The sequence below is a fragment of the Lissotriton vulgaris genome, chromosome 8 (genome assembly GCF_964263255.1).
Source record: "Lissotriton vulgaris chromosome 8, aLisVul1.2, whole genome shotgun sequence".
Lineage (NCBI taxonomy): Eukaryota > Metazoa > Chordata > Amphibia > Caudata > Salamandridae > Lissotriton > Lissotriton vulgaris.
In genome coordinates, this window is record NC_141696.1 from 23,646,627 (window position 1) to 23,718,715 (window position 72,089).

The following is a 72,089-nucleotide window of genomic DNA, read 5'->3' on the forward strand; positions in this document are numbered from 1 at the left end:
GAACAAAAGCTTTTCACAGGAGGCTTTTACAAAAATCAAAAACAAAAATTTAAAAATACTTTATATATACATAATCCTCCCCTTTTAATTTTATTTTGGAAAACCTTTATTAGCATTGCAATCAGTTACATTTACGGGCCTACAACCTTCCTGGCCGGCCGCTAAACATAGTAAAATCATAGAAATCAATATGATAAGGCGAGGCAGTTCGGAAGTCGAGGTCATGTAAATACCAGGATACAACTTATTAGCAAACAATCAGGCCCGAAATCAGGATCATAGAGGTTCATTTTATATAGGTAAAGAACTGAAAAATTGTGCCGTACAATCATACGTGATCCCACACTATAGCGCACCCATCAGGATATCTACAAACAGTACAAATACAGAAGGAGCATTAAGGTAAGACGAAAGAAGTCAGGAGAAATGCGGGCACACGCCCGGCAGGTAGCAAGTCCAAACCCCACCCCTCAGAACAAAACACATTACAGGAGTCATGAATGAAGACGACACTATAAAAGAGAAAAAGGACTAAAGGGCCATAGAAACAAATAATCGAACAAACCCGACCCCCCCTACCCCCACCCTGCACACCCACAGAAGGCCATGGCCCCCCCCGCCGCGTGCCTGTCGCCCTATTGGAGACCCGAAATATAGAAAGAAAAGAGAAAAAGAAAGGAAACTTAAGTGGAGGAGGGCCCTCAAAATTGCCGCACGGCCCCGCCCACCACCCCGCACGCTAGGAAAATTCCAGAAGCAAAACAGAATATCGTGGAGAACGTCAGGTACCAATCACATCAGTAATACAATCCCATTCAAACATATACAAAACACCGTCAGTTGCCATGAGAGCCACTAAAATCTAAAATGCATCATCCCTGCCCCTTTTTAATAATGGAAACGTCAAATGACCCCTTGTCAATCGTTATACAGTACGGCTTGGAGGATCCGAAGGGTCTCATCGGACCTGGACAGAACGTCGCCAAGAAAAAGTTCAGCGGCTCGGGTCCATCCGGACGCATACAGCTGAAATCCAGGGGCGCCGGTGTTGAGCCCGCGAGCATTCCAAAGTTCATGCACAGTAGTACCAGCCATGAAAACAGGGTCCCACAGTCCGGCAAATGCCACGAAGCCGCCGCGGCAGCCCAACTGGAAGAATGGCATCGCGTCCCCAATCGCCAACCAACCATGGGTTCTGAAGAGACACTCACGTGTGCGACCACGCTGACCAGGGAGGATGTAGCAACCAGGTCCCTCAGTGGCCCTCGAATCCCAGGCGGGATCGGAGCTATCCTCAAGGAAGTAGATGCAGGCACGTTGGCGCTCCATTGGAATCGGACTGCGTCCGTGTGGGACGATAAAACAGCAATGGCGGCCAATCTTCCATCCAGGTCACAGGCATTAGAAATCAGGGTCTCATGCAAAATCGTTAGAGCGGCCAAGACATCTTTAGGTGTGGGCTCCGGCTCGTTTGCCAGCATCCCGGCCCCACACACACGGCAGCCGGCCGACCAGGATATGGTCCGTGAAGGAGGGCGCCATCCGCCATCTTGTCAGTTCGGCCCCGTCCCTCTTCACCTCGTTTTGTGGACCGGCCCCAGGACGGGGCGCCGCTAAGTGCACGCCCGGGACTCAAAACTGCGAGTCGGGTTCCCCAGGGAGAGTCACCAAAAGGCTAAACAAAAGACCCTGCCACTCCCTGGGGGCCGCCCGTGTGTCTCGGGGGTGATACTTGGTTATGTCCGGGCGCGGAGTCCGAAGAGGGGGGCCCGATGCCATACACCTCCTCTCGACTTCTGTTGAGCCACGTAGCCCCTCGTGGCCTCTTCAAGCCGGGACCGGGCCGGTACCCGTCGGCAGCACTTCGAGTCGACGGCACCCCCGACCTCCACCACCATAGGCGGCCGCGGTAGTTGCAGTCGCGGCCGGCCGTCTGTCTAACGCAACACCCCGGTTTCGTCACCACAAGGGCCGCAGAGCAGTTGGAGGAAGATTCTCCGGGTTCTCAAAACGCTGGATTCTCAGGAAGAGGTGGTAAGTGATCGCTCTCCTTCTTCCGTTCAAATATAACTTTGTGGCTCAAAACGAGCGCCAGGATAGATGTGCAGGGTGAGAGGGCTAACGGAGCCGAGCGGCTATGCGGCCATTTCGGATGCAGGTTTGGCTCTTCCTCCTTTTAATTTTTAAAAAAAATTTTTAGTAACCCTCTGACAGAATTTTTGTTCATGCTTTCAGAGCTCTCAGTCTGCTTTTCAATACTCTCCTGATCTTGATTATCTTCTGTCTCAGACTCTTTTTCTGCTTCTTTTTCTAGCAGATCTTCATCATTTTCTGAATCTAGAATCACAATCTCTAGATATTTTTCATTCAATGCCTTATTCGCATTTGAATCTTCCAGATGTCGACCCTCTTGTCGTTATTCAGAATCTGGATTTTCTTCAGGCTCTTCTTCAGAATCTGAATCAGTTGTTGTATCACTATCCTCATCAGGATTTTCAGGTGCTGGCACACGAATGGTGTGGCTAGCAAGCATCCATCGTTTTAGACCCTTACACTTTACTGCATTTGTTGTGACAAGTATTACCTGTCTTGCTTTTTGCCACCTGGGTACTAGACAGTTTCTTCTCCGATGCACCTTCGTCCTGACCCAGTCTCCTGGTAACAGATCATGAGCTTGTTCCTTTTCTTTTGAAATCACATCAGTTTCCACCTAATGGAATACAGAAGTCACCACATCAGACAAGTTCTAGCAATATTCTATTATTGCACTAACATTTATGCTCAAAAGCTTATTAACTGGAACAAATGCTTTTCTCATGACTCTGCCCATGAGGATCTCATGTGGGCTTAAACCTGTCTTTTTATCTGGTGTACTCCTCAAAGACATTAGAATAAGTGGAAGAGCATCTGTCCACTTCATGCCTGTCGCTAAACACATCTTAGCCAGTTTATTCTTGATAGTGCCATTAATTTGTTCAACAACACCTGATGCTTCTGGTCTGTATGCACAGTGTAGCTTTTGTTTAATGTTCAGGGCTTCACAAATTAATTGTAACAATCTGTTTTCAAAATGTGTGCCACAATCACTTTCAACTGTAACTGGAAATCCATACCTAGGTATGATTTCTCTCCAAAGCAATTTTGCCACAGTAACTGAGTCATTGTGACGAGTTGGGAAAGCTTCCACCCATCTTAAAAACAGACAGACAATCACTAGGACATATCTTACTCTATTGTGGGGTGGCATGTCAATGAAATCCATCTGCAATCTAGTAAAAGGACCACCCTCCCGTCCTATGGTTCCCATGCTCACAACTGTTTTTCTGTTTGGATTCATTTGTTGGCAGGTCAAGCATCTTTGGCAAAGTGATTCTGCAATAATCCTAAATTTGGGGTTAAACCATGTCTGTCTAAATAGCTTGATCATAGAGTCTCTTTCTAAATGTCCTGGACCATGGTACATCCGTGCCATGTCAGCAATCATGCAATTTGGCATTACTGGTCTGCCATCTGTGTAAACCCAAATCTCATCTTCTTCTCGCTGTCTGCAACCTGCTTTTAGCCATGTGTCTTTCTCCTCATGATCTGCCTCATCTTGTAGATCTTTAACTCCTTGCCATGTCTCAACTACAGATGTTAGTATAAGTGAGTTCAAAACATGACTATTGTCCTTTTCCTGATTAATTGAAAAATTGTTTTTCGCACAGTATCTGGCAATCTCATCAGCAAAGGAGTTACCTTTGGTAATATAGTCTTCACCCTTTTTTCATGTTCTGCACATTTTACTACAGCAATTTATTCTGGTAACTGAATGCCATCGATCAATCTCTTGATCAATTTTGCGTTCCTGATTGGTGTTCCCGCAGAAGTTAAATAACCTCTTTGAGACCAGAGCTGACCATAGTCATGGACTACGCCACAACCATACTGACTATCAGTCACTATGGTAATCTTTTTTCCTTTTGCTCTTTCACATGCACGAATCAAAGCAATTAATTCTGCCACTTGAGCTGAACGAATTCCTTCAAGAGGAGAACCTTCAACTGCTTCTGCAACTGTACAGACCGAATTTGCTGCTCTCAGAACGCCCTCGTCTGTTCTCAGACAGAAACCATCAACAAAGTAAACAAAATCTGATTCTGCCAGGGGTACATCTTTTATGTCTTGCCTGGGTTTAGTGCTATAATCTAAAACATCCAAGCACTCATGATCAATGTCAGTTTCATTTCTGATTTCTGTAATAATACCATCAGACAACAATGTGGAAGGATTTAAATTCACACATCTTGCTATTGAGACATTATCTGATCCCAGAATAATCTTTTCATATTTTGTCAACCTGTTACTTGTCAAATGTTGATTCTTGCTTCTGGTAAGAAGAATTTCAACAGAATGAGGTACATATACTTTTACAGGAAACCCCATTATGATTCCTTCACTCTGCTCAAGGCTTACACTTGTTGCAGCCACTGCTTTTAAGCAACCTGGCAATGCTTTTGCAACAGGATCCAGAACAGCTGAGAAGTAAGCAATTGGCTTTCTCAGTTTTCCATGTCTCTGAATTCAATCAATCAATCACGGCATTTGTAAAGCGCGCTACTCACCCGGGAGGGTCTCATGGCGCTGGTGGAGAGGGGTAAGTTACTGCTTGAACAGCCAGGTCTTGAGCTGCTTCCTGAAGGAGAGATGGTCTTGGGTTCGCCGAAGGTGGGTGGGGAGGGAGTTCCAAGTCTTGGCTGCCAGGTAGGAGAAGGACCTTCCTCCCGCGGTGGCTCTGCGGATGCGGGGTACGGTGGCGATGGTGTGGCTGGTCGATCATAGTTGGCGGGTGGGTGTGTAGAAGGTCATGCGGTCGTTGAGGTACTTGGGGCCCAGGTCGTGGAGAGCCTTGTGTGCGTGGGTGAGGAGTCTGAACATGATTCTCTTGCTGACGGGGAGCCAGTGCAGGTCTCTCAGGTGTCCGGTGATGTGGCTGTGTCGGGGGATGTACAGGATGAGTCGTGTGGAGGCGTCTGGATGCGTTGGAGTCTTTTTTGAAGTTTGGCTGTGGTTCCGGCGTAGAGGGTGTTCCCATAGTCCAGTCGGCTGGTGACGAGTGCCTGGGTGACGGTCTTCCTGGTTTCAATGGGGATCCATCTGAAGATCTTGCGGAGCATGCGCAGGGTGTTGAAGCACGAGGATGAGACGGCGTTGACTTGTCTGGTCATTGACAGGGAGGAGTCCAGGATGAAGCCCAGGTTGCGTGCGTGGTTCTTTGGCTTGGGAGCGGTGCCCAGGGCCGGGGGCCACCAGGTGTCGTCCCAGGCGGAGGGTGATGATCTCAGGATGAGGACTTTCGTCTTGTCTGAGTTCAGTTTAAGGCGGCTGTTCCTCATCCAGACAGCGACGTCCTTCATCCCTTCGTGTAGTGTGGTGGAATCGTTGGTGAGGGAGAGGATCAGCTGGGTGTCGTCGGCGTAGGAGATGATGTTGAGGTTGTGTTGTCGTGCGATGGCTGCGAGGGGGCTCATGTAGATGTTGAAGAGGGTTGGACTTAGTGAAGATCCTTGTGGTACTCCGCAGATGACTTCAGTGGCCTCAGATCTGAACGGGCGGAGGCGGACTCTCTGGGTTCTTCCGTCGAGGAACGAGATGATCCACTCCAGTGCTTTCTCTTGGATTCCGACGTTGCTGAGGCGCTTCACTAGGGTGCGGTGGCAGACAGTGTCGAACGCCGCAGAGAGGTCCAGGAGGATAAGGGCCGCTGTTTCTCCGTTGTCGATCAGGGTTCTGATGTAGTTGGTGGCTGCGATTAGGGCAGTCTCAGTGCTGTGGTTGGCCCGAAACCCGGACTGCGAAGGGTCGAGGGATCCGTTCGTCTCGAGGAAGGCGGCAAGCTGTCTGTTGACGGTCTTCTCGGTGACTTTGGCCGGGAAAGGAAGGAGCGAGATGGGACGGTAGTTCTTGAGGTCGGTGGGGTCCGCCGTTGGTTTCTTCAGGAGGGCGGTCAGCTCGGCATGCTTCCAGCTCTCCGGGAAGGTGGCGGTGTGGAAGGAGGAGTTGATGATGTCCCAGAGATGGGGTGCGATGATGGCGTCGGTTTTGTTGAAGACGTGGTGTGGGCAGGGGTCGGTTGGTGATCCGGAGTGGATGGAGTTCATCGTGCGGGTGGTGTCTTCGGTGCTGATCGTAGTCCAGTTGCAGAGGGTGGTGGTGGCGGGCGTTTGGTTCGGTTGTAGGGTGCGTGGTCTGTGCGTCGAAGCTGTTGTGTATGTCGGTGATCTTGCGGTGGAAGAACGAGGCGAGCGAGTTGCTGAGGTCTTGCGAGGGAGTGATGTAGTTGTTTGAACTGATAAACTGTTGGAACTGATAAAGCACAACCTTCCCTTTCACTGCAAGACAGCTCAAATTCTTTGTCATAGTCTGGCATTCCTAATGCTGGAGCTTCACACAGACTTCTTTTTAGCTGCTCAAAAGCCTCTAACTCAGTTTTCGTTAGGGTAATCGGGTCTTTTATGTCTGCATTTGTCAGCCTCTGCAGTGATTTCACAATTACTGAAAATCCACTAATCCATTGACGACAATAACCTACCATTCCTAGAAACATTCTGACCTGTCTCTGTGTTGTTGGAGGTTGTATTGCTCGAATCATCTTTATTCTTTCAACTGTCACTTGTCAAGTCAAGTCAAGTCAAAAATTTGTATAGCGCACTACTCACCCAGAGGGTCTCAAGGTGCTTGAGGGTGGGGGGGGGGGGGGGGGGGTGTTCGTTACTTATCAAATAGCCAGGTTTTGAGTTGTTTTCTGAAGGAGAGGTGGTTCTGTGTAAGGCGGAGGTGGGTGGGGAGAGAGTTCCAGGTTTTGGCCGCTAAGTAGGAGAAGGATCTTCCTCCCATGGTGGCTCTTCGGATGCGTGGAATCGCGGCGAGGGCTTGATTGGACGATCGTAGTTGGCGGGTGGGGGTGTAAAAGGTCAGGCGCGTGTTGAGGTATTTGGGTCCCAGGTCATGGAGGGCTTTGTGTGCGGGGGTGAGGAGACGGAACGTTATTCTCTTGTTGATTGCAAGCCAGTGAAGGTCTCTCAGGTGTCCGGAAATGTGATTGTGGCGGGGTATGTCTAGGATGAGTCGGGCGGAGGCGTTCTGAATGCGTTGGAGTTTATTCTGTAGTTTGGCTGTGGTTCCAGCGTAGAGGGTGTTTCCGTAGTCCAGTCGGCTTGTGACAAGTGCTTGGGTGACCGTCTTTCTTGTTTCGGTGGGGATCCAGCGGAAGATCTTTCTGAGCATACGTAAGATGTTAAAGCATGATGATGAGACGGCGTTGACTTGTCTGGTCATCGAGAGGGAGGAGTCTAGAATGAATCCCAGGTTGCGAGCATGGTCCGATGGTTTGGGCGCGCTGCCCAGGACCGGTGGCCACCATGATTCGTCCCATGCGGAGGGGGATGATCCTAGGATGAGGACTTCCGTCTTGTCAGAATTCAGTTTTAAGCGGCTGTTCTTCATCCACTCGGCAACGTCTTTCATTCCTTCGTGAAGGTTAGTTTTAGCGGTGTTTGGGTCTTTGGTGAGGGAAAGGATTAGCTGGGTGTCGTCGGCATAGGAGATGATGTTGAGGTTGTGCTGGCGTGCGATGGATGTGAGGGGGCTCATGTAGACGTTGAAGAGGGTAGGGCTGAGCGATGATCCTTGTGATACGCCGCAGATGACATTGGTGGCCTCTGACCTGAAAGGGGGGAGGCGGACTCTCTGGGTTCTTCCAGCGAAAACCAAGATGATCCAGTCCAGTGCTTTTCCTTGTATCCCGACGTTTTTGAGGCGTTGTAGAAGGGTGCTATGACAGACCGTGTCAAACGCTGCGGAGAGGTCCAGGAGGATGAGGGCAGCTGTTTCCCCGTTGTCGAGAAGTGTTCGGATGTCGTCTGTGGCTGCGATGAGGGCGGTCTCAGTGCTGTGTTTGGCTCGGAAGCTGGACTGTGAGGGGTCGAGGGAGCCGTTAGATTCGAGGAAGGCCGCGAGCTGATTGTTGACGGTCTTCTCTATGACCTTGGCAGGGAAAGGGAGGAGCGAGATGGGGCGGTAGTTCTTGAGTTCCGTCGGGTCTGCTGTGGGTTTCTTCAGTAGAGCACTGAGTTCGGCATGTTTCCAGCTTTCTGGGAAGATAGCGGTTTTGAGGGAGCAGTTGATGATATCCCGGAGATGTGGTGCGATGATGGAGTCAGCCTTGTTGAAGATGTGGTGGGGGCATGGGTCAGTTGGTGATCCGGAGTGAATGGAGTTCATTAAGCGGATGGTGTCTTCGGTGCTGATTGGGTCCCAGGCGCTAAGGGTGGTGGTGGGGGGCTTCAGTTCGGTGGTGGTGAGGGGGGTGGACTGGTCACCAAAGCTGTTATGTATGTCAGCAATTTTGCTGTGGAAGAATGAGGCTAGAGAGTTGCAGAGGTCTTGAGAGGGAGTGATGTCGTTAGAGCCGGCGTTGGGATTGGTTAGCTCTTTGACGATGCTGAAGAGCTCCTTGCTGTTGTGGGCGTTGTTGTCGAGTCGATCCTTGAACGATAATTTCTTGGTGGATCGGATCAGCTGGTGGTGTTTGCGGGTGGCGTTCTTGAGGGCGGTCATGTTGTCTGTGGTTGGGTTTTTTCGCCAGGCTTTCTCGAGGGTGCGGCAGTTCTTTTCGGAGTTCTTGAGGTCGTCATTGAACCAGGAGGCTTTTTTGCTACCAGGGTTGTTGTGATGGTTTTTCAAGGGTGCTAATTTGTTGGCGCAGTGGGAGATTCATTGTGCGAGGTTGATGGCTGCTTGGTTTGGGTCCGATGGTTTGGCGGGAAGGTTTTGGTTTAGCGATGTGGTGAGCTGGTCGGTGGTAATTTTGTTCCAGTTCCTGCGTGGGACTTGTTGTGGGTGGTGGTGGGTTGTGGTCTTTCTGAAGTTGAAGTGGATGCAGCTGTGGTCCGTCCAGTGGAGTCCTGTGGCGTGAGTGAAGGAGATGTGTTTGCTGGAGGAGAAGATTGGGTCGAGCGTGTGTCCGGCGTGGTGGGTGGGGGTGTTTACCAGTTGTATGAGTCCGAGATTGGCGAGGTTGTCCAGCAGGGTGGTGGTGTTGCTGTCGTTATTCTTTTCCAGGTGGAAGTTGAGGTCCCCTAGGAGAATGTAGTCCTCGGAGGGGAGGGCATGGGGGCTGATAAAGTCAGTGATCTCTTCGCTAAATTGTATGCGGGGTCCTGGTGGTCTGTAGATGAGGGTGCCTCTTAGTGTGGTCTTGGGGTCGGTGTGTATCTGGAAGTGGAAGTGTTCGGCGGCGGTGAAGGTGTCGTCGAAGCTGGTTGTGAGGCGGATGGTGTTCTTGTGGACGATGGCGATGCCTCCTCCTGTTTGGTTGATGCGGTCCTTTCGGATGATCTTGTAGCCGTCTGGGATGGCTATGGCGATGTTGGGCGCTGATGCGGTATTCATCCAGGTTTCTGTGAGAAAGGCGACGTCCGGCGTTGTGGTGTCTAGTAGGTTCCATAGTTCAATGGCGTGTCTGTGGACCGAGCTGGTGTTGAGCAGGATGCATTTCAGGTGGTTATTGCCGGAGTTCTGTTTGGCGTTAGTGGGCGTAGTGTAGGTCTTGATGCAGCAGAATTTGCAGGATTGACAGGTGAAGGGTCCATGGGTGCGTCCTGGGGCGGCTTGGTGGCAGTTGGGGAGTCGGCCGGTGTTGAGTGCCGAGAGGGTTGCGGCGTCATAAGTTAGGCGGGTGGAGTTGGTTTGACGGGGGCCAGGGGGTCTGGCACTGGGCGCGGTCCAGGCACGGACGGGGGTAGACAGGCTTACCTTTGGCGGACCTTCGGCGCTTTATGTCCCTCATCTGACAATCTATTTAAAAGAGTAATGGTATCTGTTACACAGTTCTCCCGTGTTTTTGCAGCCACAAGAAGATCGTCAATGTACTGCACCAATGTTGACTTTCCAGGTAACTCTAAATCTTCTAAGGATTTCTTCAATAACTGATTAAAAATAGATGGACTTTCAGTATACCCTTGAGGGATAGGACACCATGCTAAGATGCGATCCTAGAACCTGAACGCAAAAATTTGTTGGCTGTCTGGATGCAGTGGAATTGTAAAGAAAGCATTACACAGCTCTATGACCGTGTACCATTCTGCATCATGTGGAATCTGATATAGAATTACCGCTGGGTTTGGTACAACTGGGCAACATGTAACAACTATCTGATTAACTTTTCTCAGGTCCTGAACAATTCTGTAAGTTCTGTTTGGCTTTTTGATACCCATAATCAGTGAATTACATGGACTACTTTCCACCTCTTTTAAAACACCTTGTTTTATGAATTTCTCAATTACAGGAATGACACCCTCAATTGTTTCAGCTTTCATTTTATACTGAGGAATGTTTGGGAAATCTACTCCTTGTTTTACAGTAATTTTTACTGGGTCCACATGTTTCATTAAACCCATCTCATCTCCAGTTAAATCCCAAAGTTTTTAATTGACCGGTTCTTTTAGTTCTTCAGCTAAATTATTTTTGTCAAAAGCAGGAAATAGTTTAGTTTCTTCTGCTTCAACCATTAGCATTGTTAATTTGTAAAGGCCATCTTCTTCCAAAGTTTGAAGCTCAATACCTTCCGGTGAGCAATATATTTTGCAATTCATCTTGCACAAAATGTCTCTCCCTAACAGGTTTACAGGACTGCTGTTACAGACTACAAATCTGTGTTTGTCTTTGAAATTGCCAATCTCAATTTTTACTGGTTCTGTTAAATCTGTTTTAATCTGTTGATATGCTACACCAACTACTTGGATTGACTCACCAGAGAGAGGAAGGTTTTCTATTTCCACTGATCTAACAGTAGAACGGGTAGCACCTGTGTCCACAAGAAAAGTGATTTCTACATCATTCACTTTACCACTTACAAATGGACCGGACTGATCTACCTCAAGAGTGGCTCCAAGGACACACTCTTCCTCCTCTCTCAGGCACCGTCATGAGTAATCCTCTGAATCACTCCCTTCATATTCTTTTAACCAAAATTGTTGAGAAACATTTGACACATTCACTCTTTGCGGTCTGTTTACCTGATCACTTCCGCAGAATCCCGTTTCAGGACTGTATCTCTGCCCATTCACACAATTTGGAAGTGGTGGTTGTGGAATTTGGCTCTGCTGATTCACTACCTGTCGCTGTAGCTGTCACTGCTGACTTATTTCATGTAACTGTAGCTGTTGCTGTTGATTTATCTCACTCTGCATCTGTGGATTTAATGATGCATTTTTAAAATTTCTGGGCGGATTCTTATATTCACGCTTCCAGTGTCCAATTTCGCAGCAATTAAAACATGGGAGCTTCTGCTTGAGCTCTTCAATATTCACATTAAATTTTGGTTTATTAATAAAGTTACCCTTAAATTTGCCTAGATTCTGATGAACATTTTTATTTTCTATGGTCTCTATTTGCTGTTCAGCTACCTTCACCTGTGCCCACATTGCCTTTTCTTTGAGCTTCTTCTGCTTCGCGTCTATCTCATCACTGCAGTATTTTGCTTTCCTCAAGATATCGTCAACTGTGAGAGATTGCCAACCTACAATCCCATTTCTGATCATCTCACCAATTTCAGATCTCAGGCCATATACAAATCTCTATATAAAGTGGCTCATGTCTTTCTCACTTAATTTTTCATCACCACTATATTGTTTAAATACTAGCAGTAACCTTTCATAAAATGAATGTACTGACTCTTTTGGTTCCTGATTTGTTCTGTCAATTTTAACCCAGTCTACTTCTTTTGGGGCAATTTTGTTTTTCAACCAGACAATTACTTTGTCATATAAATCTATGACATCTTTTGATGGAGCACCTGTTATGCTATCTCGAGCAGGTTCTTCTTTGGGCCAACTTACAAAAATTTTACATTCTGTCCAAAGATCTGATGGGACAACAATGTCAAAGAATCCATCAAGATCAATCCACAGAACTTTTGACACTTTGATAAATCTGTCTACCTGACGATACCATTCTACTGGCTTTTCTCTCAGCCGGGGAAAATCATTTGTAAACAATAGAACGTCCTGTCTTGTCCAAGGGACATGTACATACCCTCTGCCGGCTATTTCCCTCATTGGAAATTCAGTAGCTACTTCTCCTTTGTCTCTCTTGTCTTGCTCTCTATTCTTTGTCCATTTCGCTCTCCATTTGCCTAATTCACCCAATCTTTTTAGAAATCCAATTAATTCTTTTACATGAGTTATCCTTCCTGTAGTATTCAAATTTTCAATGTCTTTTTCTGAAAAATCCACTCTGTAATGTTTCTGCAAATGTTTCTGTTTACTTAAATCAATTTCTAAATCAGCAGCCATTTCCTCTAATTGGTCATACTTGTTTTTCGTTTTCCATTGTATGCTTTTGCAAATAAAGAATATTTCATCATCCTGATACAACTTCAAACTGTCAGTTCCAATTGTGCCAATAATTAATTCCTCCAAATCAGCTTTCAGTTTTGCAACATCAAGCAATTTAAATTCAGGGGCTTGCGGGGACAGTGCAGTGTGTGTTAAATCTATTTTATTTATGCCCTTTTCTGGAGATCCAGAATCAGATTCTGCTACAGATGGACTCTGATTATTTGACAAACTCTGATTAAAAGTCAAGTCTGGCATCATTGATTTCTCTCTGTGAATTTCTGTTAATTCTGAATAAAATTTCTCAGCCACTTTTTGAAGTTCCGCATTTAATGGTACAGCCAGAGCTGAGTGTCTATTTTCTCTTTGGTCAAAAACTGGTACAACAGGACCAATTGTTACTGGTACTGTTACTGCTTCCATGCTTTTAGTTAATTGCTGTATTAATTCTCCTTTTGCTCTTAAATATTCTGAAACATCTGGTATATCCCCAAGTCTCTCTGTTCTCATTACATTCCTTGGGAATTCATTTCTCAGTTCTGGTATTTCAGGATAATTCCTGTTTTCTCCTGATGCTCTAGAATTACTTCTCGTCCCTGCTCTTTCAGGTAATTTTAAAAATCTAGGTGAATTTTCATCAATTTCTCTGGGAGGTGCACTTGAAGAAATTTCTGAAGAAATTCTCGGGGTAGACTGTAAATCTGATTGATAAGGTGGCGGTTTGCGTTTAGTTGTATACATTTCTTCCAAAACTGCATCATCTAATTCTTCATCAATATTATTTTTCTTTTGGGTATTCTTTTGACCTGGTGTTTCAGTAATCATTACTCTTACTGGGTACAATCCATCACACATGTCTGCTTTTCTCCAGCGTTGTACTTTATCTTCATGAGTTTCCCTATTAATGTCTAATTTTGGGTCTCTTGTTATACCTCTAGTTTCTCGCTCAAGTTCAAACATTTCAACCTCCCATCCAACTAAAGCTTCAAATTGTGTAGGTCTAGGCTTTGGCACAAGAGCCGTCATTCTCTCTCTCAAGTTTTTCAAAACTTTAATGTTAAATGACCCATCTTCCGGCCATGCTAATACACCATCATCTTTGGTATATTGCATCCAATTGTCAAACCAAAGGCAAGTATGATAACCAAATTCACCTTCCATATATGCTGCGGGTGTTTTGTACTTATGAAGTAATTTTCCACCAGGAGTTTCAATTTTCTTGTCAGGGCTAAGTATATTTTCCAACTTCTGAAACCAAGTAGGCTTCTTTTCCTCTTTTCTGTACCAATAACTAATGATTTAAAACTATTCCGTTTAATTCGAAAAAGATCGTAAATATTTCCTTGTTGTTCCGCTACTCTAGCCAATCCGTGCGCGAAACTCACTAACAAGCCAATCAGGTTAAGCCACGTCACTACCTTGCTCAACCAATGAAAATACTGTTTTCAGAATGAACCAATTAGCTATCAGCTCGATTTGGTCACGTGAACCAATCAGTGCGCTTGCTATGACGTATGCTGACCAATCACAGTGCGAACCTCGTGACGTAAACTGCCGCTGCAGCTTCACTGTCTTCTACTCCGTAAACTCACCCCTCCTTTACAAAATATTTTCACAGCGCCATTTTAACAATTCTTTTCAATGAAATTCAGTTAGTAACTACAGAAAGACAAACTATTTGTCTGTTTCGCTAAATAAAGCAATAGTTTTCACAATCATTCGAGTATTCTTTCTCGTGAAATAGACAACGCTATTCTCACAAAATCATTTATGCGCATTCAAACAGAAAACCCTAACCACACATGCGTGAAATCTCGGTAGGACTTTAACCTGCCAATAGAAATCCTCTATCGCCAGTAAGAAAAGACGACGCTTCCTTACCCTTCATTCATGCTTGGATAAATCTACTACTCTTTTCACAGTGAGTTTTAAAACAGGCACCTAGTCCCTATTCTCAAAGCTACAATTTCATAGACAATCCTCACTATACATTTAACCTGACACACCTAAAATCCCTAAACTTGTGCTGTACGTCCACAACACTGGCGATATATCAATACCGCTGTTTTGAAACAGAACACATGCACTGTGTAACTTCACCCGTTACACTACTCTTTTGCCGGCATACCAGGAATTTTCACACTGCTGGAAATAAAACCTTTCGACTACATGTAACAAGTGAACAAAACTTAACATGTTTTAGACATGGATCCTATGTAACTAAATGTTAAATGTCATATACTTGTAAAGCGCACAGCTGCCCCAGCAAAGGAGCGTCCCGGCGCTGTATACCGCTGGGGAACCCGTCCTGGCTTTCCCTGTGGGATGGTCCCTACTGGGAATCCCCAAGGTGGAGCCAGGCATCCCCGGCGTTGGTGGGGCCGTTGTGGAGATTAGGCAAGCTAATGCCCAGAGTTGCCAAGTGGGACCCCAGGTTAGAGTAGGCACCGAGGCGAGAATTGTCGAGTCCGCTGACCCTGGTCCACAACCCTGCCGCGTCGGGAATTGAACCCTGGTCCCGGGCCGACTTCTGCTCCCGGGTCTGCCGCCTCTAACCAGTGAGCCACACCACTCCACATGTAGCATGTACATGTACATGTACATGTACCATGTAGCATGTTAGTTACCATAGTAACCGTAACTCTACTACCAGAGAATTGATCCAGCGCCCCTATAGAAAATCTGTCTCAATCAACACTACCCAAAACCACAATACTCACCATTAATCATAAACTCACAAGACCTCTGAATTACCGAGACACATATTGGGCAGCTGAATCATGTGACCTAATTAATCGGGACTAATTATAAAACTATATACACATTTATATACATCTGCAGAATATCATCATAACCATGGTTTTATAATAGAAAAACATTTAATGAAGTCACTAGGTGATAGATCAAACTGATGGTAACTAGACACTGAATAACAAGTCCAGCTTGTCAATTCAAAATCTATTTTATTTTTCAAAGAGAAAGCATTTTAATAAGCAACTTTATTTATTAACATATTATCAGTTTAGCAGCATTTTATTTAAGAAAGGGCAAAATGGTCTGACATTTTAAAGCTTATACTGATAACATGAATATTAATCAAAATCAGTTTTCATTCCCTATAGCTATTTCCCTAACTAACTCACTTCACCTAAAAGGGAAAATGCATAGTTAATGTAAAGTCAAAGAACCCTATTATCCTTACGTGAGCAAAAAGTCCAACAGCATCTCACGCCCTTCAGAAAACGGGAACAGGCCAACAGGCCACCTCCCAAGGGGCCAGGTTTTATACTTTTCTAACTCACTAATCTTAGCTAAATGTATTTCTTTCACAGTCATTCAGTATTTTGATTGACTGACAGCCGTCAGTCCATATGAAATCATATTTTTTCAATCCAAAGTCGTGCCTTTCTAAAACGCCTTTGTCCTTTATTCACAGGCGACATTAGCTTCTAAGGATTTTGCAACATCTTTTTAAATAACAGTTTGCTGATTCCTCAGCTTGGCTGATCTGCCGCTTCCTGTCCTTGGAAAATTATCCAACCCAATTTACAGTTCCATTTATTCATTATTCTGATGAATCATCTTTGTGGTAAAACTTTCCACTTTTGCTGTGCTCGGCTCATCACGACAGGATTTCAAAACACCCACCAAAAACGCTAGGCCTCGGGCCTTTTTCTCGAGCTAGTATTCAAACAAACACAAAAAAATAATTAATTTGAGTAATGGAAACTATTCTGTTACCCACCCATCATTGCTAATGTTAACCCATTAGTTTATGTTATCTAGCTTAAAGCACAGAAAAGCAATGACACAACATAAACAAAAGCACATATAAATAAGCACATGCTATTAATTATGCAGCCGCGTTTAATGTTGACAAAGACTATAGACAAAATCTAGACTACTATTATAAAGAGAGAACTTGCACCTTTTGGCCAGGTAAACTCGGGAACCACAGCACCAATCACAACACCCAATACAGCGTTGGAAAGGGCAGTTGCAGCAGAAGGACATTGGCTATGCAGACACCCACCATATACATTTAAAATGTAAAAGAACCGTGCCAGCAAAGTAGTCCCTTGTGGGCGTGTCTGCATTGTGCTGTGGGTGTGTGCTGGTGGCGTGACAATCGCTGGGGGCATTCCGTCACGATTGTTGTTTTTTCTTCCCAGGTTCTATACATTCCTGCTCCCTTTAAATAGTAATTCATTGGTGGTCCCATTCTCTTAGAACCACTCCAAGCACAGTTATGGGCAAAAATACAACTAAAAGGCCCTGCAAAGCATTATGGGATAAGCTAAGCATAATTTTTAGCATTCATGAAAAGGGTTTCAATGTTTTTGAATTTTACTCATCAGGGACATCTTGGGACGACGAGGTGAACTGCAGCTTGATGTATAATATTTTAAATGCGATTGCATTTGCCTCATCAGGGACATCTAGGGACGGCAAGGTGAACTGCAGCTTGATATATAATATTTTAAATGCTATTGCATTTGCATCATCAGGGACATCTAGGGACATGAGGTGAACTGCAGCTTGATGTGTAATATTTTAAATGCTATTGCATTTGCCTCATCAGGGACATCTAGGGACCATGAGGTGAACTGCAGCTTGATGTATAATATTTGAAATGCTATTGCATTTGCCTCTTGGGGACAACTGGGGAGAACGAGGTGAACTGCAGCTCTTTGTGGAATTATTTGGATACTATAATATTCACTCCCCACTGCTAATCTCGTCCCATAATGGTTTGCAGGGGCTTGATCTCAAAATCATCACCTCTCTTACTGCTTGCTGGAAGCTAATTTCACTTTTGTGAAATGACTATATGCATTTTAGCATGTAGAAATACTTGTTATTTTACCTTGAATATATGAGGTTTCTGTTTTAAGAATTGAAATCTGACGGAACGAATATTGCGGATTTATTGTACCAAGTTTGCGCCAATTCCGCCCACCCCTACTTTAAATACCCCTGCACCCCATAATCATAACCCACCCTTACTCTATAAAATACCCCAACACCCTTAAACACTAATCCATCTTAACCCTATAAATATACCCTGTACCCCAAAACCCAAACCTATCCCTAAACCCTAAAAATACCCCTGTACCCCAAAACCAAAACCTAGCCCTGAACCCTATAAATACCCCTGTACCTCAAAACCCAAACATACCCCTGAACTCTAAAAACACCCCTGTACCCCAAAACTCAAACCTACCCCTCAACCCTAAAATACCCCTGTACCCCAAAACCTAAACCTAGCCCATAACCCTTAAAATACCCCTGTACCCGAAAACCCAAACCTACCCCTGAACCCTAAAAATACACCTGTACCCCAAAACCCAAACCTAGCCCTGAACTCTTAAAATACTCCTGTACCCCAAAACCCAAACCTACCCCTGAACCCTAAAAATACCCCTATACCCCAAAACCCAAACCTAGCCCTGAACCCTAAAAATATCCCTGTACCCCAAAACTATATCTGAACCATTAAAATACCCAAACACCCCAAAACATATACCTCAGTACCCCAAAACATATACCCCTATACCCATACTTGCCTTATCCAAACATTTTTAAAAAACATGCTTTTACCATTCATGCATTTACAACAAATTTCGTTGTAAATGTATGCTTGGTAAAAGCATATAAAATGTAATGCCATGCGTTATAATGGTCTTGCGGAGTCATGGTACTTTCGTAATGAAAGTATGCAGAGTGATGGTATGCGGAAACAAATTTGCGGAATAATGGGTGTTTACCCTCCCCCGTAAGTACATTGGTGGCACGGCGGCCCACATCTCCAGCAACATACTCATATTTGTTCACCACCAATTGGAAAAATGCACAGGTCTCTCTCATTGATGCCCAACACCGATGTACACTTTTAGACACACCTCCCACCACAAGTTCTAGAATTGCGAACTTTAGAGATGGGGAGCTACGTTAGAATCTCGGCATCAGCTCAACATCCTGTGATTCCAGGGAAATCGCTTTGTCTCCCCGTGCCTACCACAAATCAATGTGTTCTTCTGTAATGTAAATTGTGCTCATGCCATGTTGTCGAGTTCGCGCTATATAATATTGCAAGGAAAATAAAGTAGGGAAACTCGAGTTCACACACTACTGAACGCGCACTCTTGAGGGCATCAGGAGTGCACTGTGATTCGGAGCGTTTCACAGGCCTGTCACAGATAAGAAATGCTATCAAAATGAAATCCTACGAAACAATATATTACTGGCCGGCAGCAATTCATACCCGGACAACGTCGGGACGGGCTGCTAGTTAGTTTATTATTTTTCACAAACATGCAGATGCAACAAAGAGTACAAGATTTTAGACCTGCGTGTCATGAATGGATTTTATTCTAGGTTGATTAATACATATCATGCAGAAAACTTATTAATACAAATATTTATTATGGAAGTTTAACTTCGCGAGTTGAAATATATTAAATTTCTGAATCTCGCTCCATCAATAGGAACACAATTTCTATTCTTCCTGTTTCTATGATCCATTATGTATAATTTTAGTTCCTAGTGGAAATGTCGTAAGTAGAGTATTTTCCTGGAAATACATGGTGTAGAAAGGTTGAATTTTGCAGGTTCTCACGCTTTATATACTTTGGGGCAGATTTACAATCACTGGCGCATCCCTGCATATCGGCAGGGATGCGCCAGTAATTGTGCGCCGCAGCTCCGCACAATTACTGGCACATCAAGCACCGTTAATGCGCCGCATTTACAATGCGGGGCACCATGGAGTTCTGGACTTTTCGGTTCCGTCCAGAGGTGTCAGGGATAACACCCGAAGACCCCGGAGTTCCACCTGTCTCGGTGCACAAATAAACAGAAACACGGGCTTCTCGATGGTGGCGTCAAAGACCAAAGGTTTATTACTGCAGGGACACAGAAGTCACAGAAACTACACATGGGCAGTGTCTAGGAGCCTGTTCGATTTGTACAAAGTGGGTTGCTCCTTATATACTAAATTTTAGGCTTCAGGCAAATTCTTTACATGCTAGTACATTTCTAAAACCTTTGTGTCTAAACAATAAATATTTGGTGTTGCACAGGAATCGTCAGCAATATCTGATGTGAAAACATTACGAACGAGGGGTTCCCATAGTTCCATCATAATCCCATGTCAACTTTCCATTCAAGAGCCGGACCGCCTCATCGTAAATTTCGTTACCTCCCCCTAATAAAGGCCCAGAAGGAAAGGAGCAGAGCCAGGTGCAGAAGATAGAAAAGCAGGATAAGAGATGTTTGTGGGTCGTAAATGGGCAAAGTTACCAGTTTCGGCCGCTTAATCATGATCAGGCCAACGAACACGAGAACCAGTATAGCAAGACTGACCTCAGGCAGAGGAGGCAGCTTCTGCCGAGTCATGCAGCCATGGCGTTTTCTGTCCTAAGGTGCACGTGTTACTAGCAAGGTGAATCGCCGGCTAAAGCTTACGTGTCCTTAAGTGAAAGAGGTCACTGCGTGTCCATTGACTATGTGAGGGCAAGGAATACAAAATGGCTGCCATAATCTAAGATGGATGCCATGGGTAGATCAGAAATGTGTTCATAACAGGAGTGCTCTTGCTCGTAGCATAGCGAAAACACCAGGATATGCTAAATGGATCATTTGCGGTTCACTGATACCAAAATTATGTATTTACGACAATATTGAAAACACGGGTTCAAATCGTCACGGAACCTCAGACCCTCCTTTTGCCCTTACTTAGGCAATTACTCAGTCTATGTCAGAGTCTAACTCTATGCTCATCAGGTCAGTGACATGTTGTTGTATCATCATCCTTTCTCGCACCTCTTTCCCAAATGCAGGTGGTTTTCTGAAACAGGTTGCAGCACAGAGACTACACAAAGCGGGACCACATTGGATAATAAGGCAGCACGAGAACAGGAATACTAGGATGACACCAATGACCATCAGAACCTTCCATCCCCATGTTGATAATAGAGTCCAAAGCCACTCCATTAAGGACCAGTTTCCCTTGTCTACGTGAATAGACTCGGAAATCTTGTGTAGTTTAGAGATCGCCTCATAGACAGTCGGAGCATTATTGGGAATAAAAACACAGCAGCTCGATTGGATCATTCTGCATACCCCACCTCGATCTGCAAGTATAACGTCTAAAACCATACGGTTTTGTAACGTCATGAGACGATCCGCCTGAAGCTCAGCTGTTAAGTTACTAAGGGCACCAGCAGTTTCTGTAATAGTAGATTCAACTACCCGTGTTAGCTGACGTAGATTTCTACTATTGGCCATAGGCCCCCAGAATGGGAGGAAACCTTTGAAGAAGTCTCCAGCTTCCTGACCAGCGGTATCTTCCTTGCTGAAAACACCTCTTGCTACTCTGGTCTTGTGATAGTCTGAAGAAGCAGTGTACGTTGGAGGCAACAGTCGAGCAATATAACATGAACCCGAAAAGTCAGCAGGCAACCATGTATATGCTCTGTCTTGACAGATGAAGTAGGTACCCCTAGCAGTTAAAAAGGCAAGGGAAGAGTTAGAGGGATACACGTAAGTCTCAACGCACTCACTTTTCCCTAGCTGAGCTCTTGGATTTCTCCCATTTCCTTGCAAACAGAATTGACCTCGGTGAGGTACGACCCAGATTGGAGTGGAGCTCTTACGCTTGCTTTCGCCCAAACTAAGGCGATACTCTGTAGAGTTCCAACTCAAATATACCCGTAATTCATCTTCAGGGTAAGATAGGGTATTATTGACATCTTTAATCATGTCAACAATTCCTTGGACTAAAGCTTTATTGGCAGAGTTGTATTTAGTGGAACGTGGTGGACGCGGAGGATAGGTCTCAAGGGCATAGGCAAAAATGTCTGAAAGGCCTGAAATGATCCATTATAGCTAAAAGGCAAGACTAGAAAGGGAATGCCTTTATCCATAGTGTGGGGTATCAGACCACACACCCAGCAGTCTGTTGTGTTAACTACCAGTTGGTGTTGATGCAAGAGCTGTACAAAAGTGTTATTAATGAATTCTGAGCGTCGAGCTTGTTCATGTTCTGGAAAAGAGTGAAAAGAATGCATAGAAGCAACAGTAGAAGAAACAGGATCAAGGGGAGGTACTGTAGTTGTTACCGGTGTAAAAATTAAATGCACACAAAAGACGATTCCACCCACCAACGTTATTAAAACCATCAAAAACGTAATTGCACATTGCATCAAAAAGCATTTGTTATGAAGAATCTTATAAAGTCTATTTCTGCGAACATAAATCACATTCTCTCGTTGCAGCTCAGGAAGCTCCATCTTCTACAATCCGCTCGCGACCACTGATGATGTGTACGTAGATGAAAATGCCTCTATCAGCCCTGGGAGTTCCCAGAACTAACAGAAAGATCGACCTTGTGTCTGACCCCCGCAGATTCAACTAGGCACACAGCCACGACCCTACGGCTACCCAGACGGCAAGGCAATTTTAAAACAATAAAACAATATCAAGTATTAGCAAACTTCCTGGCTGGAGGCAATGTATCAAAATATAAATGTGCAAAATAGGCAGTTTCCTGCTTTATTTGTCCATATTGCGAGATCGTAAATTATATCTCAGTTTCGCAGGAGCTGTTTGATCTGGAAACAATGTATCTTCAGCAGGGGTTGCACTTTTCAAGTTCGCAGATGGCAAATGTTCTTTTGATGCAGAAGACAAATGTTCAGAGTTCAAAGGAGCAGTTTCAGAAGGGGAGTCAGAGTTCGGTGAATCAGTGATCAGTTCTGTATCGCTGAAAGGGATGAACCTGGGGACTTGTTCTGTTTCAGAGGCACCGATTCCTTTCTTCACCCAGTCATCATAAGGAAGCGGCAGAGGCACACGTTTTACATGTGTTGTATGGATCCAGTTTTTTCGGCCAGCCACTCGTCGCCAGCAGCACTTCGTAGGGTCCAACGAATCTGGGTTGGAGGTTTTTCGTCCGTGCAAAATTTCTGACGACCACTTGATCACCTGGTTTCAGCTGATGACCTGGACCCTCTGGTGGCTTTGGCAATGCATCGAAAACCTGTTGGTGAATAAGACTCAATTTAGCAGTCAAGTCGAAAAGGTAATCAATTAACATTGGATATTCCAGCTGTTTAAATTCCTTCGGTCTAGGTACCCCCCAAATATTAGCAGGACGACCGAATACAATTTCGTAGGGACTGAGCCCTACTCTAGAATGCACAGTTGCTCTTGTGGATAACAGAGCCAAAGGTAGTGCATCTGGCCAGGACAAACCCGTGGATGCTTGTATCTTAGCAAGTTTGAGTTTGAGGGTGCCATTGTAACCCCTAAACTTGTGCTGTACGTCCACAACACTAGCGATATATCAATACCGCTGTTTTGAAACAGAACACATGCACTGTGTAACTTCACCCGTTACACTACTCTTTTGCCGGCATACCAGGAATTTTCACACTGCTGGAAATAAAACCTTTCGACTACATGTAACAAGTGAACAAAACTTAACATGTTTTAGACATGGATCCTATGTAACTAAATGTTAAATGTCATATACTTGTAAAGCGCACAGCTGCCCCAGCAAAGGGGCGTCCCGGCGCTGTATACCGCTGGGGAACCCGTCCTGGCTTTCCCTGTGGGATGGTCCCTACTGGGGTTATAATGGTCTTGCGGAGTCATGGTACTTTCGTAATGAAAGTATGCAGAGTGATGGTATGCGGAAACAAATTTGCGGAATAATGGGTGTTTACCCTCCCCCGTAAGTACATTGGTGGCACGGCGGCCCACATCTCCAGCAACATACTCATATTTGTTCACCACCAATTGGAAAAATGCACAGGTCTCTCTCATTGATGCCCAACACCGATGTACACTTTTAGACACACCTCCCACCACAAGTTCTAGAATTGCGAACTTTAGAGATGGGGAGCTACGTTAGAATCTCGGCATCAGCTCAACATCCTGTGATTCCAGGGAAATCGCTTTGTCTCCCCGTGCCTACCACAAATCAATGTGTTCTTCTGTAATGTAAATTGTGCTCATGCCATGTTGTCGAGTTCGCGCTATATAATATTGCAAGGAAAATAAAGTAGGGAAACTCGAGTTCACACACTACTGAACGCGCACTCTTGAGGGCATCAGGAGTGCACTGTGATTCGGAGCGTTTCACAGGCCTGTCACAGATAAGAAATGCTATCAAAATGAAATCCTACGAAACAATATATTACTGGCCGGCAGCAATTCATACCCAGACAACGTCGGGACGGGCTGCTAGTTAGTTTATTATTTTTCACAAACATGCAGATGCAACAAAGAGCACAAGATTTTAGACCTGCGTGTCATGAATGGATTTTATTCTAGGTTGATTAATACATATCATGCAGAAAACTTATTAATACAAATATTTATTATGGAAGTTTAACTTCGCGAGTTGAAATATATTAAATTTCTGAATCTCGCTCCATCAATAGGAACACAATTTCTATTCTTCCTGTTTCTATGATCCATTATGTATAATTTTAGTTCCTAGTGGAAATGTCGTAAGTAGAGTATTTTCCTGGAAATACATGGTGTAGAAAGGTTGAATTTTGCAGGTTCTCACGCTTTATATACTTTGGGGCAGATTTACAATCACTGGCGCATCCCTGCATATCGGCAGGGATGCGCCAGTAATTGTGCGCCGCAGCTCCGCACAATTACTGGCACATCAAGCACCGTTAATGCGCCGCATTTACAATGCGGGGCACCATGGAGTTCTGGACTTTTTGGTTCCGTCCAGAGGTGTCAGGGATAACACCCGAAGACCCCGGAGTTCCACCTGTCTCGGTGCACAAATAAACAGAAACACGGGCTTCTCGATGGTGGCGTCAAAGACCAAAGGTTTATTACTGCAGGGACACAGAAGTCACAGAAACTACACATGGGCAGTGTCTAGGAGCCTGTTTGATTTGTACAAAGTGGGTTGCTCCTTATATACTAAATTTTAGGCTTCAGGCAAATTCTTTACATGCTAGTACATTTCTAAAACCTTTGTGTCTAAACAATAAATATTTGGTGTTGCACAGGAATCGTCAGCAATATCTGATGTGAAAACATTACGAACGAGGGGTTCCCATAGTTCCATCATAATCCCATGTCAACTTTCCATTCAAGAGCCGGACCGCCTCATCGTAAATTTCGTTACCTCCCCCTAATAAAGGCCCAGAAGGAAAGGAGCAGAGCCAGGTGCAGAAGATAGAAAAGCAGGATAAGAGATGTTTGTGGGTCGTAAATGGGCAAGGTTACCAGTTTCGGCCGCTTAATCATGATCAGGCCAACGAACACGAGAACCAGTATAGCAAGACTGACCTCAGGCAGAGGAGGCAGCTTCTGCCGAGTCATGCAGCCATGGCTTTTTCTGTCCTAAGGTGCATGTGTTACTAGCAAGGTGAATCGCCGGCTAAAGCTTACGTGTCCTTAAGTGAAAGAGGTCACTGCGTGTCCATTGACTATGTGAGGGCAAGGAATACAAAATGGCTGCCATAATCTAAGATGGATGCCATCGGTAGATCAGAAATGTGTTCATAACAGGAGTGCTCTTGCTCGTAGCATAGCGAAAACACCAGGATATGCTAAATGGATCATTTGCGGTTCACTGATACCAAAATTATGTATTTACGACAATATTGAAAACACGGGTTCAAATCGTCACGGAACCTCAGACCCTCCTTTTGCCCTTACTTAGGCAATTACTCAGTCTATGTCAGAGTCTAACTCTATGCTCATCAGGTCAGTGACATGTTGTTGTATCATCATCCTTTCTCGCACCTCTTTCCCAAATGCAGGTGGTTTTCTGAAACAGGTTGCAGCACAGAGACTACACAAAGCGGGACCACATTGGATAATAAGGCAGCACGAGAACAGGAATACTAGGATGACACCAATGACCATCAGAACCTTCCATCCCCATGTTGATAATAGAGTCCAAAGCCACTCCATTAAGGACCAGTTTCCCTTGTCTACGTGAATAGACTCGGAAATCTTGTGTAGTTTAGAGATCGCCTCATAGACAGTCGGAGCATTATTGGGAATAAAAACACAGCAGCTCGATTGGATCATTCTGCATACCCCACCTCGATCTGCAAGTATAACGTCTAAAACCATACGGTTTTGTAACGTCATGAGACGATCCGCCTGAAGCTCAGCTGTTAAGTTACTAAGGGCACCAGCAGTTTCTGTAATAGTAGATTCAACTACCCGTGTTAGCTGACGTAGATTTCTACTATTGGCCATAGGCCCCCAGAATGGGAGGAAACCTTTGAAGAAGTCTCCAGCTTCCTGACCAGCGGTATCTTCCTTGCTGAAAACACCTCTTGCTACTCTGGTCTTGTGATAGTCTGAAGAAGCAGTGTACGTTGGAGGCAACAGTCGAGCAATATAACATGAACCCGAAAAGTCAGCAGGCAACCATGTATATGCTCTGTCTTGACAGATGAAGTAGATACCCCTAGCAGTTAAAAAGGCAAGGGAAGAGTTAGAGGGATACACGTAAGTCTCAACGCACTCACTTTTCCCTAGCTGAGCTCTTGGATTTCTCCCATGTCCTTGCAAACAGAATTGACCTCGGTGAGGTACGACCCAGATTGGAGTGGAGCTCTTACGCTTGCTTTCGCCCAAACTAAGGCGATACTCTGTAGAGTTCCAACTCAAATATACCCGTAATTCATCTTCAGGGTAAGATAGGGTATTATTGACATCTTTAATCATGTCAAAAATTTCTTGGACTAAAGCTTTATTGGCAGAGTTGTATTTAGTGGAACGTGGTGGACGCGGAGGATAGGTCTCAAGGGCATAGGCAAAAATGTCTGAAAGGCCTGAAATGATCCATTATAGCTAAAAGGCAAGACTAGAAAGGGAATGCCTTTATCCATAGTGTGGGGTATCAGACCACACACCCAGCAGTCTGTTGTGTTAACTACCAGTTGGTGTTGATGCAAGAGCTGTACAAAAGTGTTATTAATGAATTCTGAGCGTCGAGCTTGTTCATGTTCTGGAAAAGAGTGAAAAGAATGCATAGAAGCAACAGTAGAAGAAACAGGATCAAGGAGAGGTACTGTAGTTGTTACCGGTGTAAAAATTAAATGCACACAAAAGACGATTCCACCCACCAACGTTATTAAAACCATCAAAAACGTAATAGCACATTGCATCAAAAAGCATTTGTTATGAAGAATCTTATAAAGTCTATTTCTGCGAACATAAATCACATTCTCTCGTTGCAGCTCAGGAAGCTCCATCTTCTACAATCCGCTCGCGACCACTGATGATGTGTACGTAGATGAAAATGCCTCTATCAGCCCTGGGAGTTCCCAGAACTAACAGAAAGATCGACCTTGTGTCTGACCCCCGCAGATTCAACTAGGCACACAGCCACGACCCTACGGCTACCCAGACGGCAAGGCAATTTTAAAACAATAAAACAATATCAAGTATTAGCAAACTTCCTGGCTGGAGGCAATGTATCAAAATATAAATGTGCAAAATAGGCAGTTTCCTGCTTTATTTGTCCATATTGCGAGATCGTAAATTATATCTCAGTTTCGCAGGAGCTGTTTGATCTGGAAACAATGTATCTTCAGCAGGGGTTGCACTTTTCAAGTTCGCAGATGGCAAATGTTCTTTTGATGCAGAAGACAAATGTTCAGAGTTCAAAGGAGCAGTTTCAGAAGGGGAGTCAGAGTTCGGTGAATCAGTGATCAGTTCTGTATCGCTGAAAGGGATGAACCTGGGGACTTGTTCTGTTTCAGAGGCACCGATTCCTTTCTTCACCCAGTCATCATAAGGAAGCGGCAGAGGCACACGTTTTACATGTGTTGTATGGATCCAGGTTTTTCGGCCAGCCACTCGTCGCCAGCAGCACTTCGTAGGGTCCAACGAATCTGGGTTGGAGGTTTTTCGTCCGTGCAAAATTTCTGACGACCCCTTGATCACCTGGTTTCAGCTGATGACCTGGACCCTCTGGTGGCTTTGGCAATGCATCGAAAACCTGTTGGTGAATAAGACTCAATTTAGCAGTCAAGTCGAAAAGGTAATCAATTAACATTGGATATTCCAGCTGTTTAAATTCCTTCGGTCTAGGTACCCCCCAAATATTAGCAGGACGACCGAATACAATTTCGTAGGGACTGAGCCCTACTCTAGAATGCACAGTTGCTCTTGTGGATAACAGAGCCAAAGGTAGTGCATCTGGCCAGGACAAACCCGTGGATGCTTGTATCTTAGCAAGTTTGAGTTTGAGGGTGCCATTGTAACCCTCAACTAAACTATCAGACTGGGGATGATTCGCACTATGAAATTTCTGTCTTATCCCTAAGCCAGCACACACACTCTGCATAACTTTCCCTACGAATTCACTTCCATTATCTGACCATACAATCCGTGGCATTCCGAATCTGGGGAAGTATTCTTTGAGAAGGATTTTGGCAGTGGACAAGGCAGTGTTGTCCTTAAGTGGGTATGCTTCGATCCATCTGGAAAAAGCACAGACTACCACTAGGACGTACTTTAGATTATTGCAACGATCCATGTGAATGAAGTCTAGCTGAATCACTTCAAAGGGGCAAGAAGGAGGAGCGAAGTGACCAGCGGGTATAGGGATTCCCTTGCCAGGATTATGCATCAGGCATACCATGCAATTTCTCACCACTCTCTCTGCACACTTACTAATTCCATCATTTTTCCAGACTGGAGCCAACATCTTACAAATCCCTTTAGAATTGATGTGCGCTGCTCCATGCGCCATCGTTACTACTGCAAGCACATACGCATCAGGCAACATCCAACGCTGTTGTTCCGACAAATCAATCCAACACCCACTCGAGTCCAATTTACCCGTATTCTCTTTCCATGCAAGCTTTTCCTCCTCAGTCGCCTCTTTCTGAATTTCTTTCACACTTTCCACTGTGTCCTCACACATTCCAGACTCAGAAATCCATCTTGCAGACGTTGCAACATACATTCTACTCATCATATTCCTAGCTGTCTGTTTAGCGGTCTCATCAGCAAAAGCATTTCCACGACCAACATCATCCGTGATTGCTTTATGAGCACTGCACTTCACAATCGCAACTTCAGTCGGCAAGGTTAGAGATTCCAACAAGTCATTAACTAGCTGACCATGCTGGATCTTAGTCCCATGGGACGTAATGAAACCTCTCTCTTTCCACAAACGGCCAAAACTATGGGCCACGCCGAACGCGTACTGACTATCTGTGAACACATTCACTCTCTTTCCCTTAGCTAAAACACACGCTCTCGTTAGTGCGATCAATTCTGCAGCTTGGGCAGAATTCTGACTCACTCTTGCAGTCTCCACAATCGTACTCAAAGTCGTTACTGCATAAGCAGCTGTGACATCGCCATTCTCCAATTTAAAACGTGCCATCTGGATCTGATAACGGAGTGTCTTTTAAATCAATTCGTCCTTTTGTCTCTTCCTCGGTTCTAAAACAACAGTCATGTGGTTCTGAATCACTCGACTCCTGATTAATCGGCAACAATGTTGCTGGATTCAATACACTGCATCTTTTGATCTGAATATGACTCGCTAGCAGTGTCAGCTCGTAGCCTGATAATCTAGCACTGGTAAGGTGTTGCGTCTTCGTTCGGTTCATGAGTGTATCCACAGCATGTGGAACCATGACCACTAGCATGTTGTTCATAACCAAACCAGCAGATTGTCGAATGGAAGCTGCAGCTGCTGCTGTAGCTCTCAAACAACTAGGCAACGCTCTAGCTACCGGATCTAACGTTGATGAAAAATACGCACAAGGGCGTTGTTTATCACCAAATCTCTGTGTCAAAACACTCAACGCGCAACCTTCTCTCTCGTGAACGTAGAGTGTAAACGGCTTACTGTAGTCGGGTGTACCCAACACAGGAGCTGAACACAATGCATTTCGTAACTCAGAAAAACTCTGCTGACATTCAGCAGACCATGGCACCGGACTCGGAACATTTTTCCCAGTCAAAGCTACCAATGGTTTTGCCAAAAGAGAAACATTTGGGATCCACTGCCTACAGTATGAGGTAATACCTAAAAAGGCACGTACTTCTCTCTGTGTACTAGGAACACTCATTTGCGTAGTTGCGTTTATTCTCTCTGGGGTCAACTTTCTTCCCTCCTTTGACAAGAGATGACCTAGGTAGGTCACTTCTTGGCAACAGAATTGCATTTTCGAAGGTGACACCTTGTGATTCAGACTAGTCAAATGATGTAATAAGGAAATTGCAGCTGCTTTGCAAGTTTCCTTGTCATCGGCAGCCACTAGAAGATCATCGACGTATTGCACTAAAGCAGAACCAGGAGGAAGTACGAAGGTATCTAACTGACTTTTTAATGCCTGGCTGTAAATGGACGGACTCTCACAATACCCTTGTGGAGCACGTTTAAACCTGAAGCTTCGACCTCCTAGAGAGAAGCCGAAAATATCTCTGCTTTCTTCGGCTATCGGAATGCTGAAAAAGGCATTCTTCAAGTCGATAACTGAGAACCATGTGGCTGTAGCAGGAATCAACGTTAACAATGCAGTAATGTCTGGAACCACAGGAAACTGTGGAATCACAATTTTGTTAACCTCTCTAAGATCTATTACAAACCTATAGACTGGAGGCTTTGAAGGATCAGTACGTTTTAGAATTGGTAATACAGGACTGTTACAAACATTTCCTCTAGTTTCTTCCACTACGTCTTTCTTGATCAAATCCTGCACAATCAATAAAAGCGCACGTTCACCTTCACTAGATATCTTATATTGTGGGATTCGTGGAAATTTGACATTCGCTTTCAAAGTGACTACATATGGTGGTATTTCTAAAAGGCCTACATCGTTAGGACCAGTCGCCCAAAGAGTTTCAGGGAGTGAACGCAGCTCTGGTGGGAGCGCATCCATCGACAAGTACATCGGTGAGATGATTCTTTTACCCAGTGTAAGTTGTACTCCTGCCGGAGAACAGTACAATGTCGCGTACAGGCGTTTTAACAAGTCTAAACCAAGCAGATTTTCATTACAACCAGTCGTCAAAATCAAGGGTGCTTTCAATTGACGTGGTCCAACAGAAATAGACAAAGGACCAGATACAGGGTTGTAAACAGGGGCGCCTGAAAAACCTACAGAAACATTTGTTAAGCCAGACAAAGGTGCGCCAGGGAGTTTCGCATGTATAATAGAACTTTTTGCTGCACCAGTATCCAACAGAAACGGTTCGACTACACCTGATGTTGCTACTGCGACATAAGGCCCACTCTGATCTACTGGAACTGATACTACTCCCTCTCTTTGTCCATGGCTGTCCTAGTACTCACTTTGCTGAAATTCCTCACTATCATCACAATAGTCTTCAACATGATACTGTTGGGATCTATTCTGTTGGGCAGACTGTCCATTTCGTTGATCAAAATGATTAGAAGGACGATCGTTCGTTTGCGGAGGCATAGCACCTCGTCCTCGACCTCTAGAATTTGCATGGGACCACCACGACCTCTCTGAGCTGCTGCAGCATTATTCTGTGCCAATATCGGACACTCATTCTTGTAATGACCTTCCTTCTTACAATAAGCACATTGATTCCATTGGTATTGCGGTCTCTGTGAACCATAGTCATTCCTCTGATATGACCCTTGCTGTGTATTAGTCTGATTCGTGCGAGGCGGATACGCTTGCTGCAAAAGAACTTTAGTTTTTAAATCTTTCGTCTTTTTATCTGATTTTTCCTTCTCTTCCTTCTCCCTATTTTCATAGTACTGAGCAGTTGCGAGTATTTGCGCGGTCGTAGAGACAGCCCACGCACTTTCAGAATTCTTCAATTTATTACTGAGTTCTGGCAATAGATTGTGTACAAACTTATCGACAAATAATCTCTGACCTCCTTCTGTGCTCATATCTTGACCACTGTGATCTACGAAAGTCTCTTCGAATCTGGAGAAAAAGTCGGAGACACTTTCGTCCTTCTTCTGCCTGCATGCGGACAACTTGTCCCAGTTAACGCGCAATGCTGGCATCAGAGTCTTCATTAAATCGATTATTCTACCCGGTAAATCAGCAATCAGAGGTTCGGGTTTGGAACCACCTGTTTGTTGACCGTCCGCTGCTATTATAGCTGCCCAATCACCACCTAGAGCAACCGGATGATTTTCTTTACGAATTTTAGCCCAAATTGGTTGCGGAACTACATTGCCAAATAACATGTCAATGTCTGCTAAATTCATCACACAAGCTTCAACTGTCTGCGCCAACTCTTTGTAGTATCCGGCTGGATTCTTACGCGGATCTGGCAAGCCCTGTTTCACTGCTAATACTTCAGCTCGCTTCCATGGAATGTGTATCCACACTCTCTGGAATTGGGCCGGAGCGGCCGCAATACCATTATTCACATCAGCTGGCACAGCTTCGCGCCAAATTGGAGGAACCTCCCTCATTGGATATTGGCGATTCTGCTTCGTACTACGTTTCTCTAGCTCCCTCGGTGAACGAAGGGATGGATCATTCCTAAAACTTAAAATCAGTTGCATCGCTTCCTTTATATTTTGACCAACTATCATACCTGCAGCGAATTCTTTCTGGACTTGAATTAATTCTTCTATATTTGATTCAGGGTCAGCCTCTTCCTATTCCTCTCGCAAAAGAGAGCACATTTCATCAAATGTGTATCGCTGTGTCGGTTCATTCTATTGCATAAATGTATCTAATACATCTCTTACACTATATCTTCCACTTTTCGAAATCCATCTAAGGGCTGTGGAATCTAGTATTCCCCGTTCTTCAGTACTGGGAAGCTGACTACGTCGCTGCACAGAGTCAGAGGCAGGAGTTTTAATCAAATTTTTATAGAAGGGAGACAGAATATTAGAGACAGAATCAGCAATTTTCCGTCGAACAGAAAGCGGAGTCATAATGCTAGCAGAAGCCGAAAATAGAGTAGCAGTCGGAATAGATAAAACAGGAACAGTAGGAGTAGTAGGTAAGGTAGTTTGCGAAACAACAGGTGTAAGCGATACAGGTATAGGCAAAGGAGCTGGCAACCCTGGAAGATGGGGTGCCGAAGGAACATTAACATTGACCACAGGAGGTACAGGAGCTTGATTCAGGGGAGCAGGAGCAGGAATACCAGGCTGTCCAGCAGCCGCTAATTGAACATTCGGTAAAGGTGGAGCCGTAGCACCCTGTGCATACGGTGGGGGTGAGCGTAACAAGTAAGACAACAGAGGATCGTTTTCAGGGTCCTCTACTATCTTAGCTGTACTCGATGGCAAAGCAGGATAGCACTTGTCTATCGCTAAATTACGCTCTCTATTGGCCACCTCCATTGCTTTCTCAGACTCGTTGAGTTGCAGCTGCTTAGCAGACTGTTCTAAAGTCAACTCTTGCTCTTTCTGTTCCTTCTTTAACCTTTTAATTTCTCTCTGTTTAGATTCTTTTCGCCAAAAACGGAAAGAATCAAACATTGCCGGCCGGGCTTTCTTCTTGAACAATTTCATTTCCAAATTATCAAGAACTTCGGTTTCAAAACTACCATGCAGTGGCCAACTAAGGACACCGTCTTTCTTTGTATATCGGACCCACGCCTCATTATAAGATATAGGACCTACCCCATGCTTACAATACAGATCATAAAGAGGAGTTCCAATCGGAGGAACCAGACATGAGTCATCCAACTGGGAATCACTGTTGCAACCAAAACACGACAACATACAATTTTTCCGACTTACCATTTTATAATCCGGAACACAAAACATACAAAACACAACAAACAGGTGTGCACTCGAACCAAGAACTTAGGCCTACCAAAGCGAACGAATGTATCGATACCCAAACTAAACAAAAAAAATTATCGTAACTAGAACAACCAGTGATAATCTTACGAAACCAAACCAAACCAAGAACTAAAAAGGATTATCCAAACAGGAGCAACCCTTACGAAGTAACCAACTAGCAACCACTCAATACTTAACTGAGGCACTGAAGACGTCAGCAAGGAGAAACCCGTTTCGTCTCGCCGTACTAAGGACTGCACCTCGGGACCAAGACAGGGCGACGGTCAAGGCAACGGACCACTGCAGCCTTCCGAACGGGAACCCTCGTGGAAGAGAACGTCGGGCCACTTTTGCGATATGCCGGGATCGATGAAGTGGGGCGCCTCCCTCTGGAATCTTCACACGAAGCTTCTCGAACTCTTCAGACTCTTGGACCGGTACCGAATGACGTCGCCCTACGTTGGGCGCCAATTGGAGTTCTGGACTTTTTGGTTCCGTCCAGAGGTGTCAGGGATAACACCCGAAGACCCCGGAGTTCCACCTGTCTCGGTGCACAAATAAACAGAAACACTGGCTTCTCGATAGTGGCGTCAAAGACAAAAGGTTTATTACTGCAGGGACACAGAAGTCACAGAAACTACACATGGGCAGTGTCTAGGAGCCTGTTCGATTTGTACAAAGTGGGTTGCTCCTTATATACTAAATTTTAGGCTTCAGGCAAATTCTTTACATGCTTGTACATTTCTAAAACCTTTGTGTCTAAACAATAAATATTTGGTGTTGCACAGGAATCGTCAGCAATATCTGATGTGAAAACATTACGAAAGAGGGGTTCCCATAGTTCCATCATAATCCCATGTCAACTTTCCATTCAAGAGCCGGACCGCCTCATCGTAAATTTCGTTACCTCCCCCTAATAAAGGCCCAGAAGGAAAGGAGCAGAGCCAGGTGCAGAAGATAGAAAAGCAGGATAAGAGATGTTTGTGGGTCGTAAATGGGCAAGGTTACCAGTTTCGGCCGCCTAATCATGATCAGGCCAACGAACACGAGAACCAGTATAGCAAGACTGACCTCAGGCAGAGGAGGCAGCTTCTGCCGAGTCATGCAGCCATGGCGTTTTCTGTCCTAAGGTGCACGTGTTACTAGCAAGGTGAATCGCCGGCTAAAGCTTACGTGTCCTTAAGTGAAAGAGGTCACTGCGTGTCCATTGACTATGTGAGGGCAAGGAATACAAAATGGCTGCCATAATCTAAGATGGATGCCATGGGTAGATCAGAAATGTGTTCATAACAGGAGTGCTCTTGCTCGTAGCATAGCGAAAACACCAGGATATGCTAAATGGATCATTTGCGGTTCACTGATACCAAAATTATGTATTTACGACAATATTGAAAACACGGGTTCAAATCGTCACGGAACCTCAACCATGGGGCAAAAACGGCACAGATGAGTCACGCTTCTGTGCCGTAAACACGTTGCATTGCTGGAGTTGCTTTGCAAGCCCGACGCCCTATGTGCACAATGCTGTGTCAATCCTTATGCAGGCGCAGGGTTTTGACGCAGCATGGGCCCAAAAGTGTCTGAGTGAAATCTTGTAGATTTCACTCAGCCACTATTGGGAGGCGTTCCTGCGCTGGACGCCTCCCCCTGCGATGGTACGCCTCTTCCCGCGCAGGGCTTTACAACGTGACGCTTCTGGGAGATGCGTCACATTGTAAATATCCCGCACCATGGCGCATCTTTTGCGCTGCCGCTGCATCACAAAAGTGACGCAACGGTGGCATAAAAGCGGCACAAGGGGTTTTAAATCTGCCCCCCTTTAATTCTTTCTCTTCCAACATCTCTCGGGAATTGTCAATAAGCACGTCATGTCTGAGTGTTCTTAAAATCTACAGAAACATAATAGTTATTAAAAGGAAAAAGTCTTCCCGAATGCATTACAGAGTAAAATGTGTGAAATGTGCTGCGTTTGGTGTTATAGATTGCCTTTACAGTTAGTTATTCTTCAGCAATCGTTTGACACTCAGAAATGTGGGGGCAGATTTACAAGCCTCTTGCGCCCCTTTTACTCCGCCGTTGCATCACTTTTGTGACGCACCGGCCGCGCAAAAGAAGCGCCATGGTGTGGGGTACTTACAACATGACGCATCTGGGAGATACGTCACGTTGTAAAGCCCTACGCCAGAAGGAGGCGTTCCTGCGCAGGGGGGGCATTCCAGCACAGGAACGCCTCCTAAAAGTTGCTGAGTGAAATCTACAAGATTCCACTCATTCACTTTGGGGCCCATGCTGCGTCAAAACCCTGCGCCTGCTTAAGCAGGAGTAAAGGTTGACGCAGCATTAACAAGATAGGGCCCCCAGAGCTTTGCTGGAGCTGCGTCGCTATTGCGACGCAACTCCAGGAATGCGCCGCTTTTACGGCACAGATGCGTCACGCATCAGTGCCGTTTTTTTGCCCATTGGTGCACCACATTGTAAATGCGGCGCATCAATGTTGGCGGAGGCATGGCGCACAATAAGTGGCGCATCCCTGCTGATATGCAGGGATGCGCCACTTATTGTAACTCTGCCCCAGAGTTTGGAGGTGGGGCTCTACTGACTGCCAGGAGGCCCTTCTGTAATTGCGACACAGTGTGAAAAACATCCTGCCAACACCACTTAAGTTTAGAGGCGAGGACCGCGTACGGCAGCTCAGTAAAATGAACCAAACTGCCCGTTTACTTTCCGCCTGGAATTTTTGCTCTACTAGTCAGTAGTGCATAGCAATGACTGTCTGTGGTGCCTTGCCAGCATTTAAAAATGAAGGCGAGGTACCACCAGAGCTGTGTGTGGGGGCTGCCGATCCAGATCACGTTGTTCTCTTTCACATTTGAAGAACACACAAGGAAAGCCTGTGGGACGACCCGACAGTCTGTTTGAATAATCACAACAAGTTGTGATCCACTCTGGGCTTATTGTGATGTTGAAACGATAAAGTGAAAAACATGCGAGCGCTTACCTCTCTGAGCCGGGCCAGGCTCAAATCTATGTGGCACATGACACCATTTATTCTCTCACAGTTGATCCGCGCCACGGGCGTATTAAGTTAGCCCCAACCGAAAGCCAGCGGCGAGCAGCTCTCTCTGCTACAGGCAGCAAGCTCTCCATGGCGAGTCCAAGTTAGCCGGTAACGGTGCTGATGAGGGTCAGGTGAGCCTGAGAGAGCCCTGTCCGCCCACGGTATGTACTGCCCCGCGGTATTGCAAGCAGCGCTGCGTGCACACTGCAAGTGCAGCCAATCTTGAAATGCCTCTCTTTTTGCAGCACCGCCCTAATAAGTATCCCCATAGCCATTGGGCACTGAAAGTGACGTCACTGTTATGCGGGCCGATGTTTCGGGTGTTGTTACATTATAACGCACTAGCGCCAACATGAGAACCACATACCCTCAAGCCTGCCAGAAGCGACACACGTCGTGGTCATGCGCTGATACTGCAGCTCTCATTTGTGGTGCTTTAAAGACCAGGGGCCTTATTTATGAAGGCCTTGCGACGCCGGTACGTCACTTTTTCCCATTTTAAAAGAGACACACCGGCGACGCAAGTGCTTCATAAATAAGGCCCCAGGGGCCTCATTTATGAGGCCTTGCGTCAGTTTTGCGCTTCCGATGCGTCACTTTTTGTGACGCATCAGCTGCGTAAAACATGCCTCATGTTGCGCACTATTTACAAAGTGACGCATCTAAGCAGATGCGTCACTTTGTAAACCCCAGCGCTACATTATACCTGCGTCAGGTATAATGTATGCAGAAGGGGCGTTCCCCCGCAAAAAGCCTCGTAATAGTGACGCAGTGAAATCTATGAGATTTCACTGCGTCACTTTTAGGACGCTGTTGCGTCAAAATCTTGCGCCTGCCTCACAGCAGGCGTAAGACCGACGCAAGTCCTTTCACATGGAGCTTTCCCCATGTGAAAGGACGCATTGCTGTAGTTGCGTCACTTTTGTGACACACTCCAGCAATGCATCACTTTTGCGCTTACAGATACGTCAGAAATACTGACGTATCTGTAAGTCCTTGCGCAATGATGCGTCATATTGTAAATATGACGCATCATTGGGGTCGCAAGGAGGGCGCAATGAAAAGTGACGCATCGCTGTTTTCTCGCAGCGATGCGTCACTTTTCATAAATGAGGCCCCAGGACGTGAGGGCACATCCCCCTCAATCATCACGCAACCACAGGCAGACCCAACCCGGCGGCGGGTGTCACTATCTTGGTGTTGGCATAGCGACTACTACCTTGGCCCAGTGACGTCAGGCCTGGGCTGTAGTCCGAGTGACTCAGCCGCGCCGCCGGCGCTCGGGACTTTCAATGCAGCAGCTAGCTATTAGACTGAGACTGTGCTGGTAGAGCCTGCGCAGGTCACAGGCATGCGCGCTAGCAGCCTGGCATGGCCAAATCATACTTCAGCGCTGGTACAGCAGAGAGACCGGCCGGCATTAAAATGCATGACAATGCATTTCAGTGCGGTGATGCGGAACACCGCACTGAAATGCGTTAGAGTCACTCTGGTCGCGTGATACTTGGCAGGCCTGTTGCAAATGCTTGTTTTTTATGTCAGTGGTTTTTCGATTGGTGATAGATAAGATGTCAAAATATTTGTAGAGACTGTAACGTATGTTTGTACCCCCACAGGATGCTCTCACACAGAGGTTAGGTGAAAGGTCTTCTTTTATTTAGGTTACAACATCAAGATATGAGCTAAGGGCGCCGAGCGTCTAACAACGACTTGCTCCGGTCGCCAACTGACGATTTGGTTCCTTCGCGCCGTTTCTCTCTCTTCCGTGCGCATGCGCGCCTATCACGCTCTAGCCTACGGCGCAACGCGTCATCCCGTATGCGCCGATAGGCTAGAGCGCACACCACATATCTCCCCCCTTTACACCATACTCAAACATAACAATTCCTCCCCAAGGTGAATGTCCTCCAACTGTGTCCATAGTCTATGTGGGGCGCCCGGGGGGCTGGCACCAATCTAGTGTCCATTCATCACAAAGTCATTATAACGAGAGGGCACTACAACTGCCCTTCCGCTGCGGGTGTGTCTTACCGGCATGTTATCTCTCACCGCTGTCTCTCCTTGGGACACCTCGGTTTCTCTCCCGCCTGTTCTCGGCTCCGCACTCACTTGTCTTGCTTCTCCATCAGTCGGACCGGCTCTCAATACTGCTTCTTCATGGTCCTCCCTTATGCCTTCCTCTTGGTTGTCTGTGCCGCACTCAGGGAGCGGGAGAGCCTCCTGGTGATCCAAGCTTCCCTCGATCTCCTCAGTCTTGGGCCAGACTAGGATTTTGTTGACCCTGGCCATACGATCCTGCGACCAGACTCTGCCATCACTGAGGAGGGCCGCCCTGCCCCGCACCTCCTTGACTTGTAGCGGCTGGCTGAATTTGCTTTCGCCCTTCCTCTGTAAAGTAGGGAGTTTGATCCTCACCCACTCCCCTTCTTCTAGTTCTGTGTCCTTAGCGCCACGACGTTTGTTGTAGTGTGCTGCATAGATCTTCTGGGCTTTCTCCAGATTGTGTTGCACCACGGCCGGGGACCACTTGCTGGTGATGGTCTTCTCCCTCCATGCCACGTTGTCCCGTGTGAAGGGATGCCGTCCTCTTAACACTTGGAACGGACTGTACCCCACTACTGAGGGCGTTATCCGGTAGGCCCACATCATGTTCATCATTTCTACTTCCCAGTCCTTTCCTTGCGATATGGCTGCCTGAATGGAGCCCATGAGCACTCTATTGAACCTTTCGACCTGGCCGTTGCACGCCGGATGGTATACGGCCGTGTGTCTCACTTCGATTCCGTTCCTCTTCATGTATTTCTCCCACTTATCCGACACGAATTGCGGTCCGTTGTCACTGAGGATAGTTTTGGGTATTCCTTCCCTGAGGAAGAGCCCTGTCAGAAACTTCAAGATCGTGTCTGTGTCCATCGACTCTTGTATGTCTGCTTCTGGCCACTTGGAATACTTGTCTATTACCACACATATGTACTTATTTACGCCTCTGTTGTCCAGGATGGGCCCAAGGATATCTATGGCCACTTCCTCCCAAGGGCCATGTGGGGTGTCGAATTTCCCTAATGCAGGTCGGAGTGGGCGTAGCACTTTGTCCGCTCCTTGGCACTGTTCACATTCCCGTACCTGTCTCTCGATGTGGGCATCCATTCCTGGCCACCAATACATCTGCTTGACCAAAGCCTTGGTTTTCACTATGCCCAGATGCCCCTCGTGAAGCACCTTCAGCAGTCGGGGTATCAGCGTCACTGGGGGCACCACTCTCTCTCCTCTGTACAAGAAGATTCCCGAGTCACTCAGGGACAATTCTTCTCTCATCTCGTAGAAGCGCCTGACCCCCTCCGTTAGCTTCTTCTTATCCGGCCACCCCGACGTGAGATGTTTCTTTATCTCCATCTTCTCCTCGTCGAGTTCATATGCTGCTTGCCATTCCTGCGCACTGATGGACGACTCATGATCCTCCATGCTGGCGACCATCTCTTCTGTGTCCGGAGACTCTCCCGGTGCCTCCTCCATGGCCGCTGCCCGGCTGAGGTAATCAGCCACCCTGTTCTGCGTACCTGGGAGATATTCCACATCGTATGTGAAATCCAGCAATTTCAGGGTCATTTTTGCTATTCTCGGAGTGGCTGTGTCATGACCTGATGACGTCAATACTTTGATGAGTGGCTTGTGGTCCGTCTGGAGCCTGAATCTCGTGCCCCATATGAACTGGCGAAATTTGCTCAACGCCCAGGTGACCGCCAGCATCTCTTTTTCAATTACGCTGTATCTCTGTTCCGTCGGGGACAGCGCCCGGGATGCGAAACTGATGGTTTCTCTTGTTCCGTCCTCCCTCTCCTGCGCCAAGACAGCCCCCAAGCCCTTATCGCTGGCGTCCGTTGTTACTATGGACTTTTCTGTGGGGGCGAATCCCTGCAGGGGAATGGCATGGCTGATACAGTCTTTAATGGCTTCAAATTCGGCTTGGGCTTCCGTATCCCATTCGAATTTTGTATTGTGCCTGGTCAGTTGTCTCATCCTGTGTGTTCTTGTGGCAAAATGTCTAACAAACCTGCTGTAATACTCGGCCATTCCTAGGAATGACCGCACTTCTTCTTTGGTGGATGGGGCCTTGGCATCCTTTATCGCCTTCACGTTCTGCTCCTTAGGCGAGATTCCTCGTGTTCCTATCTCGTGCCCTAGGTAGGTCACAGTACGAGATCCGATTCTGCACTTGCTCCACTCCGCCGTCATTCCCTTGCCTTGCAGCACTTTCAGAACTTTATGCAGTTTCTCGTCGTGGTCACTTTTGTCGGAACCCATCACTAAGATGTCGTCTTGGAAGTATTGCACTCCCGCGATGTCCTTAAATAACCTGTGCATCAACTTCTGGAAAACGGCCGCAGCGGATGCCAGGCCGAAGGGCATCCTTTTGAATTGGTAGCATCCAAAGGGCGTTATGAACGCTGTGTACTTCCTGCTCGACGGGTGGAGTTCTATCTGGTAGTATGCAGACGTGAGGTCTATGGTGGAAAAGTGAGTAATGCCTTTTGTCCTGGCTAGCATCTCTTCAATTCTGGGGAGCGGGAACCTCTCCACTATGAGGTTTTTGTTGAGCTCCCTCAGGTCCACGCAGAGCCGGACCTTCCCATTGGGCTTTTTGACGACTACCAAGGGTGATAGCCATTCTGCACTGTCGACTGGTTCGATGATCTCCAGCTCTTCCAGCTTCTGTAGTTCCAGGCGCACTGCCTCACTTGTGGAGATCGGTATGTTCCGTACTTTGTGTACTACTGGAACTGCTCCCTCCTTCAGGATCATCTTATGCACGAATTTATCCAGTTTTCCAACCGTGCCCTCAAATACCTTAGGGTATGCTGCTTTCCAATCCTCCTCCCTCGAGAGGGGCCATTCGTCTGTTAGCAGGATCTGTTCTTTCCCTCCGGGGTTGAGAACGATACCTAGGGCACCTGCGTCTCTCCATCCTAGCACGGATGGGCCCTTTTCCGCTACGTACAAGGTGCATGTGGCTGACCGTCCTCTAAATTCGAACACCAATTCCTTGCATCCCACCAATGGAATGGAATTTTCCGTGTACGAGATGGGTCTGATGTCCGGCGGATCCAGGTCAGGACCTAACACTGGCGCGAAGTCCTCTTCCCATATCGATCTTTGTATTATGGTCCATGGGGATCCCGAATCCACAGCCACATATACCTTGATGCCTCCTATGTGCATGTGGGTGCGGGGTTTGTCCCTGCGCTTCCCGGATACGTCCAGCACTTGATCCTCGATGCATAGCACTAGGTCATCCTCTTCCTGCTCGTCCTCTTCACTGACGTTGGCCGTGGCCGAGTCGATGCACTTGACCGTGGATTTCGTTCCTTTCTTTCGGCAGACCTTCTCAAAGTGCCCGGTCAACCCGCAGAATGAGCACCTGGCGCGAAACGCGGGGCAGCGCCTATCCTGGGCAGCGTGCGCAGTACTACCGCATCTGTAGCACGCAAATTTCGCTCCTGGGCTGGGGCGAGGCATCTGTTTCCCCGGTCCTCTTGTGTCCTTCTTCGGATCTCCGTGCGTGTTTTTGGGTTTGCTGGATTGCGGCGCTTCATCTATCTTGTTGATCATCTGTCTGGGCCCGCTTTCTCTTTTCGCCGCGTCCGCGCCTCTCTTCGACATTTCCGCCTTTTTGACCATCGCCACTACTTCTTTCAAGGTGGTTTCATTCATTGCCCATAGCTTGTCTTGGACTGCTCTGCTGGTGGTGTGCATCACTATTTGGTCTTTTATGTATTCATCCTGTAGATTTCCATATCTACACGTGATGGCCAACCTGCGTAGGGCTGCTACATAGTCGTCGATGGATTCTCCCGCCTCTTGTTTCCTCTGTTGGAAGTTATAGCGGTCTATCGAGACGCAGACTGCTGGGCGGTAATGGCTGTCCAGGTCGTCCAATGCGTTCACAAAGACGTCCGTCTCCTCCGCGCCCCTCTCTTTGGGCACCAGGTTCTTGAACACTCTGACCCCTTCTGGGCCTAAGTTGTGGAGCAGAAGCCTCTTCTTCCTTTCCGGCTTGTATTCCCCTTCACTCTCGTCTTCTAGGGCTTCGATGTAATTTAGGAAATATTCCTTCCAGTCTTCCCATTTTAGTTGGGGTTCCCCTGGCCTGGTCAGGAATGGGACTGGTGCCATTAGGGCTGATGCCTGATTCGCCATTCTGGCTTCCCCTCTAGGTCCTTCTTCCTGGGTCCTATTGGTGGGTACACCGGGCGCTCCTGCGCTGCCTGCCGTGTCTCCTTGACCCCTTGGGCTACCTGGGGTATTGTCCCTCGAAACGTGCGCTGCCTGCGCTGTCCTCCCCCCTTCGTCTGGCTCGGGGGTATCTCCCTTGGTTGCCAGGTTGCTGCCTGGGGGCTTTTGGAGTCTTGGGCCACACTGACCTGGCTTTTGAGGTTGGTGGCTTGTCTCTGGTCGTGCTGTTGCGCTGCTGCCACGCCCTTGCTCTCCTTTGTCGGTCCTGTGCCTTCACTGGCTCGTGGGTGTGGGGGTTAATTCCCTTGCCGTCGTCTTGTACCCGATGGTGTCCGGGTCCCAGCCTCGTCGCCACTGTAACGTAAGTTTGTACCCCCACAGGATGCTCTCACACAGAGGTTAGGTGAAAGGTCTTCTTTTATTTAGGTTACAACATCAAGATATGAGCTAAGGGCGCCCAGCGTCTAACAACGACTTGCTCCGGTCGCCAACTGCCGATTTGGTTCCTTCGCGCCGTTTCTCTCTCTTCCGTGCGCATGCGCGCCTATCACGCTCTAGCCTACGGCGCAACGCGTCATCCCGTATGCGCCGATAGGCTAGAGCGCACACCACAGAGACTTTGTCAACATGATCAATTTTTTAAGGTACCCGTGAGTGGTGCAATATTTTGTCTGTGATTTTATCTTGAGGTCAGAGGTCGGGCTGCATTAATTAAACAGTATAGATTGTGTGATGCTTTGCACCAGAAAAGTGAGGTCAAAGGCTCCCACAGGATACCAGGGTGCAGTACTGCACGTCGTCACTAGGTGTCCGACTCCAGCCGGCGTCTGAGCCATACAGGGACTACTGGAGACGCCTGACGGGGAACGGTGTGACGTCACCTCGTCTGCTTTGTTTATCCCTGAGCGACCCTAGGCGGAACACTTCCTGCCTCGTGGCTACGTCTGAAAGGATATCCGGCTGCCCATAATGCATTGCAAGGATCACAAACCCTTCGCATCTAATTAAACACATTACACTTTTTATTAATTAGAAGTTATTGTCTAGCTATTTTGCAGTGTCCGATAGTCTTCCTTTTGTATCTATCCCGTTTGACTCCGAAGAGTCACTCTAAAATTGAGCAGGGTCTAATCAAATCAGACGTTTTCTACAACGTCTTTCTCCATCGGGCGCCAATTATGTGGTAAAGCTTTTGTGGCTTCAGTTGCACTTCGTGTGGCGGCTGAAGACCAGAATTAGCAATTTTTGGAGACCCTCTGAGGTCAACATGATAGTGATAAAAAGCAGTTAAAAATGAAGAAAATAGGCGCACTAGGAATACAACCGTTATAGCATTGCAATGAATACTATTTTAGAATCATTGTGGAGTAAGGTTGTAATATGATCATTTAATATGGGTACAGATGTGGATGTGGTGGTAGCAGCAGCGTGTCATTGTGGATCCCAGTTACTTCTCGCTGGTGTGTTGCCATGGCTGACGCTCTTTCCACCTGCGTCCTGTCTATGTTCTCCATCAACGTCCGCATGTGTCCAAACTCCCGGGCGACATTGCTGAACTAGGCCTGTGGTTCCCAAACTGTGCGCCGCGGCGCCCCGGTGCGCCGTAATGAGGTGCCAGGGGCGCCGCGCACACTAGGGTGACCAACCGTCCTTAAATTCCACGGGCTTTTTATCTGTAACTTTGGCCATCACAGGGAGCAGCGCTGCTCCCCTGTGAGAGGCCTCACCCCGGCTGCTGGAGGCGCCTCGCACTCCTCCAGGAGCACAAGAGCAGCCCCTCCCGCCCATTGTCATTCTGTCTGCCGCTGATTGCCACTTACTGAATGACAATGGGGCAGTCTGGGGGTGTGACACCATGTGGCGGCCTCCTCCTGCCTCAGGGTACAGAAGGGCATTCTGTACGATAAAAAGGAAAACGCCCACGCTGCAACGTTAGAAATCACTTCATTCAAAGAAGCCTGTAAAATAAGTTTAAAAGAACATGTTATCGTTCTCTCACTGTCCTGTCATTTTAGAACTGAAGTATTTTCAATATTGTATTCAACAAAGCCATGGTTCCTCCTTTTTTTTTTAAGGAACTAACAACCATTGACAAAGCCAATAGTCCTGGCTTGTTGAGGTGTAATGATACTTGCTGTATTATATATCTGGATGCAATGACAGAGACAACATAATACCAGTGAGGCGGAAGACTATGCTAAGCGCAGATGTTTAGCCTAGGCGTTTTAAGCTGCGCTCTTAATTACGTCAAACACTGAAGAGACCCCCCAGTTTTTTTACACCGCTTAAAGCACTGGAAACAACACCATGTTACAGTAACCTCACATCCTGGCACTGTGCATCATGCATGACTTCTACGTTTTCAGTCTGCCTATGTGCAGGGGCATAGTGAACTCTCCACCACCCCACCCCTTGCTGTAGTTTGTTCTTGATAGGCCTCTTCTGCCTGCAACTCTGCAAACAAAGGCTCAGCTCATAATGTGAAAAGGTGGGTGAGTCAATAAGTGAAGGAATGTCTGAATGGCTGGATAGATTACTGAAAGAATGAATGCATGAATGAAAGGGGGAATGGATAGATAATGAAAGAAAGGATAGATGGATGAGTGAATGAATGGAAGTACGGATGAGAGAAAAGGTAAATAGATGGATGTATGGGTGGAAGGGTAGATGTATGGGTGGAAGGGTAGATGGATGGGTAAAAGTGTGGATGGGTGTGTGAAAGGATGGATGGATGAGTGAAAGGGCAGCTGATGAGCGAGTGAATTGGTGGATGGGTGTGTGAAAGGATGGATGGGTGGATGAATGAAAGGGTAGATGATGGGCAAGTGAATGGGTGGATGGATGAATTGATAAGTGAAATGGTGAATGGATGGATGAATGAAAGGGTGGATGGATGGAGGGAAACATCATTTACACGCAACTTTTACCACGCAATGCTTTTACATCGCAACTTTTACAACGCAAACCATTACAACGCATTGCGCTGGGGGGCGCTCTAGGATAGGGAATAGTTTTAATTTACTATCCAACACCTTCCCTACTATCCACGGGGACTGGAGTTGGAATAGTAAATTAAACTATTCACTATCCAGCACCCCAAAGCGCTATGCGCTGTAAAGGCATGCGTTGTAAAACTTGTGATGTAAAAGCATGCGTGGTAAAAGCATGCGTTGTAATGTCATACACCCATGGATGGATTCATGAATGGATGAGTAAATGGGTGGGTCGATGGATGGATAAGTGAAAGGGGGATGGAGAGAGAAAGGGAGGATGAATGACTGAAAGGATGAATGGGTGGAAGGATAAATGACTGGGTGAATGGATGAGTAAGTGAATGGGTGGATGGATGAGTAAGTGAATGGATGGCTGGGTGGAAGAGTGGATGCATGGATGATTGTACAGATGGATGGGGTGAAAGGGTGGGTAGATGAATAATGGATGGATGAGTGAAAGGGTGTGTTGTAAAGGCATGCGTTGTAAAACTTGCGATGTAAAAGCATGCATGGTAAAAGCATGCGTTGTAATGTCATACATCCATGGATGGATTCATGAATGGATGAGTAAATGGGTGGGTAGATGGATGGATAAGTGAAAGGGGGATGGAGAGAGAAAGGGAGGATGAATGACTGAAAGGGTGAATGGGTGGAAGGATAAATGACTGGGTGAATGGATGAGTAAGTGAATGGGTGGATGGATGAGTAAGTGAATGGATGGCTGGGTGGAAGAGTGGATGCATGGATGATTGTACAGATGGATGGCGTGAAAGGGTGGGTAGATTAATAATGGATGGATGAGTGAAAGGGTGGATGGATGGAGGGATGGATGAGTGAAATGATGGACTGAAGGATATGTGGTGGATAGGTGTGCAAATGGTTGAATATGTTTGATATAGATGGGCACACAGATGGAAGGACAGACCTTTTTAGTGTAAATAAAAGGCTTGGAATACTGATTACGACAGACCAAACTCAATGTTCCATTTTCTCAGAGCGGGTCTCAGTACCAAAAGGTACTGAAAGCAGCAGCTGGCCTAAATAAGGGTTTGGGACCAGGCACTCTGTTGGGGAAAAAAACGATGGATTGGGATGCAGCCAAAGTGATTGCCCGTGGATGAGATTAATAATTCAAGCATTCCAACCAATATAATACCTTCATTGCGTCCCAAATACTTTAAGGAAGATAACAGGAGGTACACACCACCCACCCACCCACTGGTAAAAAAAATGATGGGGAGCCACGGCCAACTGCCGATTAGGTCTGGGGAGCCACAGGTCAAAAAAGTTTGGGAACCACTGGACTAGGCAGTTGTTCATGTCTCCTAATCGGTACCCAGCAATGTCAGCCATGGTTCGATGGAGGGCATGGAGCGGACTGTGGGTGTCCGTTAGGGACTATGAGAGGTCCCAGATAGGACTCAGACACCCACGTATGTCATCTAGTTTGTCTGCTTTGTGGTCAATACCCACTGTACCTGTTCAGCTAGCTGCTCCTTGCACACCAACACACGCCGTTGGAAGGCCATGTGGTCTTTGTGGGAGTCCTGGGAGGCAGTCGTTGTGGTGGGTGCTGGCTGCTGTGTGGTCTGGGCAGGGGGTTGGTTCTCCTTGTGGCAGCTGTACTGCTTTGCATCTGGAGGCGAGCAGCGGAGGCTGTCCATGAGCTGTAGGATGGCGTTGTGGTCGTAGGTCTGGTGGTCCTCTTCGACATCAGAGAAGAGAGGTTCAGACAGTTCTGCAGGAGGCGTTGTATTTCCCTCTGCAATGTGAAGGGGAGATGCGTTTTAACATTGTGTTAACATGTATGTTGACACATTGTACATGTTTACATTCAGACTGCGCAACAGTGCACATTGTGACTGTTTGGGAGGAGCTGCCTATTTGATGCGGAACAGTGGACATTTTGAAACCATCAAGGATGTGGGCTTGTACTTGTACATCGTCTCACATTTCCCTGCAATGCCAAATGCGGTTGGCCAGTTTCTACACACATGCGGCACCTGTTGTGTCCTGTGTTCTGTTGTGTGCGTGTTGCGATTTGTACCGCGTTGTAGTCAATGTTGATGTGCTCTGCCTGTTATGTGTGTACAGCATTTTGTGTGAGTCGGCCCTCCTGCTCTGATTTTGCTGCCCTTTCTCCCTTTCATGGGGTGTGCCTTTGACTTCTGTAGTTATACAGTTCTGAGAGCTTGCTTGCTTGGGGACAGTGGTCTTATGGTGGGAGTTGGGGGTCTCCGGCATGGTTTGTCCGCAGCTGTGCCCTACTTATGTGTGCATGTGTACCTTTGTGCCCTTCTCCCCCATCCACTCAGTCCCTGGTCGTTACTCACCCTGGGTCTGTTGTGACCGGTCCTTTCAAGCAGTGTCTGATCCCCCAACACCTGCCACCGTCTCCCCACTGATGACTGTGGACACCATTTCCTCCATCTCATCCAGGTCCTCCTGTCGCGCTGGACTGCCACCTCCAGTCTGCTTTGCTGCCTTCCGGTTGGCTGCGAGTTTGTTCTTTGTTTTCCGCTTCACATCATGCCAGCGCCTCTTCACCTTATCCATTGTCCTCTTCTGCACTCCGACTGCCTTCACCTTGTCCACGATGGCCTGCCATATTCCATTTTTAGTTGCCAATGATACAGTGGAGGTGATGAACAGTTGTTGATTGTGTTCTACCACCTCAATTATCAGGATCATGTTTTCCTGCGCACTGAATCGCTTCTCACTGCACTTCTTCTCCTTGGCCTTCCCTGACCCCGGTGTCCCAGGCTGTTCCACCGGGGTGCTTGTGAGGTCTGGTTGTCCCCTGAACTTGCTCCGTCTGCGTCCATTATGCTTCATTGTGGTTTGTCTTTTGTGGTTTTTTATGCACTTTTATAGTTGTTTTTCCCGCCTGACGTGTGTGAATTACAGGCCTGTGGAAGATTTTCACAGACTTCTTTATCGCGGTTAGGCCCCTCGCAACTTTCTCCGCATTAGGGTTTGTTTTTTTATCGCCATCCCGGTGAATTTTACGCAGACATTTTATGCGCTATCGTGGGACTATCGCATAGTCCCGCTATGTTGTGAATTGTACTTTAACACTGCGTTATTTTCCTGCAATATAGTGCGATATGCAAAGTTGCGATAAGTAAAACATGCGATTATTAACACACGTTCTTGAGAATATACCCCACAGTTTCGTGGTTTCAAATCAGCACTTCTACATTAGCACATATTTTTAACACCTCAAGCAATTGACATAAGTGCTACTTGACTCCAGTGATTGGTAACTTTTGGATGGCTAGTATTCTAATAGACTGAGCCCTATTGCCATTTACAAATATGATTAAAAAATTTCTGTGTTCCCCATTTTATTACCCTCCCCACAGTTTCCGGTCTTGGCAGAAAATTGTACTTTTATGTCAAGGGGATTTGCTAGTGCAAAAACAACAGTTGATGGACAGAATGCAGAACAATGTCATACATTCACCCCAGTACAGAGATCTAAGCCTAAATCCATAATTTTTTTGCTCACCATGGCATTCCAGTTTGAACCCAACCATATGCAAATCAGTCTTGACCCTGTGCCTCATGGGAACATTCCAGCCCGAACTGCTAAGCCAGGTTCTCCATGGACTGAAAAACAAGCATCCAAGAACCAGTTTTGAGGTTTCACCCCTTTTCAGCCTGAATATCTTGATTCCAGTGGCATGGAGAGCACGGGACCCACATCTGAGCATACCCGTCCCACTCGGGATGACAAATGCAAAAACAGCAGTTGATGGACAGAATGCAGAACAATGTCATACATTCACCCCAGTACAGAGATCTAGGCCTAAATCCATCATTTTTTTGCTCACCATGCCATTCCAGTTTGAACCCAGCCATATGCAAATCAGTCTTGACCCTGTGCCTCATGGGAACAGTCCAGCCCGAACTGCTAAGCCAGGTTCTCCCTGGACTGGAGACAAGCATCCAAGGACCAGTTTTGGGGTTTCACCCCTCTTCAGCCTGGATAGCTTGATTCCAGTGGCATGGAGAGCACAGGACTCACGTCTGAGCATACCCGTCCCACTCGGGGTGACAAATGCAAAAATAAGAGTTGATGGACAGAATGCAGCTTTGTTCGCCGTAAATTGGCAGGGTATGCTCAGACGTGAGACCCTTGCTCACTTTGCCACTGGATTCAAGCAATCCTGGCTGAAGACGGCTGGAATGCCAGAAACCGGTCCTAGGAAGCTTGTTTCCGGTCCAGGGAAGGCATGGCTTGGCAGTTCAGGCTGGACTGTTCCCATGAGGCACAGGGTCAAGGCTGATTTGCATATGGCCATGTCTGAACTGGGGTGGTGTGGAGTGCAAAAAAACGATGGATTTAGGCCCAGATCTCTGTACTGGGGTGAATGTATGACATTGTTCTGCATTCTGTCAATCAACTGTTGTTTTGCATTTGTCACCCCGAGTAGGATGGGTATGCTCAGACCTGAGTCCCATGCTCTCCACACCACTGGAGTCCAGCTATCCTGGCTGAAGAGGTGTGAAACCCCAAAACCGGTTTTAGGATGCTTGATTCCGGTCCAGGAAAGACATGGCTTGGCAGTTCGAGCTGGACTGTTCCCATGAGGCACAGGGTCAAGGCTGATTTGCATATGGCCATGTCTGAACTGGGGTGGTGTAGAGTGCAAAAAAACGATGGATTTAGGCCCAGATCTCTGTACTGGGGTGAATGTAAGACATTGTTCTGCATTATGTCCATCAACTGTTGTTTTGCAAGGGGATTTGCTAGAGCACTATCGTTTCCAGTTGGTGGCATCCATACGTGTCCCAGCTGAGTTCATTGATGAATAGGAGTGTCTTTAAAGCCCTGTGAACCTGACATGTTCATTCATTCTTTCATTTTCGTGGGAAGAGTTTCAGGCCACAGTAATTAAGGGGGAATCTTTTTACCACCATAAAAATGCAGGAATTTGTAAGCATTGCTTGAAGTTGGGGCTTTCCGTTTGATTGCACCATAGTGCCACAAGAGGCACAGGTGGCAGCCTCCCAGTGTTTGGGACCCTCTGAGGTCCAGGTGTGCCGCGTCACTTCCGGGAGAGGGGGTCGGGGTGAGGTACATATACCTCTCCCTGACCACTAGGCGCCCTCTTTGCCCACTACCCCGTAAGATAACCCCCGTAAGATAACCCACCAATGTTGGGATATTTGTAATGCTAATAAACCTGCAGGAGTTTTCTCCACAAAGAAGGTGTCTTGTCGGGTCATTGCCCTGGAAGAATGCTGTATGGGGGAGGGTGAGTGTTTGCCGATATTGGCACTATGTGCCTGTCCATGAAGCGGAGGTTATTAATGGCCCGGTCCCTCTCAGGGCTCTACGTGAGACTGTCGTGAGTTGACTGTCTCTGATAGGGTTGCGAGGCACTATCTCTCACATGAATTTCTCTAACTAGGCTGTCCATGACGGGTTGGCCAGAATCCTACTAGAGATATGACATTGCGGCCTGCCACGGATCGGGTTGTCACTGATGCCACTAAATGCGTAGACGGTTTCTTTTGGGACAGTCTCCGACATGACCCCTGCTTTCTACAGTCAGTAATACCACTGTAACTGGCTGTACTGTCATTAAAGATATTTTCTTTTCTGGGACATCAGGGACAGGGACTGTCATTGACAAGTCTGCCAGTAAAGGGGTGTTCACTGACCGTTCCGTCATTACCAGGACTCTCACTGCCAGGCTGTCTCTATTAGACTTAGTAACTGCAACTCTTGAGACTGTCTTCAATGGGGCAGTCACTCACTAAGTGGACTGGTGCAGCCAAGAGAGCCATTAACAAGGCTCAAGCTGAGACTGTAGCTGTCACTTTTGGAATGTCACTTCTAGGTCCATTACTTCCAGCTCTGCCACGAATGGGACTGTCCTTGCAGGCAACTGTCACTTACTGCTCTGGCACTGACTGGACAGCCACCTTCAGAGCTGTCACTGATGGTATGTCACACTAGTGCAGGCGGAACTGTCACTGACTGTCAGGGACTGTCACTAACTGCACTTCCTGGAACTGCTTCTAATGGGGGTGGGGGCTGTCTAAACTGTTATCAACTACCCATCCACCCCCCTTCCCGACAAACATCTGTCCTGAGTCCCTACTCTTGTGCGGTGGCCTTTTGCCCAGATAGCGCCCAGAGGTGAAGCGCTGATTGTGTACCCCTTCTTGTTTCTGCGTCATGGTGACATATAGCAGGCACAGGGTGGTTTCCTGAGAGACACCTTGGGTGTATAACGGTGAGCTGTGTAGCAAGGATTTCTCTGATACTGTTAATTTTGTAGGTGATGTCAGATGCTAATTCTTTTTCAGATATTCAAGATTGAGAGACAGGAGTGCATGGTGGAGAGAGCAGATTGTTGACTGTGCGTGGGACTGAAGCAAGAGGGTGGGTTTTTGGAAGTATTCTGATTCGTTGTTGTCTAGGGCTAAAAACAATTTAGCTGGTGCAATTCTTTTTCTTCAGGATTTTCAGTGTAATACTTAATGTGATTTATGAAGATGTGTTTGCACCTTGGTTTTCAAAGAAAGGATGCTCGGTGAGACGTGCACCTGTTGGTGTGACGCAGAAGAAGCCTGTGCATAGAGGACAGTTTGAGTACAAGGCATTTTTAAGGGTACACTCAAATAGCTTGAATGACATAGTTGCTGCTGCAGAAGGTAGTTGCGGATATGGGATATAGTTTAGGACAGCACGGAGGGAGCTAGGAAGCTGTTTCCTTTTAGAGTTGGATTTGGATGCAACAAAGGGAAGGGATGGAGAGATACTGATCAGAATTTGTATGAATGTATGGTCAGATGTGTATTAAAATGTAAAAATGATACTACAACAGAATGTGCTGCATTATGAGGCATAATTTGTCATTTCTTGTTGCTTCATTGAGCCAACACTTCTGCATAATGTGGTCCTCCGATGGCACACAATTCCAGTGACTCTGATTGAATGACACAGATTGTGACATAGACACAAGCAAGACACATAATCGGAAACACAGACACCAGCCCTCCTCACACAAACACACTCGCACTAATATCACACACATCACTATCACACAACACAACAGTCACGCAGTCCAACACCACTTTGGGGTACCAGTGTTATAGCCAGGGCCACAGGATTTATTCGATGCTGCTGCGTTTTAGGCATAATTATGGATTTGATACCTTAGCTATATAATCCATCATTTACAGCCTAAGTTGAAGATTTTAACAAAAACCATCAGAAAAAGGAACAAATGTTAGTAAAAATGCAGTAATATGTGGCTGCACAGTGGAAGGCTCTTCGCATAGTGTTAACATGTGTAAAAAATGACATAATAATGAAATACTACCCTGCATTACACTGTAAAATGTAGTCAACCCTTCTGCATAATTTGGTGCTTCCTGACTGCTCTTCCAGTCCTTGAGAGAGGTGGAGAGAAGCAAAGGCGAGAGAAGGGATGGTAATACGGGTCATTCAATCAATCAATCAATCAATGCATTTGTAGAGTGTGCTACTCATCCGTGAGGGTCTCAATGTGCTATTGGGGTGGAGAAAGCAGCTTCTGGTCAAACAGTTAGTGGTGATGTGGCTGTGGCGAGGTGGTCCGAGGATAAGGCGTGCTGAGGCATTTTGCATGCGTTGGTGTCTCTTCTGGAGTGTGGCCGTAGTTCCTGCGTAGTGGACGTTGCGGTAGTCCAGCACGCTGCTTACGTGGGCCTGTGTGACTGTTCTTCTGGTTTCAGTGGGGATCCATCTGTAGATCTTGTGGAGCATGCGGAGGGTGTTGAAGCAGGAGGAGGAACAACGTTGACTTGCTGGGTCATAAAGAGCGTTGAGTTCAAGATGAACCCCAGGTTTCATGCGTGGTGGGTGGGTGTCGGGACATCTCCCAGCGTGGTCGGCCACCAGGAGTCATCCCATTCAGAAGGGGTGGAGCCAAGGATGAGGATCTCCGTCTTGTCCAAGTTAAGTTTCAGCCGGATGGTCTTCATCCATTCTGCAACAGCCTTTATTCCCTCGTGTAGGTTGGATTTGCCGGTGTCAGGGTCCTTGGTGAGGGAGAGGATAAGTTGGCTGTCGTAGGCATATGAGACGATGTTGAGGTGGTTTGCTCGGGCGATGTTGGCGAGAGGTGTCATGTAGATGTTGAAAAGGGTAGGGCTGAGGGATGATCCTTGGGGTACGCCACAGGTTATCGTGGTGGCTTCGGATTGAAAGGGGGGGAGGAAGACTCTCTGGGCTCTGCCGGTGAGGAAGGAGGTGATCCAGTCCAGGGTTTTGTCTCGGATCCCTGCGTTGTAGAGGCGTGTGCAGAGGGTGTAGTGGTAGACGGTATTGAAGGCAGCCAAGAGGTCCAGGAGGATGAGTGCAGTGGCTTTGCCATTGTCCAGTATGGTCCTGATGTCGTTGGTGGCGGCGATGAGGGCGGTTTCAGTTCTGTGATTGATGCAAAAACAAGATTGGGAGGGGTCCAGGACTTTGTTCTCCTCCAGGAAATGGGTCAATTGTCTGTTGGCGGTCTTCTCGATGACTTTCGCCTGGAACGGGAGTGGGAGATGGGTCGGAAGTTTTTGAGGTCGTTAGGTTCTGCCTTGGGTTTCTTGAGAATGGTGTTGATCTCGGCATGTTTCCAGCCTTCTGGAAAGGTGGCAGTCTCAAAGGAGCTGTTAATGATGTTTCGGAGTTGGGGTGCGATAATGGAGCTTGCCTTGTGGAAGATGTGGTGGGGACAAGGGTCGGAAGGTGAGCCGGAATGGATGGTGTTCATGATTTTGATGGTGTCTTCGTCGTTGACGTTGTGCCAGGAGAGCAGAAGGTTGTGTGTTTGGTGGGTGTTGAGTTGGGGGTGTCGGCGTCTGCCGTCTGCATCTGGGTGTCGAAGCTGTTGTGCATGTCTGCGATCTTGCGGTTGAAGAAGGCAACCAGGGAGTCGCAGAGTTCTTGTTATGGTAGAACGTCATTGAGGCAGGAGCTGGGGGTGGCGAGTTATTTCACGGATGTTGAACAGCTCTTTGCTGTTGTGTGCATTGTTGTTGATGCGTTCCTTGAAGGAGGTTCTTTTGGTGGAACGGATGAGTTGGTGGTGTTTGCGTCTGGCGTTCATGAGTGTAGCATGGTTGTCTGGTGTCTGGTCATTGCGCCACAGCTTCTCGAGTCTTCTGCAGGTGTGCTTGGAGTTCTGGAGGTCGGCGTTGAACCATATGGCTCTTGTGTTGATGCACCTGTTGGAAGGTTTTCTAATCGGCGCGAAGGTGTTGGTGTAGTCGTTGATCCATTGTCTGAAATTCTTGGCTGCTGCGTCGGTCTCAAAGGGCTCAGGTTGTTACGAGTAGTCCTCAGGATCGGTTTGTTGATAGGTAAGCCCACCTCTGAATCTAGCCAACACCTGAAGAGCTTTTATAGCACAGAGTGTTGACCGGATTGAGTGAGGGGTAATAAAAAATAAGGAATAGTCAGGAAGGAAAGGATGGGGACAGCAGGGAGGGAGATCTGGAAGACACAAACAAACACAAGCATAAGACACAATCACTACACAGTAGTTGGGCAACTTATATCCCTATTCCTCTAAGAATTCATACCTGTAAAAGAAAAGGATGTGAAGAGGCACGTAGGGTTTGTAGCTGCAGTAACTATATAGATACAGAAGATATATGTCAGCAATACATATTCCAAGGAAACAGATAACACAATGCTCGGTATGACAGCTCAGTTCCAGCACTAAACACCTACCTATATAAGACTCCAATAAACCTCACAGGGGTAGAGTGTACTCCACACCTCCTAATCCCCTGTTAATAGAGAAGCCAAACAACAAGTTACATACATGTACAGATAAACGTTTATACTCCGATGCTCTTTCACACAGGTGTTTGTTATATCTCAAGAGTACTTCTGAGAATTCCAATGAGGGAACCCCCCAACTAATGCCTCTTAGCTGGGTTCCAAAATAGTTATAATGTCAACAAAGAATTAGCACTCCGAAATGAGTAACTATCCAACGTTCGATAGTCACAACTCAAATCACCGCCGTTGGCCGACAATACCAACCGGGACAAATCCCAAAAATGAATCCCCAAAGCAAAACACCAGAACAAAATCAGGTCTCTAGATGCGCCTTACCGCTGGAGAAGGATAAGCATCAAACCGCCACTGTTAGAAGTACGTAGCGCCGCGGTACACCAACTCTTACCCCACCAGCTTCACAGGAAACTCCAAGAACGAGCCAGGCTACTGGTCCGGAATTACCGACAACTCGCTCCAGCCGCCATTCCCTTCTTATTGCATCTCGGAAGCAAGATGCGCCGCAAGGGACGCCGGGAGTTGTAGTCTTGTCCCGGAGGATGCCGGGATTGGTAGTTCGCGGTACTTCCGCGATCGTAACAATACATCCCTCTCTCAACCAGGAGGACGGGGGCCAGGCTCCAACGGACACCTCCTATGGAACGCAGACACCAACCTCGGAGCATGGACCCCCAGAGCAGGTTCCCAGGAGTTCTCTTCAGGTCTCTACCCCTTCCAGGACACCAGATACCACAACTTACTCCTACTGTAACAGGAGTCTAGAATACGACGTACCACATACTCTTCCTCACCATGCACCAATACAGGAGGAGGACGGGACTGGCCCTTCGACACAGAAGGTTTCAGCAAAGACACATGGAACACAGGATGGATGCGGAGATGGGAAGGGAGCTTCAGCTTCACAGCCACAGGATTGACCCGTTTCAACAATCTGTAAAGACCAATGTATTTAGGGTTGAACACACTGTGTTTCCTGAAGCGCAAGTTCCTGGTAGACAACCATACCTCGTCCCCTACACCATATAAAGGTCCTTGCTTCCGATGTTTATCTGCCGCAGCCTTATACTTGCTTTTCACCTCTCTCAGGTTGTCTTGCGCCTTAACCGACGTCTCCTTAATGTGTGCCACTCTATGAACCACACCAGGAAGCAAAGAGTTGGTTTCAGGTTGCACAAATGGAAGGAAACGTGGATGCCTGCCGTACAGACAGTAGAACGGAGAGATCTTAGTGGAACCATGTGTGGCATTATTATAGGCCACCTCCGCCAACCATAAATACTCCACCCAGTTCTCCTTGTCAGTGTCCACGTAACATCTCAGATACTGCTTAAGGGTTTGGTTCAACCGCTCTGTTTGTCCATCAGTCTGCGGGTGAAAACTGGTGGAGAGAGCTGACTCAATATGCAAAGAAGAACACCATGTCTTCCAAAATTGGGCCGTGAACTGCGACCCTCTGTCAGAAACTATGACGCTCGGCAATCCATGTAGCCTCACCACATTGACCATCAGCATGTGTGCCAGCTGACCCGCCGAAGGTACTTGTTTACAGGCCACAAAGTACCCCATCTTGGACAGGTAATCAACCACCACCATTATGGTGGTGCAACCTTTGTCAGCGGGAAGGCCGATGATGAAGTCCACTGAGATCCGATCCCAAGGATTCGTTGGAGTAGGTAGAGGCTGCAGCAACCCCTGTGGACAGCCATGGTTCGATTTCATCCTAGCGCATTGAGCACAAGAAGTCACCCAACGCCCCACATCAGGGCTCACCGAAGGCCACCAGAATTGTCTTAATACACGTTCCAACGTCTTAGCCACCCCCAGATGTCCTGCGCTAGGCGATTCATGGCACCAGATGTATACCTGCCTTCTCAGAGCACGAGTCGGGATCAGCAACCGGTTATGGAACATTGGCAGGCCCCCATACAATCTCCATTCCCGATGGCTACCCAACCATTTCTTCCAGCCAAAAGAGTTCACTCCCTGCCGAACGCCACTCAAGAAGGCATCAGGCTGCAATACACACACCACCTTCTCTGGAGACACGATGCTCGCCTCAGCCTTTTCCTCATTTGAACTGCACGTTGACTGGCGCGTCAGAGCGTCAGCCTTCCTATTGTCAGCACCCGGGCGGAAGGTGATGATGAAATTGAATCCGGAGAAAAACATCATCCACCGGAGCTGTCTGGGAGATAAATGACGTGCCGCAGACATGAACTGCAAATTCCGATGGTCAGAATAAACAGTGACCACATGTCTAGCGCCCATGAGGAAGTGGCGCCATTCCTGAAACACGTCACGTATGGCCAGCAACTCCTTTTCCGCTATGTGGTAGTTCAACTCCGCCAGATTCAACTTTCGTGACATGTACGCCACGGGTGTAACTGACCAGTGTCTGAATTTCGTTGCGACAAGACCGCCCCTATCGCCACCTCCGAAGCGTCCGCCTCCACAATATAGGGCTTGCCTGGGTCAGGGTGTGATAACACCGGGGCTGTTACGAAGGCTTCCTTAAGGGACGAAAAGGCGGATTGTGCCTCTTCAGACCACACAAACCTTTTACCTTTCTTTAGCAGATGTGTAATAGGCGCCACCAACCTCGAAAACTGGTTTATGAAACGCCTATAAAAGTTGGCGAAACCCATGAAGCATTGTACATCCCTCACACAAGTTGGAACAGGTCAATCCTTTACCGCCGCCACCTTCCTGTCCGCCATTTCTTGACCTTTCGGGCTCAGCATCACACCTAGGAATTCCACCACCCGTACGTGAAAGTCGCTCTTGCGGATCTTGCAGTATAGATGGTTAGACTGCAAGATGGTGAGCACACTAGCGACATGTTGGGAATGTAGTTCCTCTGATTCGGAATATACCAGAATGTCATCAATATAGACAATGGCATAACGGTCCAGGATGTCCCGGAACACATCATTCAAAAAGAATTGGAATGCCGCAGGGGCGTTACAGAGCCCGAAAGGCATTACTCGGTACTCAAACAACCCATATCTTGTTTTGAACGCTGTCTTCCACTCATCCCCGCTACGCATGCGGACCAAGTGATACGCCCCCTTTAGATCTAATTTCGTGAATACCTTAGCCTTCTTCACTTGTTCTAATAATACACTGATCAAAGGCAAAGGGTACCGATTTTTGATCGTTATGGCGTTCAATGCACGAAAGTCCACACATGCGCGCAGCTCACCATTGGCCTTAGGAATGAAAAAGAGAGGCGAGGCCGCAGGGGATTTGGATGGGCGGATAAACCCCAGAGCTAACAGCTTGTCCAAGTATTCCCGAAGATGCAGGTTTTCGGGCTCTGTTAGTGCATAAATCCTACCACACGGAATAGAGGCACCTGGAACCAGATCTATTTGACAGTCGTACTGTCTATGCGGTGGTAACCCCTCAGCTTGTTCTTCGTTAAATACCTGACTAAACGACTGATATTCAACAGGGAGTTGTACACTTTTTTCCGCTGCGGTGGCAATACAGGACCCCCCCAACAACCCCTGAACTGGTCTCATCGAGTCCTGAAAACAATGAAGCAGACAAAACTCAGAAGTCATCTGCACTTTTCTCGTGTCCCAGTCTATCTTCGGGTTATGTTTTTCCAACCAGGGTAGACCAAAAATGATGCCATACTGAGGAGCCCTGATTACACCAAAAGTAAGCATCTCTTCATGCTTGTCCTCCAACCGTACCTCGATTGCTTCGGTTTCAAAACTGATCGGACCCATGCTCAACTTCCTCCCATCCACAGCATACACCTCTTCTGGTTTTTCTTTAGGAACCAAACCTATACCTAGACGTGTAGCTTCTTGCAGATCAATGAACATGCCCGTTGCCCTGGAATCCACCATGGCTGAGGCTTCTATCGCTTTCCCAGCCAACATAAGTACAATGGACACATACAGATGATTAGACACATACTGTACTCTATTACTCAATGAAGGGACGTATTGAGGAATCCAAGAAACCCCTTCCTGTTTCCTAGAGTCTGCTAGTTTTCCGATGCCTTATCTGCATCCGCAGCAGCCACTCGGCTACTCTTGAATCGATTCGATTTAGGCTTCACAGGGCATTCCCTTACATAGTGGCCCTTCTTGCCACAATATAAACAAAGGCCCTGTTTACGCCTCGATTCCCTTTCAGAGGGTGTCAAGGCTGTTCTCACCGCCCCTATGTCCATAGGCTCAGAGGAAGAACCCAAACTGGTTTCCTTAGAAGTATGTGCCTCTACCACAGGTTTCTTTCTGTTATCCCCCTTTCTCTCACCCAGCCTATGGTCAAGACGCAAGGCCAAATTAATCAATGCCTCACAAGTAGTAGGCTGAGGGTCAATTTGGGCAATCACGTCTTTAAGTTCATCATTCAACCCCTGATGAAACAAAGATGCCTGTTTATTTTCGGGCCATGTGGTTTCCGTTACCAAGCGCCTAAAAGCATTCAAATATGTCACAAGATCCTTCTTTCCTTGTCTTAGTTCCAATAATTCCCTATCCGCCGTATAGGAATCTGCCCTTCTGTCGAAGACTCATAGGAATTCTGTTTTGAAGGCCTCCCAATCATGCAACAGAGGATCGTTGCGGTTTACTAGGGGGACAGCCCATTGCGCAGCATTGCCTGCTAAATAAGAAATAAGAAAGGCCATCTTCGCCTGATTAGTGGGAAAAGATCTAGGCTTACAGGAATAGTGCAACGCTATCTGTGTGAGAAACACCTGCACCTTATCCGAATCCCCACAAAACCTTTCCGGTGAAGCCAAGGGGACTGATACAGGCATTTCTACCACAACTGCTTGAGGTGGTGGCGTACCCCCTGCATCAAACGGATTGCTTTGAACCACATCAACACGTGCCCTTAAATCTGCTGTTTCTAGCAGAGATGCAGCTACCTCTAACTGCAATGCGCCTAAGGCCTCGATCACATCCTCTAAAGTGGCCATACCAGCACAACCCGACCGGGAGGACAAGAATTCGTGGGTCGGTAATTCTGTTACGAGTAGTCCTCAGGATCGGTTTGTTGATAGGTAAGCCCACCTCTGAATCTAGCCAACACCTGAAGAGCTTTTATAGCACAGAGTGTTGACCGGATTGAGTGAGGGGTAATAAAAAATAAGGAATAGTCAGGAAGGAAAGGATGGGGACAGCAGGGAGGGAGATCTGGAAGACACAAACAAACACAAGCATAAGACACAATCACTACACAGTAGTTGGGCAACTTATATCCCTATTCCTCTAAGAATTCATACCTGTAAAAGAAAAGATAATGCCTTGAGGATGTGAAGAGGCACGTAGGGTTTGTAGATGCAGTAACTATATAGATACAGAAGATATATGTCAGCAATACATATTCCAAGGAAACAGATAACACAATGCTCGGTATGACAGCTCAGTTCCAGCACTAAGCACCTACCTATATAAGACTCCACTAAACCTCACAGGGGTAGAGTGTACTCCACACCTCCTAATCCCCTGTTAATAGAGAAGCCAAAGAACAAGTTACATACATGTACAGATAAACGTTTATACTCCGATGCTCTTTCACACAGGTGTTTGTTATATCTCAAGAGTACTTCTGAGAATTCCAATGAGGGAACCCCCCAACTAATGCCTCTTAGCTGGTTTCCAAAATAGTTATAATGTCAACAAAGAATTAGCACTCCGAAATGAGTAACTATCCAACGTTTGATAGTCACAACTCAAATCACCGCCGTTGGCCGACAATACCAACCGGGACAAATCCCAAAAATGAATCCCCAAAGCAAAACACCAGAACAAAATCAGGTCTGTAGATGCGCCTTACCGCTGGAGAAGGATAAGCATCAAACCGCCGCTGTTAGAAGTACGTAGCGCCGCGGTACACCAACTCTTACCCCACCAGCTTCACAGGAAACTCCAAGAACGAGACAGGCGACTGGTCCGGAATTACCGACAACTCGCTCCAGCCGCCATTCCCTTCTTATTGCATCTCGGAAGCGAGATGCGCCGCAAGGGACGCCGGGAGTTGTAGTCTTGTCCCGGAGGATGCCGGGATTGGTAGTTCGCGGTACTTCCGCGATCGTAACAATACATCCCTCTCTCAACCACGAGGACGGGGGCCAGGCTTCAACGGACACCTCCTATGGAACGCAGACACCAACCTCGGAGCATGGACCCCCAGAGCAGGTTCCCAGGAGTTCTCTTCAGGTCTGTACCCCTTCCAGGACACCAGATACCACAACTTACTCCTCCTGTAACAGGAGTCTAGAATACGACGTACCACATACTCTTCCTCACCATGCACCAATACAGGAGGAGGACGGGACTGGCCCTTCGACACAGAAGGTTTCAGCAAAGACACATGGAACACAGGATGGATGCGGAGATGGGAAGGGAGCTTCAGCTTCACAGCCACAGGATTGACCCGTTTCAACACTCTGTAAAGACCAATGTATCTAGGGTTGAACACACTGTGTTTCCTGAAGCGCAAGTTCCTGGTAGACAACCATACCTCGTCCCCTACACCATATAAAGGTCCTTGCTTCCGATGTTTATCTGCCGCAGCCTTATACTTGCTTTTCACCTCTCTCAGGTTGTCTTGCGCCTTAACCGACGTCTCCTTAATGTGTGCCACTCTATGAACCACACCAGGAAGCAAAGAGTTGGTTTCAGGTTGCACAAATGGAAGGAAACGTGGATGCCTGCCGTACAGACAGTAGAACGGAGAGATCTTAGTGGAACCATGTGTGGCATTATTATAGGCTACCTCCGCCAACCATAAATACTCCACCCAGTTCTCCTTGTCAGTGTCCACGTAACATCTCAGATACTGCTTAAGGGTTTGGTTCAACCGCTCTGTTTGTCCATCAGTCTGCGGGTGAAAACTGGTGGAGAGAGCTGACTCAATATGCAACGAAGAACACCATGTCTTCCAAAATTGGGCCGTGAACTGCGACCCTCTGTCAGAAACTATGACGCTCGGCAATCCATGTAGCCTCACCACATTGACCATCAGCATGTGTGCCAGCTGACCCGCCGAAGGTACTTGTTTACAGGCCACAAAGTGCCCCATCTTGGACAGGTAATCAAACCACCACCATTATGGTGGTGCAACCTTTGTCAGCGGGAAGGCCGATGATGAAGTCCACTGAGATCCGATCCCAAGGATTCGTTGGAGTAGGTAGAGGCTGCAGCAACCCCTGTGGACAGCCATGGTTCGATTTCATCCTAGCGCATTGAGCACAAGAAGTCACCCAACGCCCCACATCAGGGCTCACCGAAGGCCACCAGAATTGTCTTAATACACGTTCCAACGTCTTAGCCACCCCCAGATGTCCTGCGCTAGGCGATTCATGGCACCAGATGTATACCTGCCTTCTCAGAGCACGAGTCGGGATCAGCAACCGGTTATGGAACATTGGCAGGCCCCCATACAATCTCCATTCCCGATGGCTACCCAACCATTTCTTCCAGCCAAAAGAGTTCACTCCCTGCCGAACGCCACTCAAGAAGGCATCAGGCTGCAATACACACACCACCTTCTCTGGAGACACGATGCTCGCCTCAGCCTTTTCCTCATTTGAACTGCACGTTGACTGGCGCGTCAGAGCGTCAGCCTTCCTATTGTCAGCACCCGGGCGGAAGGTGATGATGAAATTGAATCCGGAGAAAAACATCATCCACCGGAGCTGTCTGGGAGATAAATGACGTGCCGCAGACATGAACTGCAAATTCCGATGGTCAGAATAAACAGTGACCACATGTCTAGCGCCCATGAGGAAGTGGCGCCATTCCTGAAACGCGTCACGTATGGCCAGCAACTCCTTTTCCGCTATGTGATAGTTCAACTCCGCCGGATTCAACTTTCGTGACATGTAGGCCACGGGGTGTAACTGACCAGTGTCTGAATTTCGTTGCGACAAGACCGCCCCTATCGCCACCTCCGAAGCGTCCGCCTCCACAATATAGGGCTTGCCTGGGTCAGGGTGTGATAACACCGGGGCTGTTCTGAATGCTTCCTTAAGGGACGAAAAGGCGGATTGTGCCTCTTCAGACCACACAAACCTTTTACCTTTCTTTAGCAGATGTGTAATAGGCGCCACCAACCTCGAAAACTGGTTTATGAAACGCCTATAAAAGTTGGCGAAACCCATGAAGCATTGTACATCCCTCACACAAGTTGGAACAGGGCAATCCTTTACCGCCGCCACCTTCCTGTCCGCCATTTCTTGACCTTTCGGGCTCAGCATCACACCTAGGAATTCCACCACCCGTACGTGAAAGTCGCTCTTGCTGATCTTGCAGTATAGATGGTTAGCCTGCAAGATGGTGAGCACACTAGCGACATGTTGGGAATGTAGTTCCTCTGATTCGGAATATACCAGAATGTCATCAATATAGACAATGACATAACGGTCCAGGATGTCCCGGAACACATCATTCAAAAAGAATTGGAATGCCGCAGGGGCGTTACAGAGCCCGAAAGGCATTACTCGGTACTCAAACAACCCATATCTTGTTTTGAACGCTGTCTTCCACTCATCCCCGCTACGCATGCGGACCAAGTGATACGCCCCCTTTAGATCTAATTTCGTGAATACCTTAGCCTTCTTCACTTGTTCTAATAATACACTGATCAAAGGCAAAGGGTACCGATTTTTGATCGTTATGGCGTTCAATGCACGAAAGTCCACACATGCGCGCAGCTCACCATTGGCCTTAGGAATGAAAAAGAGAGGCGAGGCCGCAGGGGATTTGGATGGGCGGATAAACCCCAGAGCTAACAGCTTGTCAAGTATTCCCGAAGGTGCAGGTTTTCGGGCTCTGTTAGTGCATAAATCCTACCACACGGAATAGAGGCACCTGGAACCAGATCTATTTGACAGTCGTACTGTCTATGCGGTGGTAACCCCTCAGCTTGTTCTTCGTTAAATACCTGACTAAACGACTGATATTCAACAGGGAGTTGTACACTTTTTTCCGCTGCGGTGGCAATACAGGACCCCCCCCAACAACCCCTGAACTGGTCTCATCGAGTCCTGAAAACAATGAAGCAGACAAAACTCAGAAGTCATCTGCACTTTTCTCGTGTCCCAGTCTATCTTCGGGTTATGTTTTTCCAACCAGGGTAGACCAAAAATGATGCCATACTGAGGAGCCCTGATTACACCAAAAGTAAGCATCTCTACATGCTTGTCCTCCAACCGTACCTCGATTGCTTCGGTTTCAAAACTGATCGGACCCATGCTCAACTTCCTCCCATCCACAGCATACACCTCTTCTGGTTTTTCTTTAGGAACCAAAACTATACCTAGACGTGTAGCTTCTTGCAGATCAATGAACATGCCCGTTACCCCGGAATCCACCATGGCTGAGGCTTCTATCGCTTTCCCAGCCAACATAAGTACAATGGACACATACAGATGATTAGACACATACTGTACTCTATTACTGAATGAAGGGACGTATTGAGGACTCCAAGAAACCCCTTCCTGTTTCCTAGAGTCTGCTAGTTTTCCGATGCCTTATCTGCATCCGCAGCAGCCACTCGGCTACTCTTGAATCGATTCGATTTAGGCTTCACAGGGCATTCCCTTACATAGTGGCCCTTCTTGCCACAATATAAACAAAGGCCCTGTTTACGCCTCGATTCCCTTTCAGAGGGTGTCAAGGCTGTTCTCACCGCCCCTATGTCCATAGGCTCAGAGGAAGAACCCAAACAGGTTTCCTTAGAAGTATGTGCCTCTACCACAGGTTTCTTTCTGTTATCCCCCTTTCTCTCACCCAGCCTATGGTCAAGACGCAAGGCCAAATGAATCAATGCCTCACAAGTAGTAGGCTGAGGGTCAATTTGGGCAATCACGTCTTTAAGTTCATCATTCAACCCCTGATGAAACAAAGATGCCTGTTTATTTTCGGGCCATGTGGTTTCCGTTACCAAGCGCCTAAAAGCATTCAAATATGTCACAAGATCCTTCTTTCCTTGTCTTAGTTCCAATAATTCCCTATCCGCCGTATAGGAATCTGCCCTTCTGTCGAAGACTCATGGGAATTCTGTTTTGAAGGCCTCCCAATCATGCAACAGAGGATCGTTGCGGTTTACTAGGGGACAGCCCATTGCGCAGCATTGCCTGCTAAATAAGAAATAAGAAAGGCCATCTTCGCCTGATTAGTGGGAAAAGGGATCTATGACAGAATTTCGACAGACAGAATTTCGACCTACACAAATATCGGCGTAATTATATCGATAGCAAAAATATCGACGCCCTATGTACAACATGGTAAGTACCAAAATATCGAAAAATTAATATCGATGTAAAAAATATCGTTGTTAAATATATCGATTTTTTTTAATTTAAAATAACATAAAAAAAACTGTAAATAATACATAATAATTACTTAAACATATTTAAATATATGTAATAATTGTTAAAAAAAATAATAATACATATTTAATAAAAAAAATAATAAATAATATATAATGTATAATTACTTAACAATAATTACTATTCCCATTCCAGTGGGTGCAACAGTAGGGAAAACTGACCCTGAACACTAAAAATACCCCTTTACCCAAAAACCTAAAACTGACCCTGAACCCTAAAAATACCCCTTTACCCATAAACTGAAAACTGACCCTGAACCCTAAAAATACCCCTTTACCAAAGAACTGAAAACTGACCCTGAACCCAAAAAATACCCATTTACCCAAAAACTGAAAACTGACCCTGAACCCTAAAAATACCCCTTTACCCAAAAACTGAAAACTGACCCTGAACCCTAAAAATACCCCTTTACCAAAGAACTGAAAACTGACCCTGAACTCAAAAAATACCCCTTTACCCAAAAACTGAAAACTGACCCTGAACCCTAAAAATACCCCTTTACCCATAAACTGAAAACTGACCCTGAACCCTAAAAATACCCCTTTACCAAAGAACTGAAAACTGACCCTGAACCCTAAAAATACCCCTTTACCCAAAAACTGAAAACTGACCCTGAAGCCTAAAAATACCCCTTTACCAAAGAACTGAAAACTGACCCTGAACTCAAAAAATACCCCTTTACCCAAAAACTGAAAACTGACCCTGAACCCTAAAAATACCCCTTTACCCAAAAACTGAAAACTGACCCTAAACCCTAAAAATACCCCTTTACCCATAAACTGAAAACTGACCCTGAACCCTAAAAATACCCCTTTAGCAAAGAACTGAAAACTGACCCTGAACCCTAAAAATACCCCTTTACCAAAGAACTGAAAACTGACCCTGAACCCTAAAAATACCCCTTTACCAAAGAACTGAAAACTGACCCTGAACTCAAAAAATACCCCTTTACCCAAAAACTGAAAACTGACCCTGAACCCTAAAAATACCCCTTTACCCATAAACTGAAAACTGACCCTGAACCCTAAAAATACCCCTTTACCAAAGAACTGAAAACTGACCCTGAACCCTAAAAATACCCCTTTACCCAAAAACTGAAAACTGACCCTGAAGCCTAAAAATACCCCTTTACCAAAGAACTGAAAACTGACCCTGAACTCAAAAAATACCCCTTTACCCAAAAACTGAAAACTGACCCTGAACCCTAAAAATACCCCTTTACCCAAAAACTGAAAACTGACCCTAAACCCTAAAAATACCCCTTTACCCATAAACTGAAAACTGACCCTGAACCCTAAAAATACCCCTTTAGCAAAGAACTGAAAACTGACCCTGAACCCTAAAAATACCCCTTTACCAAAGAACTGAAAACTGACCCTGAACCCTAAAAATATCCCTTTACCAAAGAACTGAAAACTGACCCTGAACCCAAAAAATACCCCTTTACCCAAAAACTGAAAACTGGCCCTGAACCCTAAAAAAACCCCTTTACCCAAAAACTGAAAACTGACCCTGAACCCTAAAAATACCCCTTTACCCAAAATTAATTAATATTACAAATAAATTACTTCCCACCCTATTCCCCTATAAACCCACAACCCGCTCCAGTAGTAAAACATATAATTTAGTTAAAAATACACATAAATTATCAATTAATTAATCAATTAATCAATTAAAATAAATAATTGCCAATTAATATTTAATTGCAAAATAAATTAATCATTGAAAAATAATTATTTAATTACAAATAAATTACTTCCCACCCTATTCCCCTAAAAAACCCACAACCCGCTGTGGTAGTAAAACATAATTTAGTTACAAATATACATAAATTATCAATTAATTAATCAATTAATCAATTAAAATAAATAATTGCCAATTAATATTTAATTGCAAAATAAATTAATCATTGAAAAATAATTATTTAATTACAAATAAATTACTTCCCACCCTATTCCCCTATAAAACCACAACCCGCTGTGGTAGTAAAACATAATTTAGTTACAAATATACATAAATTATCAATTAATTAATCAATTAATCAATTAAAATAAATAATTGCCAATTAATATTTAATTGCAAAATAAATTAATCATTGAAAAATAATTATTTAATTACAAATAAATTACTTCCCACCCTGTTCCCCTATAAACCCACAACCCGCTGTGGTAGTAAAACATATTATTTACTCTTATATATTTTTAAATTATAAAAACATATTAAACACATATTATAACAATTAATTTAAATACTTAACTTATATTTCTAACACATATTAGTAAATCGAAATTACTTACATCGATATATATGCTATCGATATTAGTAATTTCGATATATATGCTATCGATATTAGTAATTTCGATATTACTTACCTTAGGGTCGATATTCTGGCCATCGATATTCTGGACATCGATATTCTGTCCCATCGATATTAGCAACTCGATATTAGTGTAGGTCGAAATTAAGAACTCGATATTTTGACTGTTTACCGGGAAAAGATCTAGGCTTACAGGAATAGTGCAACGCTATCTGTGTGAGAAACACCTGCACCTTATCTGAAACCCCACAAAACCTTTCCGGTGAAGCCAAGGGGACTGATACAGGCATTTCTACCACAACTGCTTGAGGTGGTGGCGTACCCCCTGCATCAAACGGATTGCGTTGAACCACATCAACACGTGCCCTTAAATCTGCTGTTTCTAGCCGAGATGCAGCTACCTCTAACTGCAATGCGCCTAAGGCCTCGATCACATCCTCTAAAGTGGCCATACCAGCACAACCCGACCGGGAGGACAAGAATTCGTGGGTCGGTAATTCTGTTACGAGTAGTCCTCAGGATCGGTTTGTTGATAGGTAAGCCCACCTCTGAATCTAGCCAACACCTGAAGAGCTTTTATAGCACAGAGTGTTGACCGGATTGAGTGAGGGGTAATAAAAAATAAGGAATAGTCAGGAAGGAAAGGATGGGGACAGCAGGGAGGGAGATCTGGAAGACACAAACAAACACAAGCATAAGACACAATCACTACACAGTAGTTGGGCAACTTATATCCCTATTCCTCTAAGAATTCATACCTGTAAAAGAAAAGATAATGCCTTGAGGATGTGAAGAGGCACGTAGGGTTTGTAGATGCAGTAACTATATAGATACAGAAGATATATGTCAGCAATACATATTCCAAGGAAACAGATAACACAATGCTCGGTATGACAGCTCAGTTCCAGCACTAAGCACCTACCTATATAAGACTCCACTAAACCTCACAGGGGTAGAGTGTACTCCACACCTCCTAATCCCCTGTTAATAGAGAAGCCAAAGAACAAGTTACATACATGTACAGATAAACGTTTATACTCCGATGCTCTTTCACACAGGTGTTTGTTATATCTCAAGAGTACTTCTGAGAATTCCAATGAGGGAACCCCCCAACTAATGCCTCTTAGCTGGGTTCCAAAATAGTTATAATGTCAACAAAGAATAAGCACTCCGAAATGAGTAACTATCCAACGTTCGATAGTCACAACTCAAATCACCGCCGTTGGCCGACAATACCAACCGGGACAAATCCCAAAAATGAATCCCCAAAGCAAAACACCAGAACAAAATCAGGTCTCTAGATGCGCCTTACCGCTGGAGAAGGATAAGCATCAAACCGCCGCTGTTAGAAGTACGTAGCGCCGCGGTACACGGAAACTCCAAGAACGAGACAGGCTACTGGTCCGGAATTACCGACAACTCGCTCCAGCCGCCATTCCCTTCTTATTGCATCTCGGAAGCGAGATGCGCCGCAAGGGACGCCGGGAGTTGTAGTCTTGTCCCGGAGGATGCCGGGATTGGTAGTTCGCGGTACTTCCGCGATCGTAACACAGGTGTAGGGTCTCTGGCGAGTGTGTGATGAGCTGGTCTTCGGTGACTTTTTTCCAGCTGCGGTGTGGGATACGTTGCAGTTAGTTGTGTGCGGTGTGTGGCTGAAGATGGTGTATTTGCTGGCAGAGAAGATGGGGTCGAGCGTGTGTCCGGTGGAGTGTGGGTGTCGTGACGAGTTGTTTCAGTCCGGGGTTGGCGAGGTTGTCGATTAATATTATGGAGTTGCTGTCGTTGGCATTCTCGAGGTGGAAGTTCAGGTCTCCGAGGAGGCTGTAGTCTGTGGAGGCGAGGGCTTGAGTGCTGATGAGGTCGGCATTGGATTCGCTGAACTGTGGTTGGGGTCCTGTGGGTCGGTAGATGAGGGTTCCTCCTAGGGTGGTGTTGTGATCGACGTGGATCTGGAAGTGTAGGTGTTCGGCCATTCTTAGGGAGTCTTGTGGTGGTCGCAGAGCCGGGGGGTCTGGTACTGGGCGCAGTCCAGGCGCAGACGGGTGCAGACGGGCTAGCCTTAGGCGTGCCTTTGGTGCGCCAGTGGCACGACTGCTTTGCAGTTGCCGTTTAAGTAGAGGAGGTGCAAGTGGCTGGGGCGGATTGGGGCGGGTTGCGGCATGAAATTAACGCAGTGGCAGCATAATGGGCTTTGGGGGAAGCTGGCAGCAAGCCAAGGAGACAAATAGAAAATCCAACAAGGGAACAAGAGTAATAATAAAGGAGCAAGGGGTAAAAGTACAATTTAAAGGAGCATAGAAGTGAGACAAGAAAAATAAGCGGCACCCAGCAGGGAGGGGTCTGGAACCCTGCCTGGGTGGGACCTTAGTGCAGAGAGCAGAGGAGCGGAGCAGCGAGGGTAGAGCTGATCACTGACCGAGAGTCAGGGATCTAGTTTTAAGGAGGAGGCTGGGGCATTGCTGGGTGTATTGCATTATTAACCTTCCTGCTTACTCAAATTTGTTTATAAATGCTCCATTTATCCACTATTTTTTCAAAGTTTTCTCGAGGGGAACCCCCCCAAAACCCCCATAGGTTGTTCGGCCTAGCTCGCTACGCTCACTTGCCTCAGTGCAGTACTGTAATAATTTTACGCCTCACGACTTGCAAATGTCACCAGCCACCACAGTTCAAATCAAGATATGCACTAGACAAAAGTAACATGAAGACTGAAACAATGCAGGAACAGCCTCGAAAAAACAAATACTCCCAAGGAATGCAAAATTAAGTAAAGCATGTAGACTATAAGCAGGAACGGCATGGGTTATATCAACATTTTTGACACTCCTTGTTAAGAATCAGTCGTTTTTGCTTGCAACGTTAAGAACATGAATATAGGGCACAAAGGAGACCCTTTTCGGTGTATGTTTTTTAATTACTACTGGGTCTTAGACCCACAGCGACCAGACACACTCAAAGCCGGACTTGCCAGGCTAGTCCTTTCATAGCCCCTTCAGACTGCGATCATGCGCTTATTCCCAAAGAAGGGAAAAGTATGTCGTTCAGCGCAGAGAGTGAAAGACAGAAAGACAGAAAGCGCTACACGGCACACCCCTCAACTCAAAATAAGGCACCCATGAATAACACAAGAGTACACCTTTCTAGCTCTCCTCTGCTCCTGCGGCTGGATCTTCACCATGGTCTTGTCTCTCTGGAGTGGGGTGTCTCTCTGCTGCCCCTCCTCCCCCTCTTCCTGATTTAAATAGTCTCTGAAGGAAACAAATTGGCCTTTGTACCAAGGAGGGGTAGCCCAGCTCCCCCGGCATCAACAGAGACCCAGGCAGCGCAGGTCAAGTTCACACCCCATGCGTGGCAGTTGACACACCACCTCCTTCAACCCATCTCACCTCTCAACATGAGGCCGATATTCCCCCACCCACCCGCACAAGTTCATGCCCTCTCTCAGCCCTGCATGGGATCAGACATTAAACTTACAGCCTGATCTCTTCATCAAAAATAGTCTAATTGTCAAGAACTGTTGTTAGCCCCTTCGCTGCGGCGCAAATTCCGCCGTGGGGCGGGGGGCTAGGGGGTGGACGTGGCGCTGCGGTGCTCATGACTGCCCCCAGCCGTCATAAATCACAGTGGGCGTTTGCTCATGATGGCCGGGAGCTGTCTGAACTCCGCCTACTAATTAATTCTACCGCACAGGTGGGGAATTAATGGCGCGTGGGAGGAGCGGCACCCGGCTGTCAGGAGCACATGCCTACCGTGACTAATGACGGCCGGGAGCCGTCATGAGCACCGAGGTCCTGTTTTCAAAACTGTCCAGTGAGTGCACATAATTATTTGCAAAAGTGCACATTTTTATAGGGTAACAGAATTTATCTAAAAGTTTACAAACTTCCCTAAATTGCATTATATAATGTATTGGAAGGTGCTCCAATTTGCAATACTCAGAAGTATTGCGAAAGCAAGAAAAATGAATTAAAGGAAAACATATTTAAATGAAACAGGGTACTATTCAAACTCTTCAAAGAACTTTATTGTGAAGTTTCACACAATTGTAAAAAAACAATTACGGAACATTAAAAAAGGGGCGCAGTTATTTGTATATTGGCCTACAAATTGTTTACACGTTGTGCAGAACACTGCCAAACATTGGATGAATTCATGTAAATGAAAGCAAAAATCTTACAAAA

General features: G+C 46.5%; 1 protein-coding gene across 1 annotated transcript; it reads right to left on the minus strand.

The window, feature by feature from the left end:
- Positions 1-10,964: 10,964 nt before the first annotated feature.
- LOC147693276 (uncharacterized) lies at positions 10,965-57,592 on the minus strand. The gene is given in 5 exon segments (XM_086935887.1): positions 10,965-13,668; positions 15,521-15,525; positions 41,402-41,584; positions 46,908-47,191; positions 55,966-57,592. Coding segments are annotated over 5 exon segments (4,803 nt in total).
- Between the last annotated feature and the right edge of the window lie 14,497 nt (positions 57,593-72,089).